This window comes from Elephas maximus, chromosome 17 (genome assembly GCF_024166365.1).
Source record: "Elephas maximus indicus isolate mEleMax1 chromosome 17, mEleMax1 primary haplotype, whole genome shotgun sequence".
NCBI lineage: Eukaryota > Metazoa > Chordata > Mammalia > Proboscidea > Elephantidae > Elephas > Elephas maximus.
In genome coordinates this window covers 84,443,109-84,515,006 of record NC_064835.1, presented here as the reverse complement: position 1 = coordinate 84,515,006, position 71,898 = coordinate 84,443,109, and the positions used below count along the sequence as shown (strand labels likewise).

The following is a 71,898-nucleotide window of genomic DNA, read 5'->3' as shown; positions in this document are numbered from 1 at the left end:
AGCCAAGCATTTACCTGCTGCACCATCAGGGCTCCTAGCAGAGATTTAAAAAAAAAAAAAAAAAACCAAAGCCAAACCCAGTGCCGTCGAGTCAATTCCGACTCATAGCAACCCTATAGGACAGAGTAGAACTGCTGCATAGAGTTTCCAAGGAGTGCCTGGAGGATTCAAACTGCCGACCCTTTGGTTAGTAGCCGTAGCACTTAACCACTATGCCACCAGGGTTTCCCTGCAGAGATAAGATGTGTGTATTTGTATGTCTTGCTACTAGGTAAATTGTGGTAGGTATCATAAGAGGTGCCAAGCAATAATGAAAGAACCTCCATGTAGGGAAATCTGACAATGCTTCATGAAAGTGATGCATTTGAACTAAAATTTGAACGATGGTTAAGATTTCAATGGGGCTGGTTGGGTGAAAAGGAAAGGTATTTGAGGTAGGCACAGTGTTGCTAGGCGGAAACACCAGGTTTTGCTTGGCATGACTCATCACAGCCAACAAAGAAGAGGCTGAGGTGGAAGAGTAGAAAGTTTCCTTTATTTTGTTGCACAAGGAAAGGAGCAGTCAGGGCTGCTGCCTCCAAGATTGCTTTGGGGCAGCTTGGGGAGGCGGGCTTTCACAGAGAGCAAACAAGGAAATGCAAATTTGCCGTGAATAGTCAGGATCAACTTTCATGCCCAGAGCTTGGGGATGACTGTGCATTTTTCTTTAAACAAGGATTTGATTCCCCAGGGTGGAGGAAGAGGTCAATTTTCGTTCATTAGCATGTTAAGTCTCCGCTCAGAGGCAGGGTGCTTATATGTACTTACCACTTAATGAGCTAATAGATCACTTAAAGTGCCAAGATGGCATCAAAAACCTGCTAAAACCTATTGAGGCCAGCTATGGCCGCTCTGTGGTTATCTCGTTAAGGACAATTTAGGAAGAAAGTGTGGCCTATTCTGTGCCATATAGGAGGATAAGCCAGAGCAGGTGTCTCCTAGAAGGGCTGAGCTCTGAAGCACCCTGTCTCAACAGTATAAGCAGAGCTTTGGAAGTGGGAAAATAAGGCTTGTGTTTGGAGACAAGTAAATAGTCAATTTTGAATGGAAAACAGGGTATAGAAGTTAAATACAGAGAGGTAAGATCAGAAAGTATTTGTCATGGACCAAATTGTGTTCCCCCAAAATATCTGTCAACTTGACTGGGCCATGATTCTCAATATTGTGTGATTGTCCACCACTTTGTCATCTGATGTGATTTTCTATATGTTGTAAATCCTATCTTTACGATGTTGATGAGTTAGGATCAGCTGCAGTTATGCTAATGAGGCAGGGCTCAATCTACGAGAATGGATTGTGTCTTGAGCCAATCTCTTTTGAGATACAAAAGAGAGAAGCGTACAGAGAGACAGGAAGACCTCATACCACCAAGAAAGTGGCACTGGGAGCAGAGCAAGTCCTTTGGACCCAGGGTCCCTGTGCCTGAGAAACTCCTAGACCAAGAGAAGATTGATGACAAGGACCTTCCTCCAAAGCTGACAGATAGAGAAAGCCTTCCCCTGGAGCTAGTGCCCTAAATTCGGACTTCTACCTACTAGACTGTGAGAGAATAAATTTCTGTTTGTTAAAGCCATTCGCTTGTGGTATTCTTGTTACAGCAGCACTAGATAACGAAGACAGTATTTGAGGCCGTATTAGAAAGGACTTGGATGCCATACCATGGAACTGTCCTTCATTTGGCAGATAATAGGCACCCCCATTGAAACTTTTTGGGCCAAGTAGTCACATGATTTTACAGTACTTTAAAGGATTAGCTTGATATCATTGAGAAGAAGACATCTAAAGAGGAAAAGACTTCAGTGAGAAACTAATTAGGATGCTATTTAAACAGTAAGAAACCAATACCAAACCCCAATCAAACCAACTGCCACAGAGTTAATTCTGACTGATAGTAACCCTGTAGGACAGAGTAGAAGTGCTCCATAGGGCTTCTAAAGGCTGTAAATCTTTACGGAAGTAGACCACCACTTTTTTCTCCCCTGGCTTGGCTGGCGGGTTTGAACTGCTGACCTTTCAGTTAACAGCTGAGCCTTAAACCACTGTGCCACCAGGGCTCCTTAAGAAACCAATAGTGAGGGACTAAACCAAAGTAGCCCCCACGTGTCTGTCAGTTTGTTGTACTGTGGGGGCTTGCGTGTTGCTGTGATGCTGGAAGCTATGCCACCGGTATTCAGATACCAGCAGGGTTACCCATGGAGAACAGGTTTCAGCTGAGCTTCCAGATTAAGACAGATTAGGAAGAAGGACCCGGCAGTCTACTTCTGAAAAGCATTAGCCAGTGAAAACCTTATGAAGAGCAGGGGAACATTGACATAATGCTGGAAGATGAGCCCCCCAGGTTGGAAGGTACTCAAAAGATGACTGGGGAAGAGCTGCCTCCTCAAAGTAGAGTCGACATTAATGACGTGGATGGAGTAAAGCTTTCAGGACCTTCATTTGCTGATGTGGCGTGACTCAAAATGAGAAGAAACAGCTGCAAACATCCATTAATAATCAGAACCTGGAATGTATGAATCTAGGAAAATTGGAAATCGTCAAAAATGAAATGAAATGCATAAACATCGATATCCTAGGCATTAGTGAGCTGAAATGGACAGGTATTGGCCATTTTGAATTGGACAGTCATATGGTCTAATATGCTGGGAATGAGAACTTGAATAGGAATGATGTTGCATTCATCATCAAAAAGAGCGTTTCAAGATCTATCCTGAAGTACAACGCTGTCAGTGATAGGATAACATCCATACACCTACAAGGAAGACCAATTAATACGACTATTATTCAAATTTACGCACCAACCACTAGGGCCAAAGATGAAGACATAGAAGATTTTTATCAGTTTTATCAGCTGCTGCAGTCTGAAATTGATCGAACACGCAATCAAGATGCATTGATAATTACTGGAAATTGGAATGTGAAAGTTGCAATCAAAGAAGGATCAGTAGTTGGAAAATATGGCCTTGGTGATAGAAACAACACCAGAGATCGAATGATAGAATTTTGCAAGACTTCTTCATTGCAAATACCTTCTTTCACCAACATAAACAGCGACTATACACATGGACCTTGCCAGGTGGAACACACAGAAATCAAGTTGACTACATCTGTGGAAAGAGACGATGGAAAAGCTCAATATCATCAGTCAGAACAAGGCCAGGGGCCGACTGTGGAACAGACCATCAATTGCTCATATGCAAATTCAAGCTGAAACTGAAGAAAATCAGAGCAAGTCCATGAGAGCCAAAATATGGCCTTGAATATATCCCACCTGAATTTAGAGACCATCTCAAAAATAGATTTGACACATTGAACACTAGTGACCAAAGACCAGACGAGTTGTGGAATGACATCAAGAACATAATCCATGAAGAAAGCAAGAGGTCATAGAAAAGGCAGGAAAGAAAGAAAAGACCAAGATGGATTTCAGAGGAGACTCGGAAACTTGCTCTCAAACGTCAAGCAGCTAAAGCAAAAGGAAGAATTGATGAAGTAACAGAACAGAAGAGAAGATTTTGAAGGACGTCTCAAGAAGACAAAGTATTATAATGACATGTGCAAAGAGCTGGAGATGGAAAACCAAATGGGAAGAACACGCTCACCGTTTCTCAAGCGGAAAGAACTGAAGAAAAAATTCAAGCCTCAAGATGCAATAATGAAGGATTCTATGGGGAAAATATTAAATGATACAGGAAGCATCTAAAGAAGATGGAAGGAATACGTAGAGTCATTATACCAAAGAGAATTAGCCGATGTTCAACCATTTCAAGAGGTGGCATATGATCAGGAACCGATGGTACTGAAGGAAGAAGTCCAAGCTGCTCTGAAGGCATTGGTGAAAAACAAGGCTCCAGGAATCGATGGAATATCAACTGAGATGTTTCAACAAACAGATGCAGCACTGGAGGTGCTCACTCGTCTATGCCAAGATATATGGAAGACAGCTTCCTGGCCAACTGACTGGAAGAGATCCATATTTATGCCTATTCCCAAGAAAGGTGATCCAAACGAATGTAGAAATTATAGAACAATATCATTAATATCACACACAAGCAAAATTTTGCTGAAGATCATTCAAAAACGGCTGTAGCAGTATATCGACAGGGAACTGCCAGAAATTCAGGCTGGTTTCAGAAGAGGACATGGAACTGGGGATATCGTTGCTGATGTCAGATGGATTCTGGCTAAAAGCAGAGAATACCAGAAGGGTGTTTCCCTGTGTTTTATTGACTATGCAAAGGCATTTGACTGTGTGGATCATAACAAATTATGGATAACATTGTGAAGAATAGGAATTCCAGAATACTTAATTGTGCTCATGAGGAACCTATACATAGATCAAGAGGCAGTTGTTTGGACAAAAACAAGGGGATACTGATTGGTTTAAAGTCAGGAAACGTGTGCGTCGGGGTTGTATTCTTTCGCCATACATATTCAATCTGTATGCTGAGCAAATAATCGGAGAAGCTGCACTATATGAAGAAGAACGGGGCATCAGGATTGGAGGAAGACTTATAAACAACCTGCATTATGCAGATGACACAACCTTGCTTGCTGAAAGTGAAGAGGACTTGAAGCACTTACTAGTGAAGATCAAAGACCACAGCCTTCAGTATAGATTACATCTCAACATAAAGAAAACAAAAATCCTCACAACTGGACCAATGAGCAACATCATGATAAATGGAGAAAAGATTGAAGTTGTCAAGGATTTCATTTTACTTGGATCCACAACCAACAGCCATGGAAGCAGCAGTCAAGAAATCAAAAGATGCATTGCATTGGGCAAATCTGCTGCAAAGGACCTCTTTAAAGTATGGAAGAGCAAAGGTGTTACCTTGAAGGCTAAGGTGCGCCTGACCCAAGCCATGGTATTTTCAATCTCATCATATGCATGTGAAAGCTGGACAATGAATAAGGAAGACTGAAGAATTGACGCCTTTCAATTGTGGTGTTTTCGAAGACTGTGAAATATACCATGGACTGCCAAAAGAATGAACAAATCTGTCTTAGAAGAAGTACAACCAGAATGCTTCTTGGAAGCAACGATGGCAAGACTGCTTCTTACATACTTCGGACATGTTGTCGGGAGGGATCAGTCCCTGGAGAAGGACATCATGTTTGGCAGAGTACAGGGTTAGTGGAAAAGAGGAAGACCCTCAATGAGGTGGATTGACACAGTGGCTACAACAATGAGCTCAAGCATAACGATTGTAAGGATGGCTCAGGACCGGGCGGTGTTTCGTTCTGTTGTGCGTAGGGTCACTATGAGTCAGAACTGACTCAATGGCACCTAACAACAACAACAACAAACCAAGGTAGTGGCAGTGGAATATGCAAGGAATGACAACATACAAAGATATATGATTGAGGCAGCATCTACAGGTCCTGAAATACTGTTCAAATATGAACAGCAAAGGAAAAGAAGGGTTCCCAGAAGGATGATGGCGCAAAACCAAGGTAGGGAATTCAACAGGAAGAACTGGTTTGATGGGAAGATGATGAATTTGGCTTGGATTAAGCAAGCTAGAGGTGCTTGGCAAGACATCCAAGTAGAAATGTGCACAGACAATTCAGGTCTGCCACTTGAGAGAGAGGTGAGGTCTAGCAATGATAGTTTGAGAGGCAACAGCGCAGAAATGATTCCGGAGCCATGAAGACTGAGGAACTCAGCAAGGAAGACTACTTCAAGAGAGAAGAAACATTTTTGACTAGGGGGATACAATGACTACCTTGCGAGTAGGGCAGGGGAAAGGAGTGGTGGTTGGGAAGGGCAAGAGAATTAAGAAGAGCCATTGAAAATGGCATATAGATGTTCAGGGAGGAAGGAGACCCAAAGAGCATAACTTCATGGCAGCCAGAGAAGGACAGGTTCAGACGGCAATGATAAATAACGTCATATGCTGCAGAATCATAATAAAAAAACCAAGCCTGTTGCCATCAGCCGATTCTGACTTACATCACCCCTACAGGACAGTGTAGAACTGCCCCATAGGTTTTCCAGAGAGTGGCTGGTGGATTTGAACTGCTGACCTTTTGGTTAGAAGCCAAGCTCTTAACCACTGTGCCACCAGGGCTCCAGAATCATAATAGTAGGTTGTAATATTGCGGGGTCACTGGGTTGTAAGTATAGATTGCTTTAAGATGTTTGAAAAGAAGCAAGATTGGTAATTCCAAGGAGTCACAGCACTGAGGAAAGTCTTTTCTATCTTGGGGCAGGGGAGAGCTAGGAATGTTTATAGGCTGAAGAGACAGCATCAGGGATACAGGAAGATTGGGAATGCAAGGTAAAGGGAGGGGCTGATGGACTAACACCACAAAAGAAGTTAAAAAGATGGGGTTCAGGTAGAGGAGCTAACCGTGGAAGGAAGGAGGTGTGTTTCTTTCTTTGACACAGGGGAGAAAGATGGAAAGGTTAGTGAAGATACACAGTGTTTTGACATGTAGAGGCAGGAAGCTGAAGCCTTCTCAGTGTGTGGACCTACTTTTCTCAAGACAATAGAAAGTGAGGTCATCAGAGACTGGGGTAGGGCAGCAGTTGGGACTTGAGAATAAGGGTTTAAAACAGCTGAATGAAGTAGGGAGTCAACTAGAAATAGGTAAGCAGATTTCTGAAGATACTGAGAGCCCAACTGAGTTGAAATACAAGAATGTGTAGTAGAACCAGTTGGCACAGTTAACTACCCGTGTGGACCAGCTGGAAGGTGAAGCAGAGAAGGCTGGTAGTGGGGTCTACCCTAGATGTAATACAGTCAGTCATCTATACATTTTACATTATCACTGCAAGTGGAGAGCAGGCTCATATCTTACTTATTGAATTCCCAGTACCCAGGACAATCATTATGTGGTTGTCGTTGAGTCAATTTTCAACTTGTAACGACTCCATGTGACAAAGTAGAACTGCCCCATAAGTTTTCTGTGCTGAAATCTTTACTGTTCCCTGGATTCACAGTGGTTAAGAGCTATGGCTGCTAACCAAAATTCGAATCCACCAGCCTCTCCTTGGAAACCCTATGGGACAGTTCTACTCTGTTCTAGAGAGTTGCTGTGAGTCAGAATTGACTCGCAGCAACAGGTTTGCTTTTTTTTTTTTTTTTTAGTAATCCTTACGGTGGTAGATCACTGGGTCTCTCCCCCACAGAGCGGCTCGGTGGGTTCCACAAAGCTCAAACTTTATAAATATTTTTGAACTAATGAATGAAATGTGCAGCAAGATTGCAGTTCTGGGTAACTGGCTACCACATAGCAGAAAGAGATAATGGACACAAGCAGTGTGACTACTAAGGCTGAGTCAGTTCCCTGTCAAGCAGCTGCCTTGTCACCCATGCCAAAGAGAAGGCTGCAGATCCTAGGGTCACCCCCACATCTGGCTCATGCCACGGAAAAGACCCGTAAAAGCCCTTCAACCTCCTTTCATTTGCCAACATGCTGACTTTGCAATCTTGATCTCTATTTGACTTCCTGGGATCTAAGAGGTCTAATATCTAGGCCATAATTGTGGTTTACTACAAAGATTTTATCTCCTTTTAACATTAAGACATCAGCATGGTGGCTTATAAACCAGTCTCGTGAGAATTTAGTGCTTGGGAGGCATCTTAATTCATGGGTGAATCAATAAAACAAGTTCTAAAGCTGCAAAACTGGAGAGTGGCATCAGAATCAGAGGCAATTTGCTGTAATTATACTGCTCTCAGAAAGAGCCTTTCTACATGGCTAAGCCTGAAGTCAAGAAATGTGGAATTTAGGGCTCCCTTTTTTTTTTTTTTCCATTAAAAATGCCTTATATTTTTTAGCTAAGGACATGGGCTTTTCGACCAACAGGATTTTTATACCTCAGAGCCAACAGGCAAGATAGGTGACTGATTAGCACCGGGAAAAGGGCTCCTGGTACCCAAAGAGGCTAGGAAACACTGTTTGGAACACCTCTTAGTAAAAAGTAATGGAAAACTGTAGCAACCGATAAAGGCAGGGTGGCTAAGGAATGAGACCATTCTGGAATGAAGGTTTGGGCCCTTCCTCTGGCTGTGATCTGCTACATTTCTATGATTTATCTTATAGTTTTTTGTACCAGTTGACTGTTGCCGTGATAGTGCTGTGTAATAAACAAGCTCAGAATTGGAGTGACATACGACGAATACAATAATAAGCGTTTATTTCTAGATCATGAGTTTGCTGGGCAGCTGGAGCAGCTGTTACTCCCTGCAGGTCTTCAGATCTGAGTCTGTTCCGTGTCTCTCTACCTTTTTGGATCATCAGACTCGTTGGGGCATGTTTTACTCACGGTGATGGCAAAGAGGTGATAGAGCAAGTCAACGCGTAGGCACATTCCAGGCCCTTTCTTGTGTTGTAATAATTAACACCAATTTTGACACCAGGCTTTCGTGAGTAGGTAAAAGAAAGAATAGGTGAAATCCCGTAAGTATTCAAGGATGTACATATTCAAACTACCTGTCGACAAAGAAATCATTTTGTCAGCTTTTCCTGATATTTGGGTTCTATTTGAAATTACTGACTGAGGAATTACAAGATGTAATTACGTAGTACTGAAAAATACCAACACCAGCATGTAATCATTTTCCCTAATATCGCTAAAACCCACTGCCGTTGAGTTGATTCCGACTCAGTGACCTTATAGGACAGGCTAGAACTGCCCCATAGGGTTTCCAAGGCTGTAAATCTTTATGGAAGTCACTGCCATATCTTTCTCCTGAAGAGCGGCTGGTGGGTTTGAACCGCCAACCTTTCAGTTTGCAGCAGAGTGCTTAACTGCTGCGTCACCAGGGCTCCTTTCTAATATCACTAATACCTTTCAAGTTTACTCTGGAAACTTCCAGTCTGTTTTCTCTTGCAAAGCCTGTGGACCATCATCTCCCTGTAATTCACTGGGCATTCCTGATTTATTAAAGTGTATAAAGAGAACAGAAGCCCTGGTGGCATAGTGGTTAAGTGCTACGGCTGCTAACCAAAAGGTTGGCAGTTCTAACCTACCAGGCGCTCCTTGGAAACTCTATGGGGCAGTTCTACTCTGTCCTATAGGGTCGCTATGAGTCAGAATTGACTTGACGGCAATGGGTTTGGTTTTGGTTTTTGGTATAAAGAGAACATGCCGTTTTCTCATCAGTAACGTGGGGAGCCCCTTTGATCTCTGTTGACTTTTTAACGGAAGAATCTGGAAGTCTTTGTTGGCACCAGGAATTACAAAGACTTGCCACTGTGTGACAGTAGTTTGCTACTTGGCTGCTTGTAGCTAAAATGATTGGAGAGTATAGGAATCAAGTATTAATATTTGGTATGTAACTCTGTGTCTTAAAGCCCTTGTGAGAAAATCTTTTTTTTTTTTTTAAATCCTTTTCACATTGTAAAAACTTATTTGGGTGTAATTCCACCTAGATTCAAGGATATTTCAAAGATTTCTCGTGGCCCGTTTCAGCCTATCCTTACGCTGAAAGTCATTGATAGCTTTTAGATTGTGGGCAGTTTTCCTTTTCAGTGAAGCTCACCATTTTTAATCACATAGCTGTATGAAATAAGATATTAAGAACTTACTGGATTTTAAAGGATGAAAAAAATCAGTGTGGAAAAATGTACAGACGTTTCAAAATATTTTCTTACGCTTTCTCAGAAAATTTACCGATTTTAAATTTATAGGAAATTATTAAAAAGGGATTTGGAAAAAGAAATTAAACTATCTAGGAATTTGCTAAGACACTTATAATGAGATAATGTGACATGAGTGCAAATAGCTCTGAAGCTCGATCTTCATTAGTTTTATTTTTCATAGCTGCTGCCTCTCTCTGGAAACCCTGGTGGTGTAGTGTAAGCACTACAGCTGCGAACCAAAGGGTTGGCAGTTCAAATCCTCCAGGCGCTCCTTGGAAACTCTATGGGGCAGTTCTACTCTGTCCTGTAGGGTTGTTATGAGTTGGAATTGACTCGATGGCACTGGGTTTGGTTTTTTGGTTTGGCTGCCTCTCTCTATAGAGGTTGTTCTTTTTCCAAATTAAAGCTATTTAGGGGCCCTTTAGGAATAGAATGTCGACCAGGATTTCTTTGTCCTTCTTCATATGTGGCAAAATTTGCTGAAGATTTTGCTTTTGTCAAATTATAAGGCTATCATTCTAAGTTTGTTTGGAAATTTTATACCTGTATGTATTGGCAGAATATATCCTTTGTCTATAATATTTTACCCTCATTCTAGGTTTTAAGTTTCAAGAAAATATAGTACTTCTTTGGTTTGTTTTACCAAAAATGATATTTCCTTAACAATGATGCCAATTTATAGCAAGATAAGCTCTTCTTGTTGGATGTAGGGGGCCCATATCAGACTTTCTCTCTGCCCTTATTTTTACTACTTAGGTCTCTGGCATAAAGAATGAAAACCAATTAGCATTATTATTTTAAAAAAATCTCCCAAGGTCACTCCATTTAATTGAGTTGAGCAAGGTCCCAGTCATTCATGTGAACTGAGTTCTGCCATAACTGGATCAAACCTTTCACCATTTACTGGTTTTTCATGGGAGCTAATGTGTTGTCAGCACGTATTGTATTAGTTTCCTATTGCTACTGCAACAAATTACCACAAATTTAATGGCTTGAAACAACAAAAATTTATTATCTCACAGTTTCCAGAAGTCAGAAGTCTAAAACAGATCTCACTGGTCTAAAATCAAGGTGTTGGCAGGAGTGTATTTCTTTGGGGAGGTCTAGGAGAGAATCTAGATGCCCTGGTGTTGCAATGGTTAAGCATTTGGCTGCTAACCGAAACGTTGGCAGTTCAAACCCATACAGCGGCTCCAAGGCAGAAAGACGTGACGTTCTTCTCCTGTAAAGATTACAGCCTATGAAACTCTATGGGGCAGTTCTACCCTGTCCTACAGGGTCACTGTGAGTCAGAATCGACTGGACGGCACCATGCAGCCACAGGAGAGAATCCGTTTTCTTGCCTTTTCTGGCTTTTAGAAGCTGCCTCGTTCCTTGGCTCAGGGCTCCATTCTATCTTCAAAGCCAGCAGTGGCTGGTGGAGCCTCTCATGTCACATCCCTTACACTCTCCTGCCTTTTGGGTATAAGGAACCTTATAATTACATTAATGGTTAATCACTCGGCTGCTAACTGAAAGGTTGGCGCCACAGAAGAAAGACTCGGTGATCTACTGCTATAAAGATTACAGCCAAGAAAACTCTATGGAACAGCTCTGTTCTGTCACACGGGGTTGCTAGGAGCTGGAGTCGACTCAAACGCCTCTGTCATGGATTGAACTGTGTCCCCCCAAAAATACGTGTATCAAATTGGTTAGGCCATGATTCCCAGTATTGTGTGGTTGTCCTCCAGTTTGTGATTGTAATTTTATATTGAGAGGATTAGGGTGGGATTATAATACCACCTACTCAGGTCACCTCCCTGACCCAAGGTAAAGGGAGTTTCCCTGGGGTGTGGCCTGCACCACCTTTTGTCTCTGAAGAGATAAAAGGAAAGGGAAGCAAGCAGAGAGTCGGGGACCTCATACCACCAAGAAAGCAGCACCAGGAGCAGGGTACATCCTTTGGACACGGGGTCCCTGCACCTGAGAAGCTCCTTGACCAGGGGAAGATTGTGAGGACAAGGACCTGGAGCAGACACCCTGAATATGGACTTGCAAGCTATTAAAGAAAAAGGTATTAGACTGTGAGAAAATAAATTTCTCTTTGTCAGAGCTACCCACGTGTGGTATTTCTGTTACAGCAGCACTAGATGACTGAGACAGCCACCTAACAACAACATAATTCCATTTGCCCAGCTGGATAATCCAGGATAACCTCCCTATTTTACGGTCGGTGGATTAGCAATCTGTAATTCCCCTTTGTCACATAAAATAACATTTACACAGCTTCTGGGGACTAAGCTGTGGGCATCTCTGAGTTGGAGAGCGTTATTTTACTGATGACATGCACCAGCAGGGATAAATCATAACAACATAATGTTGCAAAAGAGTGCCTATGGTATAATTCCAATTATATTGATTTTTAAAGCATGTAAAACAATACTCTATATTGCATGTGGGTACACTGATAACTTGAATAAGTATGAAAATAACTGTTGCTAAATAATATTGGCATCTAGCACTCAAACTAATACTTTAACTCAAAAAGTTGACCCTTTCTGATTCAAGAAGATAAATAACTAATTAGTTGAGTATTAACTTGATGGGAATGGCAGGAAAAATGAAAAACTACCTATGCATTGAATGGGCTCACCAGGTACTGGGAAAACTATCAACTCTGAGACATAGTCTAGTAAAACTACAGGCGTACCTCGAAGATACTGTGGGTTCTGTTCCAGACCACCACAGTAAAGCAAGTCACATGAATTTTTTGGTTTCACAGTACCTATAGAAATTATGTTTACACTCTACTGTAGCCTATTAAGTGTGCAATAACATTACGTCTAAAAAAAACAGCGTGCATACCTTCTTTAAAAAATACATTATTGCTAAAAAATACTAACCATCATCTCAGCCTTCAGTGAGCTGTAATCTTTTCCTGGTGGGGGGTCTTACCTTGATACTGATGGCTGCTGACTGATTAGGGTGGTGGTTGCTGAAGCCTGGGATGGCTCTGGCAATTTCTTAAAATAAGACAACAGTGAAGTTTGCCACAGCGATTGACTCTTCCTTTCGTGAAAGATTTAACATTTTAACAGAACAGATCCTCTTTCAAAATTGAAGTCAATCCTATCAAATCCTGCCGCTGCTTTATCAATGAAGGTTACATAATAGTCCAAATCCTTGGCTCTCATTTCAATAATGTTCACAGCATCTTCACCAGGAGTAGATTCCATCTCAAGAAACCACTTTCTTTGCTCATCCATGAGAAGCAACTCCTCACCCATTAAGGATTTATCATGAGATTGCAGGAACGTCTTCAGGCTCCACATCTAGCTCTCTTGCTGTTTCCACCACATTTGCAGCTAATTCCTCCTCTGAAATCTTAAACTCCTCAAAGTCGTTCATGAAGGCTGGAATCAACTTCTTCAAACTCCTGTTAATACTGATATTTTGACCTCCTCCCATAAATCATCAATGTTCTTCATGGCGTCTAAAACGGCCTTCAATTTACCTTGCCCAGATGCATCAGAAGAATCACTATCTACGGCAGCTATAGCCTTGGATAGTCTTTGGGGTTGGAGTCTACTCAGTGGCAACTGGTTTGGTTTTTTCTTTTTAAATAACCGTGGCTGTAATTCTATTTGGAAATAGGGTTTTCTTTGTTATGTCAATGAGGCTCTATCATTGTAGGGCGTGTCCTAAACCTAATTGTGTTTTAGTTATAAAATATAGGATTAAACAGGTTATGTGAGGATCACCAGGGAACCAAGAAACACCTGGGCTATGGAAGCTGAAAGGGCAAAGATCTTCTCCTACAGCTGATGCCCTGATTTCAGACTTCTAGCCTCCTGAACTTGTGAGAAAATAAATTTCTGTTCTTTAAAGCCACCCACTTGTGGTATTTCTGCTATAGCAGCACCAGGAAACGAAGACAGTGTCCCAGCCCAACCAGGACAAGCCTGAAGTCCAACAAAGTCAGGTTTAATGGCTCATTGAAATGAGGGAGACAGGAGCCTGGGTGGTGCAGTGGTTCAGAGCTCAGCTGCTAACCAAAGGGTCAGCATTTTGAATCCACCAGCTGCTCCTGGAAACCTATGGGGGAGTTCTACTCTGTCCTTAGGGTCACTATGAGTCAGGATCAACTCGAGGGCAACAGGTTTGGTTTCTCTGGTTTGGCAGACTAGGGTGGTGGGGTGGCACAGTTAAGCACTTGACTACTAGCTAAAAGGTTGGCAGTTTGGACTCCCAGAAGTGCCTTGGAAGACAGGTCTGGCCATCTGCTTTTGAAAGGTTACAGCCTTGAAGACCCTACATAGCAGTTCTACTCTGACACACATGGGGTCACCATGAGTCAGAATCAACAGCAACTAACAACAAGTACCCTAGGGGAACTAGGGAACATCTCACCAAACGAAGACAGATCAGCTTATTATGCTGTTATGATGCTATTTGGGGGAGCGAGTTTAGGTAAACTTTAAAGAGGGCAGTGATCTGACAGCCTCAGGCAATGCAGGGCTTTGTGTAAGGGTCAACATCAGGTTTCTACTGCAAAGGGGAGTCAGGGTTCTGCTTTTTGGAAATTGCAGGGTTAAGCTAGCTAGACAATGTCTCCGAAAACCCCTTGTCCGGAGCTCTGCACCTGGCTTGGAAATCAAGGCAGCTTCTCTGTATTATGGAGCCCTGTTGGCGCAGTGCTTAGGAGTTCAGCTGCTAACCAAAAGTTCAAACCAAAAACCAAACCCACTGCTGTCGAGTCGATTCTGACTCGTAGTGACCCTATAGGACAGAGTAGAACTGCCCTGTAGAGTTTCCAAGGAGTGTCTGGCAGATTCCAACTGCTGACGTTTTGGTTAGCAGCTGTAACACTTAACTACTAAAAAAAAAAACAAACTACTAGGCAGTTCAAATTCACCAGCTGCTCCTTAGAAACCCTATGGAGCAGTTCCACTTTGTCCTATAGGGTTGCTATGAGTCAGAATCGACTCGACCGCAACAGGTTTGGTTTTTTCGGTCTCTGTATTACAAGACTTAGATTTTCCAGGCAGAGTGGAATGTCTCATTCTTAGAGCTGTGATTTCAAACAGCAAAGTTTCTGACAGTCTACAATGTTAGAGAACAAGTTTTCTCACTAAGAAAAGAGAAGTCACTCAAAAGGGGGCTTGTTAAGGCGTTTCACAGCTGTGGTAGGACTGCCAGAGAAAGACTGTTCCCAGGTAACGGAGCAGCTGGCTTCTCTGTGTCTGTTAGGCTGGCCTGGTTCTCGGCAGGCAGATCTTCATGTCTTCCATCTGCTCTGAGTTTCAGTTTGTCAGTGTTGCATCGGGAGAGAGAATTGTTTGGGTCTTTAAAGAAATGACCAGTTACTCCACAGAATATATTACACTATAAATGAGTACGCTAAATAGATAAAACAATCGCCCTGTTTAAACAAACCCGACAAAACGCAGATACTGTTTCATTGTTCCCAAACGGTTTTAGGTTAACTACATAACACTTTTAAAAGCTATCTTTTAAAAAAGCGACATTCACATAAAATATAGCCAGAGTATGGTCTTAACCATAATTGAAATATTATATGACGACATAGAAAATGGGACACACGTTCATGATAGAACAAATGCCTTCATTCCATGAGAAATACAGAAATCGATGCCCTAATTTTTTTTTTTTTTAATGTTATAGGGTATATCAGTCCGTGTAATGGTTAGGGTTGTGTGTCATCTTGGCTGGGCCATGATTCTCAGCGGTTTGGCAGTTATGATGTAGTTTGCCAGTCGTTGTTGTTGTTGTTAGATGCCCATTGAGTTGGTTTCGACTCATAGTGACACTGTGTACAACAAACTGAATCGCTGCCCGGTCCTGCACCATCCTCACAATCATTGTTATGCCTGGGCCCATCGTCGCGGCCACCGTGTCAATCCATCTCGTTGAGGTCTTCTTCTTTTTCACTGACCGTCGCTTTACCAAGCATGATGTCTTTCCCCAGGGACTCAAACCTCCTGATAACATGTGAAACGTAGACTTGCCATCCTTCCTTCTAAGCAGCATTCTGGCTGTACTTCTTCCAAGATAGATTTGTTTGTTCTTTTGGCAGTCCGTGGTACAATCAATATTCTTTGCCAACACCACAATTCCAAGGCAGATTCTTCTCTGGCCTTCCTTATTTATTGTCCAGGTTTTGAATGCATGCATACGAGGCAATTTAAAACAACCGTGGTTTGGGTCAGGACCACCTTAGTCTTCAAGGCGACATCTTTGCTTTTTAACACCCCAAATACGTCTTTTGCAGCAGATCTGCCCAATGCAATGTATCTTTTGATTTCTTGACTGCTGGCATTGATTGTGGATCCAAGTAAAATGAAATCCTTGACAACTTCAATCTTTTCTCCGTTTATCATGATGTTGCTTATTGGTCCAGTCGTGAGGATTTTTGTTTTCTTTATGTTGAGGTGCAATCCATACTGATGGCTGTGGTCTTTGATCTTCGTCAGTAAGTGCTTCAAGCCCTCTTCACTTTCAGCAAGCAAGGTTGTGTCATCTGCATAATGCAGGTTGTTAATGAGTCTTCCTCCAATCACGATGCCCCGTTCTTCTTCATATAGCCCAGCTTCTCGGATTATTTGCTCAACATACAGATTGAATAGGTATGGTGAAAGAATGCAACCCTGACACACACCTTTCCTGACTTTAAACCGATCAGTATCTCCTTGGTTTGTCCAAACAACTGCCTCTTGATCTATGTAAAGTTTCCTCATGAGCACAATTAAGTGTTCTGGAATTCCCACTTTTCCCAGTGTTATCCATAATTTGTTATGATCCACACTGGCAAATGCCTTTGCATAGTCAATAAAACACAGGTAAACATCCTTCTGGTATTCTCTGCTTTCAGCCAGGATCCATCTGACATTAGCAATGATACCCCTGGTTCCACGTCCTCTTCTGAAACCAGCCTGAATTTCTGGCCGTACCCTGTCAATATACTGCTGCAGCAGCTTTTGAATGATCTTCAGCAAAATTTTACTTGTGTGTGATATTAATGATATCGTTTGATAATTTCTGCATTCGGTTGGCTATCTTTTCTTTGGAATCGGCATAAATATGGATCTCTTCAGGGTCATTGGCCAGGTAGCTGTCTTCCATGTTTCTTGGCATAGATGAGTACTTACAGCGCTGCATCCGTTTGTTGAAATATCTCAGCCGGTATTCTGTCAGTTCCTGGAGACTTGTTTTTTGCCAACGCCTTCAGTGCAGCTTGGACTTCTTCCTCCAGTACCATCGGTTCCTGATCATATGCTACTTCCTGAAATGCTTGAATGTTGACCACTTCTTTTTGGTATAGTGACTGTGTACTCCTTCCATCTTCTTTTGATGCTTCATGCATCGTTTAATATTTTCCCTGTAGAATCCTTCAGTATTGCAACTCTAGATTTGAATTTTTTCTTCAGATCTTTCAGCTTGACAAATGCTATCAGTGTTCTTCCCTTTTGATTTTCTATCTCCTGGTCTTTGCACATGTCATTATAATACTTTATCTTCTCGAGCTACACTTTGAAATCTTCTGTTCAACTCTTTTACTTCATCATTTCTTCCATTTGCTTTAGCTGCTCGACATACAAGAGCAAGTTTCAGAGTCTCTTCTGACATCCATTTTGGTCTGTTTTTTCTTTCTTGTCTTTTTAATGACCTCTGGCTTTCTTCATGTTTGATGTCATTCCACAACTTGTCTGGTCTTCAGTAATTCGTGTTCGATGTGTCAAATCTATTCTTGAGATGGTCTCTAAATTCAGGTGGGATATACTCAAGGTTGTACTTTGGTTCTCATGGACTTGTTCTAATTTTTTTCAACTTCAACTTCAATTCGCATATGAGCAATTGATGGTCTGTTCTGTAGTCAGCCCCTGGCTTTGTTCTGACTGATGATACTGAACTTTTCCATCATCTCTTTCTACAGATGTAGTTGATTTGATTTCTGTGTATTCCATCTGGAGAGGTCCATGTGTATTGTTGCCATTTATGCTGGTGAAAAAAGGTATTTGCAATGAAGAAGTCATTGTTCTTGCAAAATTCTATCATTCTATCTCCGGCATTATTTCTATTACCAAGGCCATATTTTCTTTTCTTTCACACTTAATTTTTTTTTAATTAATTTTTATTTAGCTTCAAGTGTACATTTACCATTCCAATCAGTCTGTCACATGTAGGTTTACATACATCTTACTCCCTTCTCCCACTTGCTCTCCCCCTATTGAGTCAGCCCTTTCAGTCTCTCGTTTCGTGCCGATTTTGCCATCTTCCCTCTCTCTCTATCTTCCCATCCCCGCTCCAGTCAAGAGTTGCCAACACACTCTCCAGTGTCCACCTGATTTAATTAGCTCACTCTTCATCAGCATCTCTCTCCCCCCCACTGACCAGTCCTTTTCATGCCTGATGAGTTGTCTTTGGGGATGGTTCCTGTCCTGTGCCATCAGAAGTTCTGGGGAGCATTGTCTCTGGGATTCTTCTAGTCACAGTCATACCATTAGGTATGGTCTTTTTATGAGAATTTGGGGTCTGTATCCCATTGTTCTCCTGCTCCCTCAGGAGTTGTCTGTTGTGCTCCCTGACAGGGCAGACATCGATTGTGGCCGGGCACCAACTAGTTCTTCTGGTCTCAGGATAATGTAGGTCTCTGGTTCATGTGGCCCTTTCTGTCTCTTGGGTTCTTAGTTGTCGTGTGACCTTGGTGTTCTTCCTTTGCCTTTGCTCCAGGTGGGTTGAGAGCAATTGATGTATCTTAGATGGCCGCTTGTTGGCATTTAGGACCCCAGGAGCCACAATTCAAAGTGGGATGCAGAAAGTTTTCATAATAGAATTATTTTGCCCATTGACTTAGAAGTCCCCTCAAACCAAGTTCCCCAGACCCCAGCCCCTGCTCCGCTGACCTTTGAAGCTTTCATTTTATCCCGGATACCTCTTTGCTTTTAGTCCAGTCCAATTAGGCTGACCTTCCTTGTATTGAGTGTTGTCTTTCCCTTCACCCAAAGCAGTTCTTACCTACTGATTGATCAATAAAAAGCCCTCTCCCTCCCTCCCCACTTTGTAACCACAAAAGTATGTGTTCTTCTCCATTTTTTCTATTTCTCAAGATCTTATAATAGTGGTCTTATACAATATTTGTCCTTTTGCCTCTGACTCATTTTGCTCAGCATAATGCCTTCCAGATTCCTCCATGTTATGAAATGTTTCGGAGATTCGTCACTGTTCTTTATCGATGCGTAGTATTCCATTGTGTGAATATACCACAATTTATTTACCCATTCATCCGTTGACGGACATCTTGGTTGCTTCCAGCTTTTTGCTATTGTAAACAGAGCTGCAATAAACATGGGTGTGCATATATTTGTTTGTGTGAAGGCTCTTGAATCTCTAGGGTATATTCCGAGGAGTGGGATTTCTGGGTTGTATGGTAGTTCTATTTCTAACTGTTTAAGATAACGCCAGATGGATTTCCAAAGTGGTTGTACCATTTTACAATCCCACCAGCAGTGTATGAGAGTTCCAATCTCTCCACAGCCTCTCCAACATTTATTATTTTGTGTTTCTTGGATTAATGCCAGTCTAGTTGGTGTGAGATGGAATCGTAGTTTTAATTTGCATTTCTCTAATGGCTAATGATCGGGAGCATTTTCTCATGTATCTATTGGCTGCCTGAATATCTTCTTTAGTGAAATGTGTGTTCATATTCTTTGCCCACTTCTTGATTGGGTTGTTTGTCTTTTTGTGGTTGAGTTTTGACAGAATCATGTAGATTTTAGAGATCAGGCGCTGGTCTGAGATGTCATAGCTGAATATTCTTTCCCAGTCTGTAGGTGGTCTTTTTACTCTTTTGGTGAAGTCTTTAGATGAGCATAGGTGTTTGATTTTTAGGAGCTCCCAGTTATCTGGTTTCTCTTCATCATTTTTGGTAATGTTTTGTATTCTGTTTATGCCCTGTATTAGGGCTCCTAGGGTTGTCCCTATTTTTTCTTCCATGATCTTTATCGTTTTAGTCTTCATGTTTAAGTCTTTGATCCACTTGGAGTTAGTTTTTGTGCATGGTGTGAGGTATGGGTCCTGTTTCATTCTTTTGCAAATAGATATCCAGTTATGCCAGCACCATTTGTTAAAAAGACTATCATTTCCCCAATTGACTGACACTGGTCCTTTGTCAAATATCAGCTGCTCATACGTGGATGGATTTATATCTGGGTTCTCAATTCTGTTCCATTGGTCTATGTGCCTGTTGTTGTACCAGTACCAGGCTGTTTTGACTACTGTAGCTGTATAATAGGTTCTGAAATCAGGTAGAGTGAGGCCTCCCACTTTCTTCTTCTTTTTCAGTAATGCTTTGCTTATCCGGGGGTTCTTTCCCTTCCATATGAAATTAGTGATTTGTTTCTCTATCCCCTTAAAATATGACATTGGTATTTGGATTGGAAGTGCGTTATATGTATAGATGGCTTTTGGTAGAATAGACATTTTTACTATGTTAAGTCTTCCTATCCATGAGCAGGGTATGTTTTTCCACTTAAGCATGTCCTTTTGAATTTCTTGTAGCAGAGTTTTATAGTTTTCTTTGTATAGGTCTTTTACATCCTTGGTAAGATTTATTCCTAAATATTTTATCTTCTTGGGGGCTACTGTGAATGGTATTGATTTGGTTATTTCCTCTTCGGTGTTCTTTTTATTGATGTAGAGGAATCCAAGTGATTTTTGTATGTTTATTTTATAACCTGAGACTCTTCCAAACTCTTCTATTAGTTTCAGTAGTTTTCTGGAGGATTCCTTAGGGTTTTCCATGTATACGATCATGTCATCTGCAAATAGTGAAAGCTTTACTTTCTCCTTGCCAATCTGGATACCCTTTATTTCTTTGTCTAGCCTAATTGCCCTGGCTAGGACTTCAAGTACGATGTTGAATAAGAGTGGTGATAAAGGGCATCCTTGTCTGGTTCCCGTTCTCAAGGGAAATGCTTTCAAGTTCTCTCCATTTAGAGTGATATTGGCTGTTGGCTTTGCATAGATGCCCTTTATTATGTTGAGGAATTTTCCTTCAATTCCTATTTTGGTAAGAGTTTTTATCATAAATGGGTGTTGAACTTTGTCAAATGCCTTTTCTGCATCTATTGATAAGATCGTGTGGTTTTTGTCTTTTGTTTTATTTATGTGATGGATTACATTAATGGTTTTTCTGATATTAAACCAGCCTTGCATACCTGGTATAAATCCCACTTGATCAGGGTGAATTATTTTTTTGATGTGTTGTTGGATTCTATTGGCTAGAATTTTGTTGAGGATTTTTGCATCAATGTTCATGAGGGATATAGGTCTAAAATTTTCTTTTTTTGTAATGTCTTTACCTGGTTTTGGTATCAGGGAGATGGTAGCTTCATAGAATGAGTTGGGTAGTATTCCGTCTTTTTCTATGCTTTGAAATACCTTCAGTAGTAATGGTGTTAAGTCTTCTCTGAAGGTTTGGTAGAACTCTGCAGTGAAGCCGTCTGGGCCAGGACTTTTTTTTGTTGGAAGTTTTTTGATTACCGTTTCAATCTCTTTTTTTGTTATGGGTCTATTTAGTTGTTCTACTTCTGAATGTGTTAGTTTAGGTAGGTAGTGTTTTTCCAGGAATACATCCATTTCTTCTAGGTTTTCAAATTTGTTAGAGTACCATTTTTCGTAATAATCTGAAATGATTCTTTTAATTTCATTTGGTTCTGTTGTGATGTGGTCCTTCTCATTTCTTATTCGGGTTATTTGTTTCCTTTCCTGTTTTTCTTTAGTCAGTCTGGCCAATGGTTTATCAATTTTGTTAATTTTTTCAAAGAACCAGCTTTTGGCTTTGTTAATTCTTTCAATTGTTTTTCTGTTCTCTAATTCATTTAGTTCAGCTCTAATTTTTATTATTTGTTTTCTTCTGGTGCCTGATGGGTTCTTTTGTTGCTCACTTTCTATTTGTTCAAGTTGTAGGGACAGTTCTCTGCTTTTGGCTCTTTCTTCTTTTTGTATGTGTGCATTTATCGATATAAATTGGCCTCTGAGCACTGCTTTTGCTGTGTCCCAGAGGTTTTGATAGGAAGTATTTTCATTCTCGTTGCTTTCTAAGAATTTCCTTATTCCCTCCTTGATGTCTTCTATAACCCAGTCTTTTTTCAGGAGGGTATTGTTCATTTTCCAAGTAATTGATTTCTTTTCCCTAGTTTTTCTGTTATTGATCTCTAGTTTTATTGCCTTGTGGTCTGAGAAGATGCTTTGTAATATTTCGATGTTTTGGATTCTGGAAAGATTTGTTTTATGACCTAATATGTGGTCTATTCTAGAGAATGTTCCATGTGCACTAGAAAAGAAAGTATATTTTGCAGCAGTTGGGTGGAGAGTTGTGTATAAGTCAATGAGGTCAAGTTGGTTGATTGTTGTAAGTAGGTCTTCCGTGTCTCTATTGAGCTTCTTACTGGATGTCCTGTCCTTCTCCGAAAGTGGTGTGTTGAAGTCTCCTACTATAAATGTGGAGGTGTCTATCTCACTTTTCAATTCTGTTAAAATTTGATTTATGTATCTTGTAGCCCTGTCATTGGGTGTGTAAATATTTAATATGGTTATGTCTTCCTGATCAATTGTCCCTTTTATCATTATATAGTGTCCTTCTTTATCCTTTGTGGTGGATTTAAGTCTAAAGTCTATTTTGTCAGAAATTAATATTGCTACTCCTCTTCTTTTTTGCTTATTATTTGCTTGATATATTTTTTTCCATCCTTTGAGTTTTAGTTTGTTTGTGTCTCTAAGTCTAAGGTGTGTCTCTTGTAGGCAGCATATAGATGGCTCGTGTTTCTTTATCCAGTCCGTGACTCTCTGTCTCTTTATTGGTGCATTTAGTCCATTTACATTCAGCGTAATTATAGATAAATAAGTTTTTAGTGCTGTCATTTTGATGCCTTTTCATGTGTGTTGTTGGCCATTTCATTTTTCCACATGCTTTTTTGTGCTGAGACGTTTTTCTTAGCAGCTTGTAAGATCCTCATTTTCATAATGGTTAACTTTATGTTTGTTGAGTCGTTACGTTTTTCTTGGCTTTTTTCTTGAGTTATGGAGTTGATATTCCTTTTTGTGGTTACCTTATTATTTACCCCTATTTTTCTAAGTAAAAACCTAACTTGTATCGTTCTATATCGCCTTGTATCACTCTCCATCTGGCAGTTCAATGCCTCCTATATTTAGTCCCTCTTTTTTTTTTTCTTTTAAATAACTTTTATTAAGCTTCAAGTGAACGTTTACAAATCCAATCAGTCTGTCACATATAAGTTTACATACATCTCACTCCCTACTCCCACTTGCTCTCCCCGTCTTGAGTCAGCCCTTTCAGTCTCTCCTTTCTTGACAATTTTGCCGGCTTCCCTCTCTCTCTATCCTCCCATCCCCCCTCCAGACAAGAGTTGCCAACACAATCTCAAGTGTCCACCTGATATAATTAGCTCACTCTTCATCAGCGTCTCTCTCCCACCCGCTGACCAGTCCCTTTCATGTCTGATGAGTTGTCTTCAGGGATGGTTCCTGTCCTGTGCCAACAGAAGGTCTGGGGACCATGGCCGCCGGGATTCCTCTAGTCTCAGTCAGACCATTAAGTTTGGTCTTTTTATGAGAATTTGGGGTCTGTATCCCACTGATCTCCTGCTCCCTCAGGGGTCCTCTGCTGTGCTCCCTGTCAGGGCAGTCATCAATTGTGGCTGGGCACCAACTAGTTCTTCTGGTCTCAGGATGATGTAGGTCTCTGGTTCATGTGGCCCTTTGTGTCTCTTGGGCTCTTAGTTGTCGTGTGGCCTTGGTGTTCTTCATTTTCCTTTGCTCCAGGTGGGTTGAGACCAATTGATGCATCTTAGATGGCCGCTTGTTAGCATTTAAGACCCCAGACGCCACATTTCAAAGTGGGATGCAGAATGATTTCATAATAGAATTATTTTGCCAATTGACTTAGAAGTCCCCGCAAACCATGTTCCCCAGACCCCCGCACTTGCTCCGCTGACCTTTGAAGCATTCATTTTATCCCGGAAACTTCTCTGCTTTTGGTCCAGTCCAATTGAGCTGACCTTCCATGTATTGAGTGTTGTCTTTCCCTTCACCTAAAGCAGTTCTTATCTACTGATTAATCAATAAAAAAAACCCTCTCCCACCCTTCCTCCCTCCCCCCCTCGTAACCACAAAAGTATGTGTTCTTCTCAGGTTTACTATTTCTCAAGATCTTATAATAGTGGTCTTATACAATATTTGTCCTTTTGCCTCTGACTCATTTTGCTCAGCATAATGCCTTCCAGGTTCCTCCATGCTATGAAATGTTTCGGAGATTCGTCACTGTTCTTTATCGATGCGTAATATTCCATTGTGTGAATATACCACAATTTATTTACCCATTCATCCGTTGATGGACACCTTGGTTGCTTCCAACTGTTTGCTATTGTAAACAGAGCTGCAATAAACATGGGTGTGCATATATCTGTTTGTATGAAGGCTCTTGTATCTCTAGGGTATATTCCTAGGAGTGGGATTTCTGGGTTGTATGGTAGTTCTATTTCTAACTGTTTAAGATAATGCCAGATAGATTTCCAAAGTGGTTGTACCATTTTACATTCCCACCAGCAGTGTATGAGAGTTCCAATCTCTCCGCAGCCTCTCCAACATTTATTATTTTGTGTTTTTTGGATTAATGCCAGCCTTGCTGGTGTGAGATGGAATCTCATCGTAGTTTTAATTTGCATTTCTCTAATGGCTAATGATCGAGAGCATTTTCTCATGTATCTGTTGGCTGCCTGAATATCTTCTTTAGTGAAATGTGTGTTCATATCCTTTGCCCACTTCTTGATTGGGTTGTTTGTCTTTTTGTGGTTGAGTTTTGACAGAATCATGTAGATTTTAGAGATCAGGCGCTGGTCTGAGATGTCATAGCTGAAAATTCTTTCCCAGTCTGTAGGTGGTCTTTTTACTCTTTTGGAGAAGACTTTAGATGAGCATAGGTGTTTGATTTTTAGGAGCTCCCAGTTATCGGGTTTCTCTTCATCATTTTTGGTAATGTTTTATATTCTGTTTATACCTTGTATTAGGGCTCCTAGTGTTGTCCCAATTTTTTCTTCCATGATCTTTATCGTTTTAGTCTTTATGTTTAGGTCTTTGATCCACTTGGAGTTAGTTTTTGTGCATGGTGTGAGGTATGGGTCCTGTTTCATTTTTTTGCAAAGGGATATCCAGTTATGCCAGCACCATTTGTTAAAAAGGCTATCTTTTCCCCAGTTAATTGACACTGGTCCTTTGTCAAATATCAGCTGCTCATACGTGGATGGATCTATGTCTGGGTTCTCAATTCTGTTCCATTGGTCTATGTGTCTGTTGTTGTACCAATACCAGGCTATTTTGACTACTGTGGCTGTATAATAGGTTCTGAAGTCAGATAAGGTGAGGCCTCCCACTTTCTTCTTATTTTTCAGTAATGCTTTGCTTATCCGGGGGTTCTTTCCCTTCCATATGAAATTGGTGATTTGTTTCTCTATCCCCTTAAAATATGACTGTGGAATTTGGATCGGAAGTGCGTTAAATGTATAGATGGCTTTTGGTAGAATAGACATTTTTACTATGTTAAGTCTTCCTATCCATGAGCAGGGTATGTTTTTCCACTTAAGTATGTCCTTTTGAATTTCTTGTAGTAGAGCTTTGTAGTTTTCTTTATATAGGTCTTTTACATCCTTGGTAAGATTTATTCCTAAGTATCTTAATCTTCTTGGGGGCTACTGTGAATGGTATTGATTTGGTTATTTCCTCTTCGGTGTTCTTTTTGTTGATGTAGAGGAATCCAAGTGATTTTTGTATGTTTATTTTATAACCTGAGACTCTGCCAAATTCTTCTATTAGTTTCAGTAGTTTTCTGGAGGATTCCTTAGGGTTTTCTGTGTATATAATCATGTCATCTACAAATAGTGATAACTTTACTTCTTCCTTGCCAATCCGGATACCTTTTATTTCTTTGTCTAGCCTAATTGCCCTGGCTAAGACTTCCAACACGATGTCGAATAAGAGCGGTGATAAAGGGCATCCTTGTCTGGTTCCCGTTCTCAAGGGAAATGCTTTCAGGTTCTCTGCATTTAGAGTGATATTGGCTGTTGGTTTTGCATAGATGCCCTTTATTATGTTGAGGAATTTTCCTTCAATTCCTATTTTGGTAAGAGTTTTTATCATGAATGGGTGTTGGACTTTGTCAAATGCCTTTTCTGCATCAATTGATAAGATCATGTGGTTTTTGTCTTTTGTTTTATTTATGTGATGGATTACATTAATGGTTTTTCTGATATTAAACCAGCCTTGCATACCTGGTATAAATCCCACTTGATCAGGGTGAATTATTTTTTTGATGTGTTGTTGGATTCTATTGGCTAGAATTTTGTTGAGGATTTTTGCATCAATGTTCATGAGGGATATAGGTCTATAATTTTCTTTTTTTGTAATGTCTTTACCTGGTTTTGGTATTAGGGAGATGGTGGCTTCATAGAATGAGTTGGGTAGTATTCCGTCATTTTCTATGCTTTGGAATACCTTTAGTAGTAGTGGTGTTAACTCTTCTCTGAAAGTTTGGTAGAACTCTGCAGTGAAGCCGTCCGGGCCAGGGCTTTTTTTTTTTTTTGGGAGTTTTTTGATTACCGTTTCAATCTCTTTTTTTGTTATGGGTCTATTTAGTTGTTCTACTTCTGATTGTGTTAGTTTAGGTAGGTAGTGTTTTTCCAGGAATTCACCCATTTCTTCTAGGTTTTCAAATTTGTTAGAGTACAATTTTTCATAATAATCTGAAATGATTCTTTTAATTTCATTTGGTTCTGTTGTGATGTGGTCCTTCTCATTTCTTATTCGGGTTATTTGTTTCCTTTCCTGTATTTCTTTAGTCAGTCTGGCCAATGGTTTATCAATTTTGTTAATTTTTTCAAAGAACCAGCTTTTGGCTTTGTTAATTCTTTCAATTGTTTTTCTGTTCTCTAATTCATTTAGTTCAGCTCTAATTTTTATTATTTGTTTTCTTCTGGTGCCTGATGGGTTCTTTTGTTGCTCACTTTCTATTTGTTCAAGTTGTAGGGACAGTTCTCTGCTTTTGGCTCTTTCTTCTTTTTGTATGTGTGCATTTATTGATATAAATTGGCCTCTGAGCACTGCTTTTGCTGTGTCCCAGAGGTTTTGATAGGAAGTATTTTCATTCTCGTTGCTTTCTATGAATTTCCTTATTCCCTCCTTAATGTCTTCTATAACCCAGTCTTTTTTCAGAAGGGTGTTGTTCATTTTCCAAGTATTTGATTTCTTTTCCCTAGTTTTTCTGTTATTGATCTCTAGTTTTATTGCCTTGTGGTCTGAGAAGATGCTTTGTAATATTTCGATGTTTTGGACTCTGCAAAGGTTTGTTTTATGACCTAATATGTGGTCTATTCTAGAGAATGTTCCATGTGCGCTAGAAAAAAAAGTATATTTTGCAGCAGTTGGGTGGAGAGTTGTGTATAAGTCAATGAGGTCAAGTTGGTTGATTGTCGTAATTAGATCTTCCGTGTCTCTGTTGAGCTTCTTACTGGATGTCCTGTCCTTCTCCGAAAGTGGTGTGTTGAAGTCTCCTACTATAATTGTGGAGGTATCTATCTCGCTTTTCAATTCTGTTAAAATTTGATTTATGTATCTTGCAGCCCTGTCATTGGGTGCATAAATATTTAATATGGTTATGTCTTCCTGATCAATTGTCCCTTTTATCATTATATAGTGTCCTTCTTTATCCTTTGTGGTGGATTTAAGTCTAAAGTCTATTTTGTCAGAAATTAATATTGCTACTCCTCTTCTTTTTTGCTTATTGTTTGCTTGATATACTTTTTTCCATCCTTTGAGTTTTAGTTTGTTTGTGTCTCTAAGTCTAAGGTGTGTCTCTTGTAGGCAGCATATGGATGGATCGTGTTTCTTTATCCAGTCTGTGACTCTCTGTCTCTTTATTGGTGCATTTAGTCCATTTACATTCAGGGTAATTATAGATAAATAAGTTTTTAGTGCTGTCATTTTGATGCCTTTTTATGTGTGTTGTTGACAATTTCATTTTTCCACATACTTTTTTGTGCTGAGGCGTTTTTCTTAGCAGCTTGTAAGATCCTCATTTTCATAATGGTTAACTTTATGTTTGTTGAGTCGTTACGTTTTTCTTGGCTTTTTTCTTGAGTTATGGAGTTGATATTCCTTTTTGTGGTTACCTTATTATTTACCCCTATTTTTCTAAGTAAAAACCTAACTTGTATTGTTCTATATCGCCCTGTATCACTCTCCATATGGCAGTTCAATGCCTCCTGTATTTAGTCCCTCTTTTTGATTATTGTGATCTTTTACCTATTGACTTCCATGATTCCCTGTTATGTGTATTTTTTTTTTAATTAATCTTAATTTGTTTTTGTGATTTCCCTATTTGAGTTGATATCAGGACGTTCTGTTTTGTGACCTTGTGTTGTGCTGATATCTGATATTATTGGTTCTCTGACCAAACAATATCCTTTAGTATTTCTTGTAGCTTTGGTTTGGTTTTTGCAAATTCTCTAAACTTGTGTTTGTCTGTAAATATCTTAATTTCGCCTTCATATTTCAGAGAGTTTTGCTGGATATATGATCCTTGGCTGGCAGTTTTTCTCCTTCAGTGTTCTGTATATGTGGTCCCATTCCCTTCTTGCCTGCATGGTTTCTGCTGAGTAGTCAGAACATATTCTTACTGATTCTCCCTTGAAGGAAACCTTTCTTTTCTCCCTGGCTGCTTTTAAAATTTTCTGTTTATCTTTGGTTTTGGTGAGTTTGATGATAATATGTCTTGGTGTTTTTCTTTTTGGATCAATCTTAAATGGGGTTCGATGAGCATCTTGGATAGATATCCTTTCGTCTTTCATGATGTCAGGAAAGTTTTCTGTCAGGAGTTCTTCAACTATTTTCTCTGTGTTTTCTGTCCCCCCTCCCTGTTCTGGGACTCCAGTCACCCGCAGGTTATCCTTCTTGATAGAGTCCCACATAATTCTTAGGGTTTCTTCATTTTTTTAAATTCTTTTATCTGATTTTTTTTCAGCTATGTTGGTGTCGATTCCCTGGTCCTCCAGATGTCCCAGTCTGCATTCTAATTGCTCGAGTCTGCTCCTCTGAGTTCCTAGTGCGTTGTCTAATTCTTTTATTTTATTGTTAATCTTTTGGATTTCTACATGTTGTCTCTCTATGGATTCTTGCAACTTATTAATTTTTCCTGTATGTTCTTGAATAATCTTTTTGAGTTCTTCAACAGTTTTATCAGTGTGTTCCTTGGCTTTTTCTGCAGTTATCCTAATTTCATTTGTGATATCATTAAGCATTCTGTAAATTAGTTTTTTATATTCTGTATCTGATAATTCCAGGATTGTATCTTCATTTGGGAAAGGTTTTGATTCTTTTGTTTGGGGGGTTGGAGAAGCTGTCATGGTCTGCTTCTTTAAGTCGTTTGATATGGATTGTTGTCTCCGAGCCATCATGGGAAACTAGTTTTTCCAGAAAATCCGCTAAAAAAAAAAAATGCAGTCAGATCCCTATCAGAGTTCTCCCTCTGGCTCAGGCTATTCAGATGTTAATGAAGCCGCCTGGGGAGGGTGGGGGAGGGAACAGAGAGATAGGAGAGTAGCACCTCAGAATATAGCCAGAGTTGCTTGTCTTGCTTGGAATGACTATTATATCTGAGACTCCTGCGGGGCGTGTCGCCTATGTGTGCTGGCTGTGTGGAGATTGCCCCCGGGGGGTCTGGCCCGCTGGAGTCACGGTCAGATCCTCCGCTTCCAGCCCCACGCCCAGCGTCAAGGCTCCCCTACTGGGACGGTGCACTCTCGACTCCAAAATCAGTCGCTGCCTCCCGGGGACTTCTCGTCCCTCCAGCCGCGTGGCCGTGGCGCCCCCGAGAACCAGTTGGGCCTCCTCCCGGGGTTAGTTCAGATGGGTGGAGCAGGTCCCCGTGCTTGTGCCGTGACCGAGTGTTCCGGCTGGGATGCTGTTCTCCCCGCTCCAATACCAGTCGCTGCCTCCCAGGGACTTCTCCTACCGGCTGCGTCCCACGCCGCCCGCGCGACCTGGCTGGTCCCCTTCCCGGGGTTAGTTCAGGGGGGTGGAGCAACTCTCCGTGTTTATGCCGTACCTGCGTCCAGTCCAAATCCCTGCGGGACGGTTCCCCAGCTCGGACGCTGCTCTTTCTGCTCCAAGACCAGTCACTGCCTCCCGGGGACTTCTCCTACCGGCTGCGTCCCACGCTGCCCGTGGAACCGGCTGGTCTCCCTCCCGGGGTTAGTTCAGGGGGGTGGAGCAGCTCTCTGTGCTTGTGCCGTACCTGACTGGTACGCTGGCTCCAGGCTCTGGAAACAATCGCTGCTTCCCCGTATTAGTTCGTTCTCCGTCTCTAAATCTGTGTTTGTTGTTCAGGGTTCGTAGATTGTTATGTTTGTGATCGATTCACTTGTTTTTCCGTGTCTTTGTTGTAAGAGGGATCCGAGGTAGCGTCTGCCTAGTCCGCCATCTTGGCTCTGCCCCTAGTCCCTCTTTTTGATTATTGTGATCGTTTATCTATTGATTTCCATGATTTCCTGTTATGTGTATTATTTTGTTTATTTATTTATTTTTTAGAATTAATCTTAATTTGTTTGTTTTTGTGCTTTCCCTATTTGAGTTGCGTTGATATCAGGACGTTCTGTTTTATGACCTTGTATTGTGCTGGTACCTGATATTATTGGTCATCCGGCCAAACAATCTCCTTTAGCATTTCTTGCAGTCTTGGTTTAGTTTTTGCAAATTCTCTAAACTTGTGTTTATCTGTAAATATCTTAATTTCTCCTTCATATTTCAGAGAGAGTTTTGCTGGATATATGATCCTTGGTTGGCAGTTCTTCTCCTTCAGTGCTCTGTATACGTTGTCCCATTCCCTTCTTGCCTGCATGGTTTCTGCTGAGTAGTTTGAACTTATTCTTATTGATTCTCCCTTGAAGGAAACCTTTCTTTTCTCCCTGGCTGCTTTTAAAATTTTCTGTTTGTCTTTGGTTTTGGCAAGTTTGATGATAATATGTCTTGGTGTTTTTCTTTTTGGATCAATCTTAAATGGGGTTCGATGAGCATCTTGGATAGATATCCTTTCATCTTTCATGATGTCAGGGAAGTTTTGTGTCAGGAGTTCTTCAACGATTTTCTCTGTGTTTTCTGTCCCCGCTCCCTGTTCTGGGACTCCAATCACTCGCAAGTTATCCTTCTTGATAGAGTCCCACATGATTCTTAGGGTTTCTTCATTTTTTTAAATTCTTTTATCTGATTTTTTTCCAGCTATGTTGGTGTTAATTCCCTGGTCCTCCAGAAGTCCCAGTCTACATTCTAATTGCTCGAGTCTGCTCCTCTGACTTTCTATTGCGTTGTCTAATTCTGTAATTTTATTGTTAATCTTTTGGATTTCTACATGCTGTCTCTCTATGGATTCTTGCAACTTATTAATTTTTCCACTATGTTCTTGAATAATCTTTTTGAGTTCTTCAACAGTTTTATCAGTGTGTTCCTTGGCTTTTTCTGCAGTTATCCTAATTTCATTTGTGATATCATTAAGCATTCTGTAAATTAGTTTTTTATATTCTGTATCTGATAATTCCAGGATTGTATCTTCATTTGGGAAAGATTTTGATTCTTTTGTTTGGGGGGTTGGAGAAGCTGTCATGGTCTGTTTCTTTATGTGGTTTGATATGGACTGCTGTCTCCGAGCCATCACTGGGAAACTAGATTTTCCAGGTAATCAGCTATAAAAAAATGCAGTCAGATCCCTATCTGAATTCTCCCTCTGGCTCAGGGTATTCGGATGTTAATGGCGCCGCCTGGTACGCTGGCTCCTAGTTCTGGAAACGATCGCTGTCTGCCCGTATTTGTTCATTTTCCGTCTCTAAGTCTGTGTTTGTTGTTCAGAGTTCGTAGATTGATATGTATGTGATTGATTCACTTGTTTTTCCAAGTCTTTGTTGCAAGAGGGATCCGCGGTAGCGTCCACCTAGTCCGCCATCTTGGCCCCGCCTCCACACTTAATTTTTTAAAAAATTATTGTACTTCAGATGAAGGTTTACAGAAAAAGTTAGCTTCTCATTAAACAATTAGTATACATATTGTTTTGTGACATTGGTTACCAACCTCCCTACATGTCAACACTCTTCCCTTCTTGACCTAAGGTTCCCTATTACAGCTTTCCTGTCCCTCCTACCTTCTAGTCCTTGCCCCTAGGCTGGTGTGCCCCTTAGTCTCTTTTTGTTTTATGGGCCTGTCTAATCTTTGACTGAAGGATGAACCTAAGGAATGACTCTATTACTGAGCTAAAAGTGTGTCCGGGGGCATTCTCTTGGGGTTTCTCCAGTCTCTGTCAGACCAGTAAGTCTGGTCTTTTTTTGTGAGTTAGAATTCTGTTCTAATTTTTCTCCAGCTCTGTCTGGGACCCTCTATTGTGATCCCTGTCAGAGCAGTCAGTGGTAGTAGCCAGGCACCACCTAGTTGTGCTGGCTTCAGTGTGGTGGAGCTGTGGTAGTTGTGGTCCATTAGTCCTTTGGACTAATCTTTTCCTTGCGCCTTTGGTTTTCTTCATTCTCCCTTGCTCCAGATGGGGTAAGACCAGTGGAATATCTTAGATGGCTGCTCACAAGCTTTTAAGACCCCAGGTGCTACTCACCAAAGTGAATGTAGAACATTTTCTTTATAAATTATGTCACACCAGTTGAGCTAGATGTTCCCTGAGACCATGGTCCCCACAGCCCTCAGTTCAGTAATTCGATCCCTCGGGGACTTTGGTTGTGTCTATGGAGCTTCCATGACCTTGTATCAAGGTCATATTTTCCAACTACTGAGCCCTTTTTGGAAACCCTGGTGGTGTAGTGGTTAAGTGCTACAGCTGCTAACCAAAAGGCTGGCAGTTCTAACTCACCAGGTGTTCCTTGGAAACTCTATGGGGCAGTTCTACTGTGTCCTGTGGGGTTGTTATGAGTTGGAATTGACATCATTAAGACCGACTCTAATTTGAGGGGGCAGCCCTTCTCCAGTTGCATTTTGAGTGCCTTCTAACCTGGGTGGCTTAACTTCTGGCACTCTATCAGACAATGTTCCACTGCTATTCACAAGGTTTTCACTGGTTAATTCTCTTCAGAAGTAGACTGCCAGCTCCTTCTCCCTAGTCTGTCTTATTCTGGAAGCTCAGCTGAAACCCGTCTGCTATGGGTGACCCTGCTGGTATTTGAATACCCGTGGCATAGCTTGTAGCATCACAGCAACACGCAAGCCCCCACAGGACAACAAGCTGCCAGGCACGTGGGGGTTGGCAGTAATATAATGATGTAATCACTCCACGAGATCTGATACAGTGTAATCACTTCCATAATGAGATCTGCTAGCCAATCAGTTGAAAGGGAGTTTCCTTGGAGGTATGGCCTGCATCCAATATAGGTGGACTTCTGGTAAAATTTGTTGGCTTTTCCTCTGCTCTGGATCCTGCTTTTGGCTCGTCAGCATCTGATGTCTGGTTCTTGAGACTTGGGCCAGCAGTCTGCAGCCTTACTGCTCCTGGATTCATCTGTCTTCATAGCCTGTGAGCCTGCTGTCTGACCTGCGGATCTTGGGTTCATCAGCCCCTGCAGTTTCATGAGTCTGGAGAAGCGTCCAGCCTGATGCCTGACCCATAGACTTAGGGTTGCCAGCCTCTACAACCACACGAGCCATTTCCTTGAGATAAATCTCTCTCTCTCTGCACGTGCACACACACACACACACACACATACACCCTTCACTGGTTTTGCTTCTCTAGAGAATCCAGCCTAAGACAGTCAGTGTCCAATCAGGAAGGCAGAAGCCACTCTAGATATTTCAAGCAAAGAGAGATTTAATGTAGGGAATTAGCTGCAAAGATGTTAGAAGGACTAGAAGAGCAAAGATAGAAGGGGGGAAGCGGAGAGGCAAATCTACCACTGCCTGAGTCCATGAGCCCACAACTGAGTTACTGCTCTTTTCAGTATTTCTTAATCTAAATTTAAGTAATTAATTTTTTGAATTAAAACAAAAATTTGACCCAAAATTTGGTACTGACTAATATATAAATAATTAATCCTGGGTAAGACTATTGGATGGTTGTTCCCAGAGCAAACTTTGAAATTTGGGCCCCACCAATAATTAGCTATGTGACTCTGGGCAGGTTTTCTGAATTGGCAATTAGAGAGAACAGGACCTACTTCACAGGGTGTTGTGAGGACTAAATTAGATAAAACATGTGGAGAGCTTAACCAGGACTCCCAACCAGTTCTTTCCAGTTCAACTCCCTGCTAATAATTTGCCTTTCCACCCCAGATACACTGAGTCAGAATCTACACTTTAACAGGATGTCCAGGTGATTCTTATCACTCCAGATATACTGAATCAGAATCTACAGTTAACAAGATCTCCAGGGGATTCTTAATCTATAATGATTTATATATTGTCAGTATCAACTTTTGATTTTGATTTAAAAAATCAAATACTTAAATTGAGATTAAGATTAAGAAGGACTGGAGGCATTAAGAATCACCTGGGGATCTTGTTAAATTGTAGATTCTGATTCAGTATCTCTGGGGGTGGATAGACAAATTCTCAGCAGGGGTTAAGCTGGAAAGAGCCGGTTTGAAGCCCTGAGCTTAACACAGGGCCTGGCACACAGTAAACACTCATTTTGCTTATAATCCTTGCAGTCTGCTTGAAGCAGCTTCTCCAGAGCGTGAGACCAGTACCAGGGACAACCACTCCCTCAAAGTCAGAGAACCAGAGGAAGAGAAGAAAAACCCAAACAGGGAGAAATAAATGTCGCTGGGATCTTCCTAAAACCCCCAGCATATTGAAAGGAGAGAAAGGAGGCTTGGAGTTAGTGAGTCCTGCACTTAATACCCGCCGGGAGCCCTGGTGACACAATGGTTAAGCATTTGGCTGCTAACCATAATGTTGGCAGTTTGAATCCACGAGCTGCTCCTTGGAAACCCTACAGGGCAGTTCTACTCTGTCCTATAGAGTTGCTATGAGTCGGAATTGACTCAGTGGCAATGGGTTCAGGGCCTCCTGCATAGTTCTGGGACCGCAGGAGCACAGGCTTGAGTTTACCGAGCCTCAGGTTTTCCGTTGAGAAATTGAAACATTTTCTTCTTCTCTGGGCCAACGTAAGGACTAAATGAAGTAGTGCTTGTAAAGTACCTTGCTCGTAAACCAGCTGCCCTTAAGTCGATTCTGACTCATGGTGACCCCATGGGTATAAAAGTAGAACTGTGCTCCACGGGGTTTTCAATGGCTGACTTTTTTGGAAGTAGATTGCCAGGCCGTTCTTCCAAGGCATCTCTGGGTGCACTCAAACCTCCAGCCTTTTGGTTAGCAGCGGAGGGCGCTGTTTGCACCACCCAGGGACTTCACTTGGCTCATAGCAGGAGTTCAATTATAGTAACTGCTATTAAATAATTAAAAAATTTATGACAAAGTCATAAAGCATTTGTATGGGAAAATGTGCGTATTTTCAAAGGGCAGATTTTGGTATATCTGTGTTGCCCAGAGATCCTTCCTTAAAGGGGGCTCCTGGAGCACAGTTTCTTTCTGGCCTGTACTTGGGTTCTGGCCTCTGGGTTCTTTCTGGCCTGGATTCTGACAAAGGTGAAGTTCCCAGGAGGGGCCACAAGGTGGCACAGTGATTCTTTGTCACAGCTTTAGCAAAAAATCTCCAGGTTTGGAAGTTCTAAAGTTTGTCAGAAACTCCAGGAGAGTCAGCAGGTTATCTGGCAGTGGGCTGGGAGGATGCGGGACCTCAGCGAGGTGACAGGAAGGCTAGGGAAGAGAGTCACAGCAGGTGGTGGAAAAAGGAAGCGTGTTAGTGAGAGGCACTCACGGAGACCAGAAGTCCACAGATGATTCACTCTTTCTTCCCACAACCTTGACTGAACACTTACCGTGAGCCAGAATGGCACTACGTGCACAACCAGCCCTTCAGATAGATCATAGTCTTGCTGATGAGACTGACACGTGGACAAATTACTTCGGTACAACATGAAAATAATCATTCATATGATTGTGAGGGTGGCTGTTTAGCTGCTGTCTGGTTGGCCTCTGACTCGTGGTGACCCCATGCACAATGGAATGAAATACTGCCTGGTACTGCATCATCCCCATGGTCAGTTGGGGGTTGGACAATTTTGATCCATAAGGTTTTCACTGGCTGATTTTTGGAAGTAAATACTGGGCTTTTCTTCCAATTTATGTAATAGATGATAGATAGATAGAAATAGATAGATAGGCAGATAGGGAGACAAACAGACGAATAGATAGGCAGATGGACAAACAGATTGTTGTCATGAGCTGACATCCCTCGATTCCAACTCATGGCGATCCCACGTGTGCAGAGTAGGGCTGCTCCATAGGGTTTTCAAGGCTGTGATCTTTCGGAAGCAGATTTCCAGGCCTCTCCTCCGAGGTACCTCTGGGTGGGTTTGAACTACCACCCTTTCAGATAGTAGTTGAGCGCTTAACCATTGTGCCACCCAGAGACTCCAGATGGATAGATAATAGGCAGACAGACAGATAGCTGCTGTCGAGTCCACTCCGACTCACGGCCACCTTATGTACGACAGAACTAGATGTTGCCTGGTCCTGCCTCATCCTCGTAATTGCCGGCATGTTTGAGTCCATCGCTGCAGCTACTACACCAGTCCACTCACTGAGGGTCCCCTTCACCCTCACCAGCCCTCTGCTTGGCCAGACATGATGTCCCTCCCGCTCTAGCAGTTGACCCCTCCCGATGACGTATCCAAAGCAAGTGTGTCAGCCAGTGTTCTGTTGTGACCCCAAAGGATTTCGTTGGCTAATTTTTGGAAGTAGACAACTAGGCCTTTCTTCCTAATCTGTCTTCGTCTGGAAGCTCTTCTGAAACCTGTCCACCATGCGTGACCCTGCTGGTATTTGAAATACCGGTGGCATAGTTTCCAGCATCACAGCAACACGCAAGCCACCACAGTAGGACAAACTGACAGACAATGGTGGAATTCATATGATCCCACTGCTTATTTAGCCCTTACTGGGTGTCAGGCCCTGGTTGTTATTATTATCCCACTTTATAGGTGAGGAAACTGGGAACCAAAGGTTTAACAACTTTGCCCAAGTTCGCAAAGCTAAGAAACAGTGGATTCCAGCTCTCTATTTTAAAAGGCTGTGTTGGTGCTTTGGATTTTTATTCCTTCAACAAAACAAAACAAAGTGAAATAAATAAAGTGAAACAAATCTGCTTCTTTACACCTCATGACTTTAGGTTGACCTCAGAAATACTTAACAACAGGGATGGCAGGGGTACCCGTAATAAGCTCGGATGCCCCTGTCAGCCTCTTCTCCTCCTTGCAGGTATCTCCACATCTCCTGTTCATCACCGTGGCATTTGGCTCACCCAGCCACCACCTTTCTGGTCACCCCAGGCTTCTCTTTCCACAGCCATAGCCTGGCCTTTGTCATCACTCTAACTTCTTCACTGTGGACATTGCTCGTTTACACAGTTCCCTCAAATACCCCCGTGGCAGCTATTCTTTCCCTTCACGGTACCCTCAGGCTCACTGACCCCTTCTGCTTCTCCTGTGTCAGTCTTCTGTCTTCACTTCCTTCGTTCTTTCCCCGACTCAGTTCCCGTGATGCAGCATGTCGGCCGCTCTTAAAAACACCCTTAATCCTCTGGTCTCCCCTCCTTTCATCACACTGGCTGCTACCTCAGATAAGCCTGGATGTGTTCACGTCCGCACCTGGGCAGGGGTGCTCTGCCTGAGAAAACCACCCAACAGGAGTGTCAGGAGGGGAGGTGGGAAGGGCAGCTGCTAGGGAACACTCCCTGAGGAGGGGGAGGGCGTGCCCAGCCAAGGCTTCGGGGTCTCTGGGGAAGCAGGGTTTTTGTTGAGGGTGAGGGGGCTGTGGGCGTGGAGTGCCAAGGACTGAAGAGAGTGGAGAACACATGAAATGACTGTGGAAGAGAATGAGAGAGCTGGGCAGCCTCAAGGGCCCGTTTGAGGCTATCGGCCATCGATTTATAGTGGGACCAATCCTTGCGGTTGTGGGTTTTTCTCTGCAAATATTCACCCACAGAGATGAACACTGACTTTATTCAGGGCTGGGGTTTTGCCAGGAGGCCTGGTGGTGCAATGGTTAAGTGCTCAGCTGCTAATTGGATGGTCGGTGGTTTGAACCCAGCAGCCGCTCCATGGGAGAAAGATGTGGCATTCCGCTTCCATGAAGATTACAGCTTTGGAAACCCTATGGGGCAGTTCTCCTCTGTCCAGTCGAGCTGCTATGAGTCGGAATCGACTCGAGGGCAATGGGTGGGGGTTTTGCCATGTGGTTCTGATGGTAAAGGGTGGGGATGCTGAGGATACCAGCTGACGTGACAGAGCACTGAACTTACAGACGGATTACCAATACCGATACTCGTGGCGCCCCCTGTGAGTCAGAGTAGAACTGTGCTCCGTAGGGTTTCAAACGGCTGATTTTCTGAAGTAGGTCACTAGACCTTTCTTCGGAGGCACCTCTGGGTGGACTCAAACCTCCAACCTTTTGGTTATCAGTGGAGGGTGTTAACCATTTGCACCACCCATGGTCTCCACAGACTGATTGTTGTTGTCGTTAGGTGCCATCGAGCTGGTTCCAACTCATAGCGACCCTATGTACCACAGAACGAATCACTGCCTGGCCCTGCGCCACCCTTTTCTTAGAAGCCAGGATAGTGAGACTTTGTCTCACGTACTTTGGACATGTCATCAGGAGGGATCAGCCCCTGGAGAAGGACATCATGCTTGGTAAAGTAGAGGGTCAGCGAAATGAGATGGATTGACACAGTGGCTGCAACAATGGGCTCAAACACAGCAATGATAGTGAGGATGGCACAGGACTGACTGATTACCTGGCCTAAAAATGTCTTTGTTTACCTGAAGTTGACAAAAACATAAGCTTCATGAGGGTGGGCCAGTGGTCTTGTTCTTCTTGGTATCCCATCATGTTGTCAGTCACTTTCTTGACTACTGAGTCAGACTCAGACAATGAGGCTTGAGAGGCTTAGTGCTCTGGCAGCAATAGGGAGGGGGCCTGGAAGGAGAAGAGGGTGTGATTGGAAGAAGCGTCTAAAATTGTGAGTTCAGAGATGGTCAGTTCTGGAGGTGACCTGGTTCAGGGTGTCACTCAGGACATGGGGGCTGAGGTGGAATGGAGGTAGGGTGACCAACCTGTCTTGATTTGCCCAGGACTCTCCTGATTTTTAGCACTGAAATTCCTTCGTCCTGGGGAATCCCTTAGTCCTGCGCAAGCTGGGGCAGTTGGTGGTTCTAAGCAGAGGACATGACTCTCTCTGAGAAGGTAGTGTATAGGTGGGTGGTCTTGGAAGCTGTGGTCACTCAGAGTTGTTCACTGTCATGGACGTGAGCCAATTTTTGCCAGACTACGTGTGTGATCCCTTTGGCATGTTTGTTTATCACTGAATCAGGGCTTTTTCCCAGTCTTGAACACGAGGACTAACGCCTAGACTAAAAATGGCAAATGATCCAAGGATGGGAACAGCAAAACGCAGCCACGTCAGCGTTTTCAAAGTCTGCAAATTAAGCACATTTTACTCAGAGCCTTAAAAATCCTAACAACGAGCGTTACCAAGCTAATCCTTCTTATTTGGCAGTTAACTGCAGATTCACTGTAATGGCCTCTATTTCCTTAGAAATCAAACAACAGCGATTTGTAACAAGACAGGAAGAGGCTCACACATCCGCACGTGGTGGTCGTGAGGGTTAGATCCGTTCACACACATGAAGCGTTGTCCGTGGCCTGACATACGTGGAGCCCACACTAGTAGTTCGTTTTTTTAATATAAAACCTTCTTGTTGCGCTATTGAAGCTACACTCATCAGTCCGGGGAAGGATTTAACCTCTAAATTGATTTAACCTTCTAAATGTGGTCTTATGATAAAGCCTTCACAGGAAGGCCTTTGGAGAAACAAACTTTAATTAATTTGTTTTTAAGATTACACGCGAAGCTTTCTGGTAACGTGGGTTGCCCATTTTGCTTCAAATATGCCACCAGGTTGTGATGCCAAGAAAAATGAAAACTTAATTCTGTCTGGCATTTTAACGATTGGCGAAATTCACTGTTTACTTTGGTGTCGGGTCACAGCAGCTTCTGATTATTTCCGCTGACCATGAATGCCTCTCTCTGGTCCTGAAAGAGGCAGCTTTGCGCTGTCCCAGTCCTCAGCCTTCAGGTCTGTGGGTGGCAGGGCAAGGGGTAGGTATGACCACTCTCTGATCTGAAGCTGTGTGATTTGGGGGAAACTTGACAAAGGGGCCTGGAAAATGTCCAAGGAAGTACCCAGAGAAGAACTTAAGCCAGAGTCCTTTCCGGTGCCAGGGTCAGATGCAAAGGCCAGGGAGGGGCTAGTTCAGCTGGCTGCTCATCTGTGCCCCTGCACCAGCCTCGTGTGCCACCTGTATTTGTGGGGTGGTGAGGTGTCCCCTGAACTTGGAAATGAAGTCAGCCTCTGAGAACAAAAGTGGGATTAAGCAGCCCCAGAAGCACTACATTTTAGGAGACGTTCTGTGAGAGCTTAAGGGATGATCAAATAAATTTGATGGTGGGTGTTTTCTTGTTTTTCATAGCACTTATCGCCTTCAGCGGAGTCCCTGGGTGGCGCAAATGGTTAATGGCTGGACTACTGAAATATTGGTGGTTCAAACCCGCCAAGAGGCACTGGCCATCTGCTTCCGAAAGGTCGCAGCCTTGAAAACCCTATGGAATGTGGGTCTACTCTGTAACACGTGGGGTCACCATGAGTTGGAATTGGCACGATGGCAACCGATTTTTTGTTTTTTGTTTATCACCTTCAAATAGACTCTGTAATCATTATGTGTATTCTCTTCTGTCTTCTCCGGCTGGAACATAAAGGGCACAGGGCAGGGATTCTTGTTTTGTTCATCGCTGTGTTCCCAGGTTCTAGAATGATGCCTGGCACTTAGCAGCTGCTCAGAAGATAAATGTTGAATGAATGAATGAATGTGATTAGGGCGCATCCTCAGCCATGGAAAGTTAAAGAGCGAGTTGCCTGGGCTCCACAGCTGAGGTAGCGACGGCAGCTCCTGCCAGCCTTGAGCCACCTCAACCTGTCCCCCAGAAGACTGTCACAGTTGGCCACTCCCTGCTCCTTGGTGACCATGTGTGACCAGAGGTCATGATAAAAAATGTGGACACGTTGGAGAAGGTGCAACAGGGCTCGGTGGAGTGTGCTACTCAGGCATTGGAGAAATGCAACGTAGAGAAGGACATTGCAGCCCGTGTCAAGAAGGATTATGACAGGAAGTACTACCCCACCCGGCTCTGCAGTGTGGGGAGAAACTTTGGTAGTTACGTGGCACATGACAGTAAGCACTTCACCTACTTCTACCTGGGCCATGTGGCCATGCTTCCCTTCAAATCTGGTTAAAACATGGGTGGATTACACCCACACACCAGTGACCCATCCAGAAGCAAGGACTGCAGCCTAAATTCCAAATATCAGAGGCTGAAATCTTCAGCTTTGCTCAGGGGACAGCTCCAACCTTTATTGCGTTGTGTTGTACAGGGCTATCTCTGCACTGGTTTGTTATGGTTAGAGACCAATTAGCAAAACAGCTTATGTTTGCATTTATTTCCTACTCTGTACTTTTCCCCTGCTTCATGCTTTCTCATTCCTCACAATTCATTCTTTAAAAAAAAAAAAAATCTATTGGAGATGTGTTGTTTAAAAAAAAATTATAAGCCATCTGAAAAAGGCAGTCCACGGAAAGGTGCCCTGCAAGGAACCCAGCAGCAGGCACTTGCAGGCGCCTCTTGCCAGCACCCTTGTGGGAGAGGGTCACTTGGTGGGTGGGCCTCCTAGGGGAGATGGACAAACTTTGTCTTAGCTCCAAACACTAGGAGGAACAACTACGCCAAAAATAGGGACACGAGAGTGTGGCTACTTATACATTTTTCAAAGTGAAAATTAGGCTCATTTTGTTCTGCTATACCTTAAAAAGGAAACCCTGGTGGTGTAGCAGTTAAGAGTTTGGCTGCTAACCAAAGGTCATCAGTTCGAATCCACCAGGTGCTCCTTGGAAACCCTATGGGGCAGTTCTACTGTTTTAGACCGGGGTCTCTAGAGAAACAAAACCAGTAAAATATATAAATACATATATAGAGAGATTTATATCAGAGAGATGGCTCCCATGATTGTAGAGGCTGGAATGTCCCAAGTCCATGGATCAGGATAGCAGCATCTCCTGATTCACACAGACTCGGGGGCTGATGAACCCAAGATCAGCAGGTTGGAAAGCAAGGCTCTTGCTCATAGACTGTGAAGATGGAGGAATCCCAAGATCTGCAGATAAGGTGATAGTTCAAGTTCCAAGAACCAGAGGTCAGACCAACAGGAGGCAGCTGCAGGATCCAGAGAGAGCAAAAAGCCAGAACGTCTGCTTATATTCGGATGCAGGCCACACCCGCAAGGAAACTCTTTCAACTGATGGGTTACTCACAGCAGATCCCATCGCGGGAGAGATCGCATATAAACTCTGAGAATTGTAGCCCAGCCAAGCTGACACACAGTCTTAACCATCGCATCTACTCTGTCCTATAGTGTTGCTATGAGTCAGAATCGACTTGATGGCGATAGGTGTTGTTTCATACCTTAAAAAGAAGCACCGGTGGTTTAGTGCAGAATTTCCGCCTTCCATGTTGGAGATCAGGGTTCTATCCCCAGACGACACACTTCACATGCAGCCACTACCTTTCTGTCAATGACGGCTTGCGTGTTGCTACGATGTTGAACGAGCTTCAGTGGAGCTTCCAGACAAAGACAAACTAGGAGGAAAAGCTTGGAGGTCTACTTCTAAAAGTCAGCTAATGAAATCATGGTGGTCTGATCCACAACCGATCACAGATGGTACAGGGCCAGGCAGTGTTTGTTCCATTGTACCTGGGGTCACCAAGAGTTGGGGGCCCACTCCAGGGCATCTAACCACAACCACAACATGCTCGAAACAAATCATATCAACACGAGTTACCAAGCTAATTCTTTTCTTTTTGTTTGAAACAGTAACTATTTTCTTGGACATCTACTAATGACAGTTTGTAACATTACATGGAAGGACCATATATAAGTGTCATCATTTTATTTAATTGAGCAGAGAAATCATACCAGTAATGAAGTAGTCTTTGGTTAAACATACATATCTAATCTTGAAAACAGATTTGACACTCCACATGCATTACAGAGCACAGAAAACATAACTTCCTTACAATTCCAATTTTACAAGAATCAATTTGCTGCTAGAGCAATCAAACGAGCATCAATGAATTATTCTAGAGAGGTTTTATTTTCAGAACACTATTTGATAGTTAAGTTATTAAAAATGAGACCACATTCTGGAAAAATTGTAGAAATGCTCTTCAACCAAAAGACAACTCTTTTATAAAGAGTGACTATGGGTTTTTTTTTATATACAAGGCATAGCGAGACAAGAAACATCAAAATTACTTGATGCATGTCAAGTTGAGGGATCTGTACAATCGCTGTAAACAAAAACACTGGGCCAGGATATACTTTAGTTAGCCTATTCACAGAAGCAAACAGAGAAACAAAATGAACTATTTCCCAGAAGACTTAGAGAAAGAGAGTGGGAATATAGTTCTTCACTATAAACATCCCTGGGGAATAATTACGTCACTCTCAGGTCCCTACACACACCATAGCTTACTCAGTATGTGTATGTCAAAATCTTAGACATCCTCCCCTTCTAAGGGTCCCATATGGACTCTATACAGATTTGTTGAATTCTTATTAATTTGTAATCAACATTAAATTGCACACCTTTAGAAAACTTCTAAAGAAGTCTTTCTCTTCCACACATGCATACATTAACGGTTAACAAAAGATAACTAATATTGTCTTATCCTCTTTTCTGCTAGGTTTTGGCACATAGCTCAGGTGCTCATTTTATTAGGGACCAAGAAGAGAGACAGCACATATTCCTCAGTTAAAGTAAGCCTTAACTTTACAAATTTTTAAACTTTTTATTCTGGGATAATTGAAGATTCACGTGCAGTTGTAAGAAATAATATAGAGATCTGTGTACACTTTTACCCAGCTGTAACGTCCTGCAAACTATAGTACAATATCACAACCAGGATATTGACATTGATACATCAAGATACAAAATAGTTCCAGCAGCACACGGCTCCCTTGTGTTGCCCTTTTCAAGTCACCTCACCTCCCTCACTCCCTCTGCCCCCAACCACCTTGCAATCAGTAATCTGTTCTCCATTCTTGTAAGTCTGTCATTTCAAAAAATGTTATAGAAAGGTCAGTGTGTGTGACCTTTTGGGATTGGCTTTTCTCATTCAGCATAATTCCCTTGTGATTCATTCAAGTTGTCGCTGTGCCATTCTTTTTTATTGCTCAGTAGTATTCCACCGTATGGATGTACCACAATTTGTCTCACCATTCATCTGTTAAAGGGCATATGGGTTGTTTCCAATTTTTGACTATTATGAATAAAGCTGCTATGAATTTTCATATCCAGGTTTTGTGTGAATACAAGTTTTCATTGGATAAGTGCCCATGAGTGTAATTGCTGGGTCGTATGACAGGTGCTGGTTACTTTTATAAGAAACTTTCAGAGCGTTTTTGCAGAACGGCTGTTCCATTTTACATTCCCACCAATAACACATGGGTGACTCGGTTTCTGAGCATTCTTGCCACCATTCAGGGTTGTCATTCTTTTTTTTTTTTTAATTTTAGCAATTTTGGTAGATGTGTAGTGATTTCTCATTGTGGTTTTAATTTGCATTTCTCTAAAGAATAATAGTGTTGAACACCTTTTCATGTGCTTATTTGCCATTTGTATATCCCCTTCAGTGAAGCGTAGGTTCATAGTCTCCATTTTCTAATTGGATTGCCTTATTTTTTTTATGGTTGAGTTTTGAGGGTTCTTTATATCTTCTAGATACTAGCTAGTCCTTTGTCAGGTATGTGGTTTGCAAATTATTTTCTCCCAGTTTGTAGCCTGACTTTTCATCCTCTTACCAGGGTTTTTTGAGAGCAAAAGTTTTAAATTTTGATGAAGTTTAATTTTTCAAATTTTCATTTCATGGACAGTACTTTTGGTATCAAGTCTAAGAACTCTTTGCTTATCCCTAGGTCATGAAGATTTTCTCCTTAAAGTTTTATAGTTTTACATTTTATATTTAAATGTATGATCTATTTGGAGTCAATCTTTGTGTAAGGCGTGAGGATTATTACTTTTTGCCTACAGATGTCCACTTGCCCCAGTGCCTTTATTGAAAAGACTATCCTTTCTCCACTGAATTGCTTTTGACCCTTTATAAAATATCAGGTGGGTGTATTGCTGGCTCTCTGCCTGGGCTCTCTGTTCTGTTCGGTCAGCCCCTGTGTCCACACTGCTTTGATCACTGTAAGCTAAAGTGTGAGGGTGACTTGTGGGGTATTTTTGAGCATGTAGTTTGTTCCTCGAGTTTTCACCCCTTACCTATAAATAGGGGGTAAAAAATATGAAATACCCTCAAAATTACCCTACTCTTATGTATTGCCACTGTCAGGAATTCCTTTGAGCACTGGCTTATCTTACTATGTTTTTTAGTAAAGGGCACTGAAAAGTATACTTTGACAACTCAAACTCTCTTTATGCCTTAATTTTTTAAATAACACTTTTACTTATTTTAAAAATGTATATTTTCTATATATGGTCATGAGCTTTTATGTTCTATAACAAACCAAACCCACCAAAGAGGGTGTATAGTCATTACAGAAAGACAGAAAACTTGGGTACTGCTAGATCCTTTGTGGACTTCAGTTCTAAGAGGTCTTGGATGTGTACACACAGGCTCACACAGGCCTTGAGTGCGTACACAGTTTAGTTTCTTGCAAACACAAGCAGGACTCCTGCATATAATTTGTAGAAAATATTAAATCTGTAGTCAGACTCAAGACTCAACCAGACTGAGTCCAGCACAGCTAGACGGTGCTCAGCTACCACCAATGACTGCTCTGGCAGGGGTCACAATAGAGGGTCCCCAACAAAGCTGGAGAAAAATGTAGAACAGAATTCAAACTCCCCCAAAAAGACCAGACTTACTGGTCTGACAGAGACTGGAGAAACTCCAAGAGTCTAGCCCCTGGACACCCTTTTAACTCATTACTGAAGTCACTCCTGAGGTTCACTCTTCAGCCCAAGATTAGACAGGCCTATAAAACAAACCCTTGGTAAAGTACAGCGTCGGTGAAGAAGAGGAAGACCCTCAATGAGAAAGACTGACACAGTGGCTGCAACAATGGGCTCCAGCATAATAACGATTGTGAGCATGGTGCAGGACCAGGCTGTGTTTCATTCTGTAGTACACAGGGTTGCTATGAGTTGGAACCGACTCAATGGCACCTAACAACAACACAACATAAAACAAATAATAATACATGTAGTTCAACCATGTATATGAGACTAAATGGGCACACCAGCCCGGGGGCAAGGGCAAGAAGGCAGGAGGGGTCAGGAAAGCTGGACAAATGGAAATGGGGAACCTGGGCTCAAGTGGGAGAGAGTGTTGATACATCGCAGGGTTGGCCACCAATGTTACAAAACAATATGTGTATTAATGGTTTAATGAGGAACTAATTTGTTCTGTAAATCTTCACCTAGAGAACAACAACAATAAAAAAGAAAAAAAGACTCAAGACTCAAACTTAGACCTTTTTTTTTTTGGGCAAAAGCCATGGCAAATCACTCCAGGCAGGTACGTCATTCTGTTTTACATTCGCTTTACTGATTTTCCCAGTTCATGGCTACCTGTGCCTTTCCAAAACTTGTCTCATTCTGAAAACTGGAAAGCCTTTAGGCACTACTCTCTCTGCTATGTGCAGTTAATTCCAGAATCTGTACTTGGGGATTTGACTTGACTTCTCTGAGCCTCAGTTTCCTTGTCTGTAAGTAGCAATGATGGCAAATGTTTCATTGGTTGTAGGGTTGACATGCGATGACTTGTGTAAAGGGCCTGGACATGGAGTAGGCCCTCAGTTACACCAGACTCCTTTCCTTCCTTCTCTCACGTTACCTTTGCTTCCTTCCCCTCTCCTGGGAGTCTCCTCTACATACCACAGACTGAGGTGCTTCTTATTCTGGATGCCCCCTGAGAGGAGCAGTCCCTGTCAGAAACATGAGCTGCAGGGATACAGGGAGCCTGACGCCAAAGCCACCCCATCCTCTTACTGTACCACCACGGCCTGCTTACCAAGGGCATGGCTGTGCACTGATTTATGTGTGTTCTCCACCGCTCGTCAACTACAGTGGGAAAAGGCTTCAGAAGTGATCTACACATTCTAGCAAACGTGCCTTCATGATACATTTGCATTCCAGCAGCACAGTGAGTAATCCATAGACCAACAGTCCTCCACTCTCTCCCTAAACACAGCACTGGGGTTGTATGATGCATGCTTAGTTCTTTTGTGGTTGCACTGCACTTGAACCCAGACACTGCTTTTGGTACAACAAGCAACAACAATACTCTCAGGATACAATGTCATCACACCATACTCACAGGATACAAAGTCATCACACCGTACTCACAGGATACAAAGTCATCACACCCTACTCACAGGATACAAAGTCATCACACCGTACTCACAGGATACAAAGTCACTCACAGGTGTAATTTGTTTTTCTAAAGAATGGAACAGCAACTGTTTTAATGTGTCAGTTTGACAACGAAGATGGCCCTCAAGTAGGTGAGTCTCGACCGCATACAACGTAAACAAAGGCTGGGTAGGTGAAGAACCTGTGTGAATGGACGATTGGCAAATGACCACTTTAATTTCAAGTCTAGCACAGTGTTCCCTGTTCATCCTCTTCTGTTCTTCAGTAAGGACGACAGGGCTGCTGTGAACCTTTCAGCAAAGAGACCGCAGACAATAGCTTTCCAGCAGTGTGACTTACAAGTTTTTCATGTTAAAGCACAAACACTGAGGTCGTTTTTCTTCCTCCATCAGGCCTTTCTTGGAACTGCTTTGAAATATTCCTCCCTTGGAATCTCGGATACCCCTCCATACCATTTCTGAAGCCAGATGTGTTCTACCCTCATCTTCATGAAGAACCACTCGTATTGACGGGGCCACTTCCTCATAACTGGGTGCCTGAAGGAACAGAGGAGAGACCACACTGAAGCTTTTCTTACCAGAGGGGTGTGCCTTCCGGAAGCATGGGTTAGGAATCCATGTTGTATGGGACCACTGTTAGAAGAACTCAAGAAAAGGCTTAAACATAGAAAAAAACATTCTTTGATGGTTACAAGGGTGGGGAGAGAGGGAGAGGAGAAATCATTAAAAAATAATAATAAAATTGAGGTCTATTAGTTATTTACCAATCAAGATAGGACTGATTTTAAATGGCTGTCAACAAGACTAATTTCTCAACCTACTTTTCTGGAATCCATTATCTTAAAATAATTTTTTTTTTAATTGGTCAAAAAAGAATCTACATCTTCTCAGCCAAGTTGTATATAACCCTTCAGGCTCCAGTCGTCATCTGGGCTGAGAGAAGCTCAAACCATGCTCAAGCCAGCTAGAGTGGAAGCCAAGAAGCTGGGTATCGGAGCCTGGGAGAGCCTTAGGAAGGCAGGAAACTATAGACCCTACACCTAGTAGCTAAAAGCTCAAGATTTGAGCTAGACTTCCTGGTTCAAATCCCAGCTCCACTGCTGACGAGCTGTGACACCTTGGATGTCCCTTTTGCTCTCTCGAGCCTCAGCCTCCTTGTCTGTAGTGTGGGTGATACTGCTGGTACCAGATCAGAGGATTGTACGGGGAGCAAATGAATAAGCTCAGGTATGCATCTGCATAGCGTAAGTGCTGAGTAAGTGTCTGTTATTGTTACCTGCGGAGACCCTGGGTGGTGCAAAAGGATAATGTACTCAGCTGTTAACCGAAAGATTGGAGGTTTGAGTCCAGCCAGACGTGCCTCAGAAGAGAGGCCTGGTGACCTACTTCTGAAAATCAGCCACTGAAAACCCTGTGGAGCACAGTGCTACTCTGACACACATGGGATTGCCATGAATCAGAGAAAACCCTGTGGAGCACACTGCTACTCTGACACACATGGGATTGCCATGAATCAGAGAAAACCCTGTGGAGCACAGTGCTACTCTGACACACATGGGATTGCCATGAATCAGAGAAAACCCTATGGAGCACAGTGCTACTCTGACACACATGGGATTGCCATGAATCAGAGTCAACTTCATGGCAATTTTTTTTTTTAATTGTTATCATTAAACATAAAGAAGTGCTTTATGGATGGTGTCTGTATGAATTGTTAAAACGAAAAACTGTGGGCCTACGAAGCAAGTCTGTTCACAGGGAGATTTCCACTCCTGCAGTGTGCTTAGAACTGTTGAGACAAAGCGGAACCAGAGCGGACAAGGACCTTTATGTTCTGCCTCCTGTTACTTGCTGAGCCGCCTTCTCCCCCTAAACACACTGTAATATCCTGGAGGGCAGGGGCTGGGGCTCACTTTTTTTTAGACTTCATAAAAATAAGAGTTTTCCTTATATCAAAAAACATTATAGAAAAAATTCAAAGACCAACTGCAAACTGGGAAAAACAATGAAACGATATAATAGGTCAGTGTTCTGTTTTTAAAAATAATTTATGTTGAAACAATCATAAATTTACAAAGAAGTTTAAAGTACAGTAGAAAGAACTTTTTTTTCCTGAACCACGTGATAGTGAGATGCTGACCTGACGCCCTATCACTTCCAAACACTCGCACAGCCGATGTCACCATCGTTACTTTAAGCCACTCAGTTTTGTAATCCTAACTGGGACAGATCTGGGTGCCAGAAGTGCAGTGCTGCCATAATGAAACCTAAATCATGGGGCCTCGAGGAGGCTGACAGTGATGGCTTAAAAGAAAGTAAAGAAAATGTTACTAGAAGCTGGATGAAAGGGGCCCATGTTATGCAGTGGTGAGAAATTTGGCAACACTGTAGCCTGCTGTAATATGGGAAATCGGAAACGTACCTAATGAACTCAGTGGTCTAAGAATGTGTCACCTGGCTTCTTCTCATTGTTCATCATAAAGCTCAAGAGGAGAGAGGTGAACTAACGGCTTGCTGAATTTGTAAACAAAACATACATCTGTGTTTACTTCTCTGTCTCCATACTGAAAACCACAAATGAACACTGATACACCCAATTCCAACTCAATTCCATGGAGTTCATTCTAGTTTTCTGCCTTTACGTGTTTGTAACTAATCTGTGGAAGTGAGAATCCTGGCTTCCATTATCCTCATTACATTTACTCATTTGATTGTTCTCATCTTCATGGTTGTGGATGGCTCATCCAACTTTACATCTGCCTTTGTGCCGTTCCTCCTTAATTTATAAAATGGCCAGTTTGCCTGTTCTCATTGCCTGTGTGCATGGACACCCCCCACCCCCCACCGCCCCTTGTCCAGCTCTGACTTTTCATTACAGGCTGTCCCTCATGGATACACTCATCGCCCCGCTTAGACTTCAACACCCCTTGACAGACCACCCCTCCGTGCAGACACCACCTGTCATGGATTGAATTGTGTCCCTCCAAAACGTGTATCAACCCGGCGAGGCCATGATTCCCAGTATTGTGTGGTTGCCCTCCATTTTATAACCTGATTATCCTCCCTTTTGTGATGTGTTTTAAGTCCTAGCCTCTTTGCCTGTGGTTATGGTCTCATTTGGGAGTGAGCTGTCTGTTATGTTAATGAGGCAGGATTAGGTTACATTAAAGAGGATTAGGGTGAGATGCAACACCCTTACTCAGGTCACAGCCCTGATCAGATGTAAGGAGTTTCCCTGGGTTGTGGCCTGCATCACCTTACAAGAGAAAAAAAAGAGAGACAGGAGCAGAGGGAGAGGGACTTCCTACTACCAAGAAAGCAGAGCTGGGAGAGGAGTGTCCTTTGGACCTGGGGTCCCTGCTCTGAGAACCTCCTAGACAAAGGGGAAGATTGATGCCAAGACGCGTGGAGATCTCCAAGGAATGCCAGGCCCACAGATGCTGAAAGGAGACAAAGACCTTCTCCTGAATTCAGACTTCTAGCCTCCTAAACTGTGAGAGAATAAATCTGTTTGCTAAAGGCATCCACCTGTGATATTTCTGTTATAGCAGCACTAGATAACTAAGACGGCACCTCCCCTTGCACAAGTTCTGCCGTCCACACTGGGCTGCCCCCACGTAGTTGCCTTATCCCCTGCCCAGGCTCCAGCTCCCACTGGACAGCCTCTCGCTCTACAGCAGCACTCTCAAACTCTAGAATGCATAATGTTTCCTGGGGCAGACTTTTCAAAAATTTAGATTGAACCTTATCTCCAGAGAATCTGATTCAGTAAGTAGGTCAAGGGGCAGGGGTGGGGGGCAGAAAGCCACATTTATATAAGCATCCTAAGTGATTCTGTCTGTGGGAAGAGGGGATGAAAAAGCTTAATATCAGTCAGAACAAGGCCAGAGGCTGACTTCAGAACAAACCATCAATTGCTCATATGCAAGTTCAAGTTGAAACTGAAGAAAATTAGAGTAAGTCGATGAGAGCCAAAGTATGACCTTGAGTATGTCCCACCTGAACTTAGAGGCCATCTCAAGAATAGATGTGACATGTTGAACACTGATGACTGAAGACCAGAAGAGTTGTGGAATGACATCAAGGATATCATCCATGAAGAAAGCAAAAGGTCATTAAAAAGACAAGAAAGAAAGAAAAGACCAAAATGGATGTCAGAAGAGACTTGCTCTTGAAAGTCAAGTATCTAAAGGAAAAGGAAGAAATGAGGAAGTAAAAGAACTGGACAGAAGGTTTCAAAGGGCGGCTCGAGAAGACAAAGTAAACTATTATAATGACATGTGCAAAGAGCTGGAGATGGAAAACCAAAAGGGAAGAACATGCTCAGCATTTCTCAAGCTGAAAGAACTGAAGAAAAAATTCAGTCCTCGAGTTGCAATAGTGAAGGATTCCATAGTGAAAATATTAAACGATGCAGGAAGCATCAAAAGAAGATGGGAAGAATACACAGAGTCATTGTCCAAAAAAGAACTGGTTGACGTTCAACCATTTCAAGAGGCAGCATTTGATCAGGAACAGATGGTACTGAAGGAAGAAATCCAAGCTGTACTGAAGGCATTGGTGAAAAACAAGGCTCCGTGAATTGATGAAATACCAACTGAGATGTTTCAACAAACAGATGCAGCGCTGGAAGCGCTCACTCGTCTATACCAGGAGATTTGGCCAACTGACTGGAAGAGATCCATATTTATGCCTATGCCCAAGAAAGGTGATGGGTATGTAAAAAGTGTATGTGGAAATTATCAAACAATATCATTAATATCACATGCAAGTAAAATTTTGCTGAATATCATTCAAAGCGACTGCAGCAGTATGTCGACAAGGAACTGTCAGAAATTCAGGCTGGATTCAGAAGAAGTTGTGGAACCAGGGATATCACTGCTGATGTCAGATGGATCCTGGCTGAAAGCAGAGAGTACCAGAAAGATGTTTACCTGTGTTTTATTGACTATGCAAAGGGATTTGCCTGTGTGGATCATAACAAATTATGAATAACGCTTCAAAGAATGGGAATTGCAGGACACTTAATTGTGCTCATGAGGAGACTGTACATAGGCCAAGAGGCAGTTGTTTGAACAGAACAAGGGGATACTGATTGGTTTAAAGTCAGGAAAGGTGTCATCACGGTTGTATCCTTTTGCCATACCTGTTCAATCTGTATGCTGAGCAGACAATCTGAGAGGCTGGACTGCTACGAAGAAGAGTGTTGCATCAGGATTGGAGGAGGACTTATTAACAATCTGCATTATGCAGATGACACAACCTTGCTTGCTGAAGGCGAAGAGGACTTGAAGCACTTACTGATGAAGATCAAAGACCACAGCCTTCAGTATCGATTACGTCTCAACATAAAGAAAACAAAAATTCTCACAACTGGACCAATAAGCAACATCATGATAAGCGGAGAAAAGACTGAAGCTGTCAAGGATTTCATTTTATTTGGATCCACAATTAATGCCCATGGAGCAGCAGTCAAGAAATCAAAAGATACATTGCGTTGGGAAAATCTGCTGCGAAAGACCACTTTAAAGTGTTGAAAAGCAAAGATGTCACCTTGAAGACTAACGTGTGCCTGACCTAAGCCATGGTATTTTCAGTCGCATCATATGCATGTGAAAGCTGGACAATGAATATATGCATGTGAAAGCTGGACAATGAATAAGGAAGACTGAAGAACTGATGCCTTTGAATTGTGGTGTTGGTGAAGAATATTAAATATACCATGGACTTCCAAAAAAACCAAACAAATCTGTCTTGGAGGAAGTACAACCAGAATGCTCCTTGGAAGCAAGGATGGCGAGACTGCGTCTTACATACTTTGCACCTGTTACCAGGAGGGATCAGTTCCTGGAGAAGGATTTCATGCTTGGCAGAGTACAGGGTCAGTGAAAAAGAGGAAGACCCGCAACGAGGTGGTCTGGCACAGTGGCTGCCACAATGGGCTTAAGCATAACAATGATTGTGAGCATGGCGAAGGACCCAGCAGTATTTCGTTCTGTGGTACCTAGGGTTGCTATGAGTCGGAACCAACTCAATGGCACCTAATAACAACAAGTGACTCTGATACACGGGGCCAATGCACCACACTGAGAAGCGTAACTTCTGGTGACCTGGGTGGTGCAGACAGTGTTCGATCGGCTTCTAAGCTAAAGGTTGGCGATTTGAACCCACCCAGCAGCTCTTTGGAAGAAAAGACCTGGTGAACTGCTTCCGTAAAGATTACAGCCAAGAAAATCCTATGGAGCATTTCTCCTCAGTCACATATGAGGTCACCGTGAGTCAGGGGCTGACTGGACAGTAGCTAACAACAACAACATAACATCTGGTACCATTCTTTCCTTGTAGGAGGAATTTGAAATGTGTGTCATGTTGACTATGAAGACTCAGTTATTTTCATTTCAAGGTAGGGCACTGACAAGGGTTGGCAGCATGTGAGAACTGTGTCTGGGACACCTCAATGTGGGGTGCTCTCCAGGGGCAGTGTCAGCCCTTTGCAAGGCCATCTGCCTGGTCTTTGCAAGAAACAACTAGAGCTGGCATATGGTTGGCAGTGCTGGGCCACGGAAGGAAGTGTGGCTCAGACCAATCGCTGTCATTGCATCAAAAAACCGAAACCGAACCCATTGCCGTTGAGTTGATTCCAACTCACAGTGACCCTGCAGGACAGGGTAGAACTGTCCCATAGGGTTTCCAAGGACTTTCTGGTTAGTGGCCAAGCTCTTAACCACTGTGCCACCAGGGCTCCTGAAAGCATATACGAACCTTGAAAACATGGCTTGCTTGGCAAATTCTACTTCTTCTGGAGACACGGCAACCATCTGGCCGGTGAGCGTTAGTCGGGTGCATCGGGGATCTTCTGGGTCAACGATATTTTTTCTGTACGCAAAGAACATTTTCATGCATCACAACAGTGATCTCACATCAGCCTGCAATACTAAGGATTTTACTAAAAAATTCAATATTCCGACCTTACATGGAGATCTCACTTGTTTCACCTGACTCAATCCAAGAATTTTGTCTTTTTTTCTCATTGTATTAAAACATAAACCTCTGATTTTTCCAGCCTGGTAAGCCGCACGAGAGAAGTCCTGGTTCTGGTTTTTGGTTTCATCTTCATTGTTGACCATGGGATTTACCCTCATTTCTTGTGAGCATGTATTTAAGGAATGCTTATCTTCCTATTGTTTTTCAAATCAATGAAGTCTATGGTTGTATTCTTAAAACTTTAAATAATGAACTTTTTTCTTAAAGTTTATAAAAAACAATTACCATGTAGGGAATTTGGGGACTTATAAAAATATATATATGCGAAAGTAAAAACCAGTGTGTTTTTAAAATAAACTTGGAATTATTGCACATTCATAGTTTTATCTTTCTTTCACTTAGAAATTGTGAACATTTTATGTTGGGAAGATCAGATTTTGAAATCTGTTTACTCACAGAATTCTCAGCTGCAGTTTACCTCAAGCACTTTTTTCTACCAGTCCTGTCTCCCGAGTATACAAAGCGGCTAGGGAGCTGCAACCCTGAGGTCGAATAATCTCACTTGGCGTTTGCGAGAGCTGTGGGGTAGCTGAGCAATAGGAAAAGCACTGTCTAGTCTCAGTGCTGACGTTCAACGTGAGGGTCGGGCGGGAAGGACTGGACCTCAGTTTCTGCTTCTGTAAAATGAGGACAATAATTTCTCACCTGCCTTCCTTGCAGGGTCCGAATGAAATGATGGATGTAAAAGCACTGTGAATATCATGAAGAAATACAGAACAGTGTTATCTTACATGTAAACGCGCTGTTCTAACTTTGAGACGTTCATAAAATTTCAGCAAGTTGATGGGAGCTGGTTAAACATGGAACACCCTTTGAGGTGGTGTTGAGTCAATTTTGACTCATGACGACCCCATGGGTGCAGAGCAGAACGGCTCCATAGGATTTTCAAGGCCGTGACCTTTCAGAAGCAGATCACGAGGCCTGTCTTCTGAGGCACCTCTGGGTGGGTTCAAACCACCAAACTTCCAGCTGGCTAGTAGTGGAGTGCTTAACAATTTGCACCACCCAGTGAATCTATTCCTTTGAGATGGACTGAATATATCACTCCTCTTTTAGCTTACTGGCTTGAAGGACTTTATGGCACGGCGTTTTATTATGTAAGGCTAGGTGAGACACCCGTAAGGTGGATTGCTCTCTAATATCAGAGGAGAGAAGGTAGCGGGAGAGGTCCTCAATTTCCCTTTTGTTTGGGCCAGTTACAGTGGTGGTTCAGGGGTAGCTTTCTCCCCTTCCCTGCAGGACACCTGGTTCAATTCCCGGCCAATGCACCCAAGCGCAGCCATCACCCATCTGGCAGTGGACAACTATGTAGCTATGATGCTGAACTCTTAGAAGAAGTACAGCCAGAATGCTCCTTAGGAGCGAGGATGGTGAGATTCCGTCTCACGTACATTGGACATGCTATCAGGAGGGACCAGTCCCTGGAGAAGGACATCGTGCTTGGTAAAGGAGAAGGACAGTGAAAAAGAGGAAGACCCTCAACAAGACGGACTGACACAGTGGCTGCAACAACGCGCTCAGGCACAGCAACGACTGTGAGGATGGCACAGGACCGGGCGGTGTTTCATTCCGTTGTACACAGGGCCACTATGAGTCGGAAACAACTCGACGGCACCTAACAACACCCACATGATGCCGAGCAGGTTGCAGTGGAGCTTCCAGACTACAACAGGCTAGGAAAAAAGGCCCGGTGAACTAACCGAAAAACCCGCCAATGAAAACCCCCTATTTCGTACCATTTGTAGACTTTGGCGTTCTGATACGGTGATTCTGTGAAGTGGGAAAAGGACATGAAAAGCATAGTATGTGGTATGAGGTAAGAGTGTGTGGGCGCTGAGCCAGCCTGTCAACCTCTGAATCCCAGCTGTGACTCAACCTCTCTGTGCCCCGGTTTCCTCACCTGTGAAAAACAGATAAACATAGTTCCTGCCCGATGGTGTTGTTGTGAGGTCTTGGGGGGGAGGGATGACAGCTTTCTTCCCTCCGCTGATTTTTTTTTTACCTGTAGAGGGGGCTCCACTAGCATAAGACTCTTCCCCTCTCCACTCCTCAGACTGAAATGAGTTGGTGAATTCGGAAGACACCGGACACGTGTATTCAGTCCCCACCTGCCTGCAGGAAGTACACCTTCTGCCCTGCTCCTCCATGCCATAAATCAGCCAGGGGCCTGCTGCAGCCTGGGGAGGCCGGGGCCCAGTGCTGCCTGGGACTGGGTGTGTAAGTCTGTCTCCTGACGGAGCTTCTTTTCAGGAGGTTCACTTGCCCACAACTGTAAGCCACGTTTTCCATGTTGGCTTTATCAATATTAAAGGTGATATTTTGCTATTCTGTCTACTTTACTCTTTTACTTCTCAGTTGGTTTAGATCAGGTTTAGGGGTGGCCTGCCACCTATTTTCATTTAGCATGGGAGATTGTAATGGATTTTACATTTTTAAATGGTTCAAAACATAAAAAGAAGACTAATGTTTTATAACACATGAAAATTACATGAAATTCAAGTCTTGATGTGCTTAAATGAAGTATTATCGGAACACGGCCACGTCCATTTGTTTGCATACTGTCCACGGCTACTTTTGCACAACTGTATAGTTGAGTAGTTTGTGACAGAGACTGGATGACCACAACATCTAAAATATTTACTATTTTCCCTTTATAGAAAGAATTTGTTGACCTCTAGTTTAGATTGAGGACCCCTGGTGGCACAGTGGTAAGAGCTTGGCTGCTAACCAAGAGGTTGGCAGTTCGAATCCACCAGCTGCTCCTTGGAAACCCTGTAGGGCAGTTCTACTCTGTCCTATAGGGTCGCTATGAGTCAGAATCCACTTGACAACAATGGGTGAGTTTAAATTGTGAGAATGGAAGAGGGATGCTGTTTACTGAGCCCCTTGGGCCCCTACAGGAGGACTACGCCCATGAATTCACAGGAAGCACAGTGTCTGGTGTGTAGTAAGCCCTCAACGCAGCTGCTGGTTATGGGAAATTTCAAAGGGTGGGATGGCTGGAGGGCTCTTGGCAGGGGGCTTTACTCTCTAAATTTGTTAGTGGTATTGATCATGAAATATCAAGGAGATGGTAAAGACTGAGTACCCGTTGCTACAGAGTCAGTTCCGACTCATAGTGACACTATAGGACAGAGTAGAACTGCCCAATAGAGTTTTCAAGGGGAGCCTGTTGGATTTGAACTGCTGACCTTTTGGTTAGCAGCTGTAGCACTTAACCGCCACGCCACCAGGGTTTCCAGGAGAGTATCAGGTCATATATAATGCGGCCAAGAGTTAATCTATAAAATCTTAAAAGTTTTTTTTTTTTTTTCAGGCTTAAAATGGAGACAGGCTGCGTTTGTGGCTTGTCCCCTTCCTGTATTGGGACCAGTAGCTTCTAAGGAGCCCAAGGAAATCTGGGAGCGACATACTCTACCTGGCTCCTAGAAATGTATATTTTCACTGTCCTAATGATTTGATGGAAACCGTGGTGGCGTAGTGGTTAAGAGCTACGGCTGCTAACCAAAGGGTCAGCAGTTCAAATCCTCCAGGCGCTCCTTGGAAACTCTGTGGGGCGGTTCTACTCTGTCCTATAGGGTTGCTATAAGTCGGAGTTGACTGGACAGCACTGGGCTTGGTTTTTTTTTTTCTTTTTTTTTTTGGTTTTTAATGATACAATGCCCTCCAGCATCATGGGAAAAGTTGGGTCCCTCTTTCAGCAGACCTTGACAGATTCTGGGTTGCTGCTGTGCGCATCATTTCAAATCTACCTACCCACCTACCTGTTCATTCATTTGGTTTTAAAATTTGATTAACATTTCAGAAAACAAGCCCTTTGCCTCTGAGTTGATTCCAACTCATAGGAACCTTGTACAACGAGTAGAACTGCCCCATAGGGTTTCTAAGGATCGGCTGGTGAATTCGAACTGCCAATGTTTTTTTGGTTAGCAGCCGAGCTCTTAACCATTGCGCCACAAGAGCCCTACATAATTTCTAACTTTTTCCATTTTGAATCAGATATGCTTATTTAGCATTTACATAACTTCTCATATTTTAATGAATCTGATAACTTTAAATCTCATAATATCCATGTGACATAGGTCACATACCATCATTTCTGCAGTAAAGGCTTAACTTGGCCGGCCCGAGTTGCTCAAATCATGTACTTTCCAAAGAAAGGCTTATCTTCAGGAAGCCTGAGACCCTGGGCCATGCTGTTTGGTTTGACCTCTTGGGGGCTAGAGACTGAATAGCTAAGGTCAGTAACATGGGCACTGTGTGCCTATGTGATTAAACCCAGTAAAATCCCTGGCCACCAAGGTCGCAGTGAGCTTCCCCAGTTGGCAATACTTCACACATGTTGTCACACATTGTTTCCTGGAAGAATTAAGCACTTCCCCATGCAACTCCACGGGAGGGGACACCTGCAAGTTTGTGTCTAGTTTCTCCTGGACTTTGCCCCATCCGCCTTTTCTACCTGCAGGTCTTGATTTATATCCTTTTGCTATAATACATTGTAATCACAAGCTTCTGGGTCTTGCAAGGCCTCTTAGCAAATCATCGAAACTGAGGGTGGTCTTGGGGACCCCCAAAACACCTGGACAAGCAGACTTTGGCAGGTCCTATTTTCTCAGATGGTTGTTGTTGGTGTTGTTAGATTCCATCAAGTCAGCGCCAACTCATGGTGACCTTATGGATAACAGAATGAATGTTGCCCAGTCTTGTGCCATATTCATGATCGTTGGGTTGTTTGAGCTCATTGTTCTAGCTTTTTTTGTCAGTTCATCTCACTGACAGGTTCACTCATTTTTGCTGACCCTCACTCTACCAACCATGATGTTTTTTTCCTGGCGATTGGTCTTTCCTCATGATGTGTCCAAAGTAAGCGAGCCAAAGTCTTGCCATTCTCATTTCCAGGGAGCATTCTGGTTGTATTTCTTCTAAGACTGATCTGTTTGTTCTTCTGGAAGTTCACAGTATATTCAATATTCTTTGCCAACATCACAGTTCAAATGCTTCAGTTCTTCTGTCACAGATGGTACATATTATTAAATGGTTGTCTGGAGGCATGATTCATTAAAACGTTACATTTAAAATCTTGAGAAAGGTATGTCTGTCAAGCAAAGCATGTTTTGCTTATACTTAAGGAACTTGTTTTTACTTACATGGAATTTTTTCTTTATCACACGCCCTGTTGAGATGTAACAAGAGAATAAAGGTGGACATGCCCACATATTCAGGTAAATTGCTTCACACGGGACATTGTGTACCATTTGAAAGTATTACCACCTGCAGTGTTTTTGACACTGCAAAAATGGACTGCTGAATTGTGAATGTTTCTTGTGAGTTAAGATGAAAGAATGATGGGATGCAATATGTATCTGAAAACCGAATGTACACTGAATTTAGTAAAGGACCTAAAATGGATAGAAGAAAATAAGTAAAAAAAGGTAAACAGGAGCTAAATTTTCATGTGCTGAGTATATGAGAACTGGCGTCTGGACAAGACTGTCATCAGTTGTACCCAATTTGTTTGTTCACTATTAAAGCTAATTTCTTCACAAATTGCTCTGCGATGAAAGCAATGAAATTAGCAGTCATAAGTAAGTCATGACAGAATACTAACACATTTCATTTAAATAGGGAGCATTTTTGCTTCTCCACTAGTGGTGATTACATTGAATAGAAAGGAGATTACATATTTAAATAGGTAAATAGAAAACTTGCTATTTACACAGTGGGCAACCCAGCTGATCTCGATACAAACTTCCTTCCACTCTGTAGTAGACAGAATAATGGTCCCCTAAAAAAATTTTTTTTTTTTTAAAGATGTCCATATCCTAATCCTAGGAATATGTGACTGTGTTATCTTATGTGGCAACGGGGAATTAAGGTAGAAATCAGGGAGATTATCCTGGATTATCTGGGTAGGTCCAAAGCAATCACAAAGAAGCCAAAACCACTGCTGTCAAGTCAACTCTGACTTATGGGGCCCCATGTGTTACAGAGTAGAACTGAACTCCATAGGATCTTCTTGGCTGTAACCTTTATGGAAGCAGATTGCCAGGTCTTTCTTCCATGGTGCTGCTGTGTGGGTTCAAACCTCCAGCCTTTCATTTAGTAGTTGTGCACAGATGGTTTGCTCCTCCCAGGGTGTGATGGTTAAGATTGTGAGTCAACTTGGCTGGGCCATGATTCTCAGTGTTTTGGCAGTTGTATAACGTTGTGATCACTTCCCTGTTGAGATGTGATATGTGATCACCCCCGTGATGGGATCTGCTGTGAGTAGCCAATCAGTTGAAAGGGAGTTTCCTTGGGCATGTGGCCTGTATCCGAATATAATTGAATGTTCTGGCTTTTGCCTGTTCTGCATCCTGCTGTTGGTTCCTGTTCTTTTGACCTTCAGTTCTTGGGGCTTGACCTAGCAGCTTACCTGTGGTCTTACATCCCTATCTTGGGTTCATCAGCCCCAACGCTGTGTGAATCAGGAGAAGCCTTGTGGTCTTGCCTGCTGATCTTGGGATTTGTCGATCTTCATAGCCTGTGAGCAAAAGCCCTGCTCTCTGACCTGCCAGTCTTGGGTTCGCCAGCCCCTGCTGCTACGTGAATCAGGAGAAGCCTCTATGATCCATGGACTTGGGACGTTCCAGCCTCTACAACCTCATGAGCCATTTTCCTTGATATAAATCTCTCTATATATACATATTTATATGCTTTACTGGTTTTGCTTATCTAGAGAACTGGCAGCAGCAGAACAAGTAGACCAGTGCCACACAGTGCTGCAGCCAACCCACACAGAGAGAGAGCTGAGTGCCTTTGGCAGGAGGCTTCCTGGCAGAGTGGGGTGCTTTCGGGTGCTTATGGTGGAGCTAGGCTTGCTGCTCCAAGGAGCAAGACAGCTGAGTGCCTTCCGGCCAAAGTTTACTGGTGGAGTGGTGTGCCTCCAGGCACTTATCAGTGGAGCTGAAGAGCTTTGGGACACTTGTCCCAGCAGGGCAGATGTGGGTGGTGAGGCCCGAAGGGCCGAGAGGCCAAGCAACCAGAAACTGAAGAGACAAGGAACACAGGAAGCTATGCCGCCTCGGCCTCAAAGGGTATGGCCACAACCTCTGGAGTCTCAAAGGGTAGAGCCATGGCCTCTGGTATTTCTAAGGGTGGAGTCGCCACTCAGATGGACTAGGAGAATGGTGAGTCTAAAGCTGAGGGAACAGAGTTGCTGTCCCAGTGGGCCTGGAAGGCCTGATTCTGTGCCATTCTCAGAATTGTTGCTACGCTTGGCCCCATCGTTGGAGCCACTGTGTCAATCCACCTCGTTGAGGATCTTCCTCTTTTTCACTGACCCTCTACCAAGCATGACGTCCTTCTGCAGGGACTGATCCCTCCTGACAACATGTCCAAAGTATGTGAGATGTAGTCTCGCCATCCTTGCTTCTAGGGAGCATTCTGGCTGCACTTCTTCCAACACGGATCTGTACTCAGAACTCTGCTCACCACTGATCTAGATCTTATCACTGACCCACTAAGGAACGTAGGCAGTTTGACTCAGAGTAAAAGTTTAAGAATGCTGGAAGGAAAGGCTGAGGAGCATAATTTTTTACAATTGTAGTGCCTCTGTGTACAACAGTTCACACTCTCCTTTTATCAGTTACTTGCGCAGGTCCGACAATGGAAAAAGCAATGAGTTGTTAGGTCAAATAACTATGGAGATTTCCAGGACTACTACTGTACCCAAAAGAAAGGGGGAGGGGGTGGGAAAAGAAGAAATAAGCAGAATGTGTGGCTGAGGACTGAACAACTTTGTGAGGGCTTAATTTCGCACTAAAGCAATGGTTTGCGAAGTCTGGGCCCGGAACCAGCAGCAGGAGTGTCCCACGGGGAAACTGTCCCATCACCACTGGCTGCCTTCAAGTGGATCCAACTCCCGACAGCCCCACGTGTGTCAGAGTAGAACTGTGCCCCACAGTTTCTGAATGACTGACTTTTGGGAAGTAGGTCACCAGGCCTTTATTCTGAGGCACATCTGGGTGGACTTGAGCCTCCCACCTCTCAGTTAGCAGCCGAGTGTGTTAACCATTTGCACCACTCAGCGGCTCTAGAAACTGGTTAGAAACACGAACTATAGGACTTCACCCCAGACCTGCTGAATCAGAAGCTCTGAGAGTGGAACCCAGGAATCTCTGTTTTAATCAGCCCTTCAGGTGATTCTGATGCATACCCAAGTTTGAGGATCACTAAACAACTGCAACGATCTAGGGAAGCCCAGGGAAAAAGTTACAAATGAAGCTGAGGCTGGATGGGAAGAGGTGGTTTGAAGACTGGGGAAAGGGACACTGGTAGGACAAAGGAACTAGAATTGTTAGTGGATTCCTGAGATGGATGGTGTTATGGATTGAACTGTGTCCCCCCAAAACGTGTGTCAACTTGGTTAGGCCATGATTCTCAGTATTGTGTTGTTGTCCGCCATTTTGTAATCCGATGTAACTACCCTACGTGTTGTAAATCCTAACCTCTGTGATGGGAATGAGGCAGGATTAGAGGCAGTAATGCTCATGAGGCAGGACTCAATCTATAGGATTAGGTTGTATCTTGAGTCAATCTCCTTTGAGATTTAAAAGAGAATTGAGCAGAGAGGAGAGAGACCTCATTACCATGAAGAATGAAGAGCTGGGAGTGGAGTGTATCCTTTGGACTTGGAGTCCCTGCACTGAGAAACTCCTAGACCGGGGAATATTGATGACAAGGACCTCCCCCCAGAGCTGACAGAGAGAGGGAGGCTTCCCCTGGAGCTGGTCCCCCGAATTTGGACTTCTAGCCTCCTAAACTGTGAGAGAATAAACTTCTGTTTGTTAAAGCCATCCATTTGTGGTATTTCTGTTATAGCAGCACTAGATAACTAAGACTGATGGAAACCACAGAGGTAAACCTTCATGGGCAGAAAAAAAAGGAGGGGAAGAGAAGTGGCTGCAGGCCCCTAAGAGGACTGGCTGTGGAAATGAATGACAGACAGAAGAGTGGTCAGACTCCTGCTCACCAACCTTTCTCTCTGCAACTCTCTGGCTCTTCCCAGATGGCTCTTTTAAAAGCTACTCAGACTAATGCTCGCTCTAGGAAGACAGGACTGCGTGGACAAAGGAGAAGAGGCAACACAAATCTGGACAGGGAGCAATTTATTTAGAAGATTTATACTTTGCCTTCAAAGGGAATGAGCCAGATTCAATGAAGAGAAATTGAATTCAGCTTCCGTATCCGATTAGGGCTGCGCCCTCTACTTTGGAAGGCACACCACGTCATAGGTGTTCAGAGACTCCAGGCAGAGACACGTATTGGCTATCAGCAAGCAGGTCGCTGCCAGCACGTACTTATTCTGAGTGCTCACCTGATTGAGCTCATCTAGAGAACGACTGAACAGAGCATCTTCCAAGTGAAGCTCTCCAGGACAACAAATTCCAGTGCCTGCCTTTGGAATTAGGCTGGCCGAGGTGTCTGTCTATCACGTGAAAGTATCTTCTCTTCCTACAAGAACAGTTGAAAAGATGGGGGCGGGGAGAGGGGTGGCGACGAGGCATTTACATTTCCTGAATCTCCTTTATCTTCTGCTTGGAAGAAATGAGTTGGCTCAGTATGCCGTAATTGAGTTGTTTATATTCATGACCCTAAGCGTTTAGCTGGTATTCCCAGCATAAATACAAGCCATGTCTCTCATCACCACCCTCGCCTTCATTATCTGGTCTCACAGGGAGCTCCTCTCCCTGTCAACGTGCCTACAAAACACAGGGCTGCTCACAGGATGAGGCAGGGGTCCCATCTATGTCCACACAAGTTGTCGCAAACACTCTAAGGGGAAGCATTACCTTTTCGTTGTGTGTTGAATGATCTCGGCAGTATTTACCCCTCAAGCAAGTGACTCAGAGGGATCAGCATTTTGGAAGGGCTTCCCTTCTGTATTTTATACACCTGCGTGACTTCAGCTAACTCTTGCTTTGGCACTTCCCCTTTGAAACTAGCTTCCTTTGCAAACTAGAATCTTCGCATCTCCTCTGATGTTAAACCTCACCAACCAACAGCCAGATGCTGTCAAGTGCGACTTGCGGTGACTCCATGCGTGCTAGAGCAGAACTGTGCTCCACAGGGTTGTCAATAGCTGATTATTTGGAAGTGGCTTGCCAGGCATTTCTTCCATGGAGCCTCTGGGTAGATTCAAACCTCCAGCTTTCCAGTTAGCAGCTGAGCGTGTTAACACTGCACCGCCCAGGACTCCAAACACCAAAGTCTGGTCAATTCAAGTTCTAACAAGAGCCACTGTTCATAGGTAGGGCAGGTATGCATTCAACTCAGGGGAAAGAAAGTGGGCCCTGATCCACGGCAATCTTTCATTAAAAGCCTTTTGGGGAGAAAGGGAAAAAGTGTTTTTATGTCCTATTTTCTTGATAGTGAACTTGGTCTACTGAAGAACCTAGCATTTATCTAAGCTATGAGTGAAAAATTTTCACTTCAGAAAAAGTACCTCATAAACCTCTTTTGGTTTCCTCAGGATATCCTGATCTTTGAAATGAAAACGGATCCAACGCCATCAAGCAGCCTGTTGTTTAGAGAATGTCTGAGCACCTGCCTTGGCTCATTAAGAAGAAGCAGACTCAAGCCCCTGGCATTCAAGCCTACACGCTCCACAAGAAAAGGCTTTACAACAGAAGAAAAATTTCCTAGGTAGCTTTGCTTTGTCAGCCCATAGATATTGAATGTTTTCACACAACTGCATCTCTGATCTGAGCATAAATTCATTTCTTTGCAGGAACATCTGTACATTTTTATGTTAAAACAAACAAAAAAATGAAATAGCAGCCCCATGTGTGTCAGAGTAGAACTGTGTTCCATACGGTTCTCGATGGTTGATTTTTCAGAAGGGGATCGCCAGGCCTTTCTTCTCAGGTGCCTCTGGGTGGAATCGAACATCCAACCTTTGGATTAGCAGCCGAGCGTGTTAACTGTTTGCATCACCCAGGGACTCCATGTATGTTGAAGGGAGAGGAAAATGAAGAGATGAGGGGATGGCTAATTGCAAGTGAATTTATTAAGCTGGAGTCTTATTCTCAATTTGCCTTCTTATCCTGAGCTGGGGAATAGATTTCCGCTCCTAATTCATCTAATTAATTAAATGAAGGCATCACAGCACCACGAGTAAACAGCATAACAGCATAAAATGGCCTTTAAAGAAGCAAACAATTAAAAGGCAAGACACGTTTGTAGGTGTGGTTTGGCTGTGGACGTTGTCTGCTTATTGAACACGCACATGTTACCTATCAATTGTCTTTTATACCAAATGTCCTGGGAGCAGTAACAGCTGCTCCGTCGGCTTGCATCCCTCTCAGCCTGCCCGCCTGCATTCTGCTTGGATGTTTGCCTTATCCTGGGCCACGTCCTGTAGGTGGAGGGGAAGCTCCCCAGCTGTCCTTGTCACGCCTGCAGGAACAGGGCTCAGCCCTGATGGCTATAGAGGAAGGCTGGCAGCTGACCCACCCTCCCTCCAGGGGCTGCCCCAGGGGAAAAGAAGATGGCTCTCTGGCCCCCCTTTCCTTCACTCAGAGTGTCCGTGGCCACATCACTTCCTCCCTGTCTGTCCTTGCTGAGGGGGCTGCGTGGAGCATTCTGGATTACTGCTCAGTTTCTGAGGGCTCTGCAGCCCCAGCATACCCTCCAGGCCCAAGAAGCCCTGGGGACCCATCCAGGAGAAAGGCCAGGCCCTGGTGTCACTGCCCACCGAGAATGGAGCGGGGAAAACCCACGCACATGGAATGCTCCAATGAGTCGATAAAAATGTGATTGTCAGGATCTTTCAAGGCAACCTGCTTCAAGAATGAAGGTGCCTGTCATTTTTCTGAGGACGAGCAAGACTTCTGAAGGCAAAGGGATGAAGCGGCCTTGATTTACCGCCATCCTCAGGTCAGATGTGTGTTGTCTGGATCCCCCTGCACTGTGGGGAACGCTATCCAGCCCAGGAAAATGAATCCTGGTCTTGCTGGTGGTTCTCTTCAGACCCTGGGGTCAGGTAGGTGGGGCGGCAGGTTGGTGCTTTGCCAGGCCGGCCCTCCAAACATCGTACCAGGTGCTTGTCAGGGCAGCTCTTGGCTGTGGACACTTCTGCCAGATGCTTTGATATGCTCGGTGGTCCTAGGAGCCCCCCACTGGCTGGTGTACTCACGGGCCAGTATCTGTCTTTCTTTCAGTGCTGATGGACCACGTGACTTTGCCAGCGTCGACGTCTCAAGTTGGGACCGCATAACTAAAGCAGTTGCAGGTTTATTTTTTTTACAGCTTTTTTCCCCAAAATGATTTGTAATTGTCTGGGCCGCACTTTGTCCTGAGATGTGTGCTGTACAATAAAAAACCAAATCTAATATACTTTGGGGGGAAAATAAAAGACTGGAGGCAAAACCTAAAATGTGATGTTGAACGTGGAAAGTGAACCTCACATAGATGAATCAAGCCTCAGTTTAAGCAGTTTCTGGGAAATAGCGCAGCAGATAAGTTCGCTCTGGGGTGCTAACAAAAGCCTCCTTGCTCAGTAACCTTTGCTTTGAAGCATGTCTACTGGGGTTAAACTTAGTTTTGTAGATATTTATTTATGTGATATTTTAATACTTCGGAAGGGGGCAGCAGTTCCAGGAAACAGGAGTTCCACACGAGACATGGGAGTACCAATGGGTGGTGACCCTGGCTTCCTCTCCCAGGCCAGTGTTACAGGTGTGCCCAGGTGGTACCTTCTGCAGCCCTCAGGTGGCTGGGCGGGGCCTGGGGTGGTCAATTCTGGCCATGAGCAGCCTCAACCACCTACTGCTCAGATATCTGTACTTCCTGTGGGTGGCCGGCCATGAAGAAGGTCTACACGCATGGCTCAAGACCACATAGGCAAGCCTACCTGGTTATCGAGGGGGCTGAAGGAAGGCACCCTGCAACCAGGCCCCCTGTGAGTACCCCTCCTCAGTGGAATTTCTCACCACTCTCAGTTCCAGCTCTTGCCTGTTAATGCTGACATCTGCCTGGTGCCTGTCATTGCTGACGTCTGCCTGGTGCCTGCCAATAGACAATTCCCTTCCACAAACTGAGTGATGTGACGGCTTATTCATTCATCTAGATTGTCTTGCCTGTCTCAGGAACAGGTGTGTTCCGGGTTCTGGGATTAACGTGCCACAGCACAATGACTGCTTTCAGTACCTGCATGCAGGTGATCAGCTGTCTGAGGTAGGAAAACACCTGAGAAGTTAAGAAAGGTGTCCTGGAATATACTTCTAATGACAGACAGCCTGACTGACCAAGAACAGGGAGAACAGCCTATGCAAATAGAAACATTGCTTATCCTGGCTTCTTGCCATAACCCGCTGGGAAACTGGGTCAGTGGGTCAGTGGAAGCGTCTCCAGACAGACTTAGCCAAGTCTCTTATTGCTGGTGTCTGCCAGCGTCGCAGGGCAAACAAGCCTGGGATCCACAGGGTCTCATCCAGGCTGCACTTTACAGCTTACTGTTGCTTTGATTATCCTCCATAAGAAGTAACAAATTTGCTTAGTTACTATGCTTTTCATGCCTTGCATAAAGAATAATAGAATTTCAGGGCTGGGATTTTCTAAAGCATCCCTACCTTCTACGGGTGAAAACAATAAACGCTCCACAGGGTGAGTATCCCAAGACCTCCTGATGCACGTCCTGCTCCCTGGGCTGGTCCCCCACACTGATCTGGAATATAGTTTCAAGCTGTGCATTTTGAATTCAGACGAAGGTGTTAGGATCAGCGTTCCATTTGTGCTTAACTATCTTTAGAAGCCTTTTTGTGTAGAGAGTTTGAGGGTCTTCATTGCACACATCTCTCAGGGTGGAACAGAAATTCATTTGAAAAACAATAAATAGACGCTGTGGTGCACCTGTTGTAGAGACCTACCGGCTCTTCCTTCACCGAACCCCTCTCTGTCCTTTCTCATAGTAACAAGAGTCGCCATTTGCCCACCTAGGTTCATGGTACCCACCCAAGGCACATCACACAAACAGCATTTCCATCCCTCATAATAACCCTGTGAGGTAGACACTATTATTCCCATTTTACAGATGACAAAACGCACTCAGGGAGGTTAGGTAACTTCTCCCTAATCTCACAGCTTGGTGAGTGACAGAATTATATTTCTCTGAATCCCAGGGTATACTCTTCCCGTTTCAAGTTGGCCAAGATACCAGTTTACATCTCAGTTTTAAAAACTGCAGGGTTCTGTTAAAGCTGTGTGAGCCAGAGAGGAGCCCATTCCCCTGCTTCTCTGCCCAAAGCATCCTGGGACCTGCGCGAGCAAGGACAAGCCAAGCCAGAGGTCTACCTGCAAAACTCGCCCTCCGATTCCGGCAGCGTCAGCGATGCCATGGGGTTCCTCATCAGATCGGCCACAGTGGGGTCCTTGGGTGACAAGTAGAAGAAAGGAACCCCAGTGCTGTTGTTGATGAGGCCATCGCTGATGGGCAGGCAGTTCCCAAAAGGCACTCCCCGGATCTAACAGACACCAAAGAAGGTTTTGTCAACGCAGAGGCATGAGCTGATCTCTGCTGAGAGCTTAGCTTGTCTCCAGCCAAGACACACAAGACCAGGGATGCGAGGGGGCATGGCACCACAGTGATTTTGACAACACACTCATTTTATTAAATTTAATGCTATTTTGGGGAGGGGCAGCGAAATTTTGGGGGAGAGTGTTAAAGCCTCTCACATGAGCTCTGCTGGTGTCCCGTTGCCTTCACTGCCTTCCTCAACATTTCTGGTAACGTTGGGACTAGAACGGAAGTCTTAACTTTGACATCTTACCTGGTTTCTGGACTTCAGGAATTTTCTATTATTGTTACTTTTAGGGCCACAGCACTGTATCATTTACTAATCGTTTTTTAAGTTGTAATCAATAACACGTCATTTTAGGACTCAGCAAGGTACGGGAAATTCTCTTGTTACACTTTTGCCTTAGAGGAAGTTAGAGAAACATGAAATAGCAATTTTTCCCACGATCACCTAGCAGTGTGGGTGAAATTCTCAGACCTACACAACAATATTTAGGTCTTAGTTTTCCCAAACCCTGCTGTTTAAAGCTTTCCATCTCCCACGGGTCTTGCTCCTTACAAAGTATACTAGCTCACCATTACCTAGCTCAGAACTCAGGGGCCGTCTTAATCTTTGGAGTGTTGTATGACAAAGGTGATAAGGGAGGGCTTTACATTTTTAAAAAATCTTTTAAGAAAACAAAATGTTAAGGAGCCCTTCAGAATGCTAGCCTCACTTCATCAACAGCTTCTGTTTTTCAGCTCCTCATAAACTATTCAGAGTCATGCTTAGCATATGTGGTGGGCACTTGGTAAAGGTTTTCTGAATTTATTGAATTTAGATTAAATGTCAATTTTGGAAAGAGAAACTTATAATGAAGTTAATGAAAACGATGTCGGAAGTTAAAATGCATTTCTTTAATAGATCTGTATTAGACTTAAAACTGCTTGAAAAGATCTGTGTTTTAAACCAAGATAGTTCAGCTTCCTATCTTCTTATGGTGTGTTTTAGGAGCAGCAGACGTAACTGTGAAAAACCATTTGGATGCTGTGAATATCCAACTGGCAGCAGAATCTGCCATAATTGGAATAAAGTTGTCACTTAGATAATATTTAAACAAAGACGTTCAAAGCTACCTAGTTAACCACTTCATTTTACAGACAAAGAAAGCAAAGTGGAGAAAGGAGTGACTTGGCCACAGACTCAAAGCTGGTGAGATGCAGGGCTGGGGCGGGGGGAGGGGGGGACTGCTCCCTGGCCAATGTCATGTACGTTCTACAAATTATTATTATTAATAAAGTAAATAGCAGTTCAAGTTACTGCCCTGTAATATAACCCTTACGGCTATCTCGACAGCCCCAGAGACTTCTGCAGGATGTATATTTATGGGAGTTTCACCCTCATGATTGATTCATGTCCTCTCAGCTCATGAGGAATCACGTCTAACAGGTGAGTAAACATTCGTGAACTTCACAATAAAAACTGGAGCTGATAACAGCTCATTCCAGCACGCACACACTTCCCACAATAAACCTCCTTTCCAGAAAAATTCTTGCGTTCAATTTTTAACCATGTAAATTTCTGCACAGGCTCGGTTTGTATCTTTCACCCAGTCTCTGCCTCTGTCGGCAACCCTATGTCAGTAGGTAAGGGGGGAAGTTTGGGGTCCCTTGGGCAGCGCTGTGAGCTGGGAGGGGCAATAGGTGCCTTCTCTCCAATTCTAAATGCAGCTCTGGCTTCCTTTGTCCAGGTCTCTGGTCAGGCGCTGCTTATTTGTGTGTCCCTTTGACTGACGACCATAAGACAGAGCTTCAGTCCCCAACCACCTGGCAAGAAGCCTGATTTTCAGTGCCCCCCGCCCCTTGCCAGGCTAAGCGAGCATAATCTGGTCCCGTTGTTGACATGGGGTAGACGGTCCAGGTTAGCCCACCAGGCACGTCTCTAGACCTGGAGAGTACCTGCGTGACCGCCAGCGCTCCCTGCCCCACGGCTACACCGCCTGAGGTCCAGGCCGCGGCCAGGCAGACCCCTGCAGCCGGCTGTCCGGCCGGCCCGGCCCGAGGGTGCCTTACCTTCTCCCGGGCGGACAGGGTGGCCAGACAGCCCCAGGCGTTGGAGTGGGCCAGGAAGCGGGCGGTCCCGGGGCGCGGCGCCTGGCCGGCCGGGGAGGCCTCGCGCCGGTAGGAGAACATGCCGGGCGTGCCGGGGGGCGGCCGGGGGCGGCCGGCGGAGGCCCGGGGCCGCAGGTGCGCGTCCTCCTTGTGCGCCGAGGCCGGGAAGCTCTGCCTCCAGATGCGGCTGGAGTCCTCCAGCAGCGCGGGCAGCGCCTCCTCGGTGGAGACGCTGTCCAGCTCGTCGTCCACCTCGTCGGTGACGGCCCAGGACACCGAGCTCACGAGCACGTACCCCGCGGCCGGGGGCAGCAGGGCGCTGCAGCAGAGCAGCCCCAAGAGGCCGGCCCCGGGCCGCGCCCGCTCGCCGCCGCGCACCGACATCTTGGCGCCGCCGGGACCGCCAGCAGCGCCCCCTGCGGCGGGTCGGGGAGCCGGGCCTGCCCGCCCCGCAGGGCTCCTGGGGGTCCCCGGCGCGCGCCCCAGGGTGCCCGTAGCGCCCCACGGCGCGCCGCGGAGACCGGCCGCCGCCCGGCAGCGCCGCACCCACTGCGGCCCCAGGCGCCCAGGTGCGCCCGTCGCCCGCGGGACCCTCGGGCCCTGCAGCCAGACCGTGGGCGTTCGGCGCCGGCCCAGGACGGCCCCTCCACCCGCCAGCGGGGTGACCCGACAAGCTACTTCGCCCCTCTGCGCCCCACTTCCTTTATCAGAAAATGAGGAGATTGTAGCGGCACCCACTTCAGAGGGGTGTTGGGAGAATTCAGTGAGCTGATATCTGAAGGCCTTTGGAACAGTGTGTACCATGGAGTAAGCACTGTATTTTGTTAAACTAAGACGAAGTGGGAGCCCTGG

The 71,898-nt window shown here is 43.7% G+C and overlaps 1 protein-coding gene and 1 pseudogene across 1 annotated transcript; one reads left to right on the top strand and one right to left on the bottom strand.

Annotated features, from left to right (window-relative positions):
• Window positions 1–37,002: 37,002 nt before the first annotated feature.
• Window positions 37,003–41,156, top strand: LOC126060306 (dynein light chain 1, cytoplasmic-like; annotated as a pseudogene).
• Window positions 41,157–42,882: 1,726 nt separating this feature from the next.
• Window positions 42,883–71,508, bottom strand: CREG2 (cellular repressor of E1A stimulated genes 2). Its single transcript, XM_049856336.1, has 4 exons — window positions 71,008–71,508; window positions 68,733–68,902; window positions 54,117–54,230; window positions 42,883–47,891 (listed from the first exon to the last, which is right to left on the bottom strand). The coding sequence occupies exons 1-4, from the start codon at window positions 71,428–71,430 to the stop codon at window positions 47,744–47,746; spliced, it is 855 nt and encodes a 284-aa protein (XP_049712293.1). The 5' UTR covers window positions 71,431–71,508; the 3' UTR covers window positions 42,883–47,743.
• Window positions 71,509–71,898: the final 390 nt, after the last annotated feature.

Excerpts from the sequence above, each read along its gene's own strand:
- CREG2 (XM_049856336.1), bottom strand. The coding sequence starts at position 71,430 with ATGTCGGTGCGCGGCGGCGAGCGGGCGCGGCCCGGGGCCGGCCTCTTG. Across the intron at positions 68,903-71,007 it reads CCCTGTCCGCCCGGGAGAAG|ATCCGGGGAGTGCCTTTTGG; the intron begins GTAAGGCACCCT and ends GGTGTCTGTTAG. Across the intron at positions 54,231-68,732 it reads TCGGAGGGCGAGTTTTGCAG|AAAAAATATCGTTGACCCAG; the intron begins GTAGACCTCTGG and ends CTTTGCGTACAG.